Source organism: Oncorhynchus nerka, linkage group LG7 (genome assembly GCF_034236695.1).
Source record: "Oncorhynchus nerka isolate Pitt River linkage group LG7, Oner_Uvic_2.0, whole genome shotgun sequence".
Lineage (NCBI taxonomy): Eukaryota > Metazoa > Chordata > Actinopteri > Salmoniformes > Salmonidae > Oncorhynchus > Oncorhynchus nerka.
Genome location: NC_088402.1, coordinates 89,232,389 through 89,304,477, shown reverse-complemented (window position 1 = coordinate 89,304,477; position 72,089 = coordinate 89,232,389). Strand labels below are relative to the sequence as shown.

The following is a 72,089-nucleotide window of genomic DNA, read 5'->3' as shown; positions in this document are numbered from 1 at the left end:
GTTCATCATTTTATAGAAAATAATATTTGCAAAGCAGAAGGCTTGGTAACTCCAGTTTCAGTCAGCAGTTCCTGAGTTGATTTTCTTTCTGGTTTGTTTGAGTGCCTCGGTCTCCACTCAAGACATTTCAGCTGGTTGGTTGTAGTAGAGGACAGACAGATCAGATGGTTGGTTGCAGTAGAGGACAGACAGATCAGCTGGTTGGTTGTAGTAGAGGACAGACAGATCAGCTGGTTGGTTGTAGTAGAGGACAGACAGATCAGCTGGTTGGTTGCAGTAGAGGACAGAGATCAGCTGGTTGGTTGTAGTAGAGGACAGACAGATCAGCTGATTGGTTGTAGTAGAGGACAGACAGATCAGCTGATTGGTTGAGGTAGAGGACAGACAGATCAGCTGATTGGTTGAGGTAGAGGACAGACAGATCAGCTGATTGGTTGAGGTAGAGGACAGACAGATCAGCTGATTGGTTGTAGTAGAGGACAGACAGATCAGCTGGTTGGTTGCAGTAGAGGACAGACAGATCAGCTGGTTGGTTGCAGTAGAGGACAGACAGATCAGCTGGTTGGTTACAGTAGACAGACAGATCAGCTGGTTGGTTGTAGTAGAGGACAGACAGATCAGCTGGTTGGTTGTAGTAGAGGACAGACAGATCAGCTGGTTGGTTGTAGTAGAGGACAGACAGATCAGCTGGTTGGTTGAGGTAGAGGACAGACAGATCAGCTGGTTGGTTGTAGTAGAGGACAGAGATCAGCTGGTTGGTTGTAAAGAGGACAGACAGATCATCTGGTTGGTTGAGGTAGAGGACAGACAGATCAGCTGGTTGGTTGTAGTAGAGGACAGAGATCAGCTGGTTGGTTGTAGTAGAGGACAGACAGATCAGCTGATTGGTTGCAGTAGAGGACAGACAGATCAGCTGATTGGTTGCAGTAGAGGACATAAACTACATGTTTACAGGCAGCCTAAATAGAAAGCCAGGTCAGGAGTCAGTCCGGTCACACACACAAGTGTCTCAAAGGTTTCAGTCATAGACGGGTAATTTATGGACACTGAAAATAGAACCACCACAAAAACACAACAATCTCTGTCTGTTTCTGTACGCGTGCACACACACACACACACACAAGCTGGATGAAACACTTTACATCAGCAATAGATAACCATCACAGAGCAGAGGCCATCTTCTACCTGCTCACCGATTGGCTTCAGTGTGCAGCACAGGACTCCCATTCCGAGACACATCCACCAGGCAAAAACAAGGGGGAGGAGGAGGAAGGGACAGAGCCGTGGGGAGGAGGAGGAAGGGACAGAGCCGTGGGGAGGAGGAGGAAGGGACAGAGCCGGGGGGAGGAGGAGGAAGGGACAGAGCCGGGGGAGGAGGAGGAAGGGACAGAGCCGTGTGGAGGAGGAGGAAGGGACAGAGCCGGGGGAGGAGGAGGAAGGGACAGAGCCGGGGGGAGGAGGAGGAAGGGACAGAGCCGGGGGGAGGAGGAGGAAGGGACAGAGCCGGGGGAAGAGGAGGAAGGGACAGAGCCGGGGGAAGAGGAGGAAGGGACAGAGCCGGGGGAGGAGGAGGAAGAGGAAGGGACAGAGCAGTGGGGAGGAGGAGGAAGGGACAGAGCCGTGGGGAGGAAGAGGAAGGGACAGAGCCGTGTGGAGGAGGAGGAAGGGACAGAGCCGGGGGAGGAGGAGGAAGGGACAGAGCCGGGGGAGGAGGAGGAGGAGGAGGAAGGGACAGAGCCGTGGGGAGGAGGAGGAAGGGACAGAGCCGTGTGGAGGAGGAGGAAGGGACAGAGCCGGAGGGAGGAGGAGGAAGGGACAGAGCCGTGGGGAGGAGGAGGAAGGGACAGAGCAGTGGGGAGGAGGAGGAGGAAGGGACAGAGCAGTGGGGAGGAGGAGGAGGAAGGGACAGAGCAGTGGGGAGGAGGAGGAGGAAGGGACAGAGCAGTGGGGAGGAGGAGGAAGGGACAGAGCCGTGGGGAGGAGGAGGAAGGGACAGAGCCGTGGGGAGGAGGAGGAAGGGACAGAGCCGTGGGGAGGAGGAGGAAGGGACAGAGCCGTGGGGAGGAGGAGGAAGGGACAGAGCCGTGGGGAGGAGGAGGAAGGGACAGAGCCGTGGGGAGGAGGAGGAAGGGACAGAGCCGTGGGGAGGAGGAGGAAGGGACAGAGCCGTGGGGAGGAGGAGGAAGGGACAGAGCCGTGGGGAGGAGGAGGAAAAGGCACCAGTATCAGCAGGCTAGCGTAGCTACAGTATCAGCAGGCTAGCGTAGCTACAGTATCAGCAGGCTAGCGTAGCTACAGTATCAGCAGGCTAGCGTAGCTACAGTATCAGCAGGCTAGCGTAGCTACAGTATCAGCAGGCTAGCGTAGCTACAGTATCAGCAGGCTAGCGTAGCTACAGTATCAGCAGGCTAGCGTAGCTACAGTATCAGCAGGCTAGCGTAGCTACAGTATCAGCAGGCTAGCGTAGCTATAGTATCAGCAGGCTAGCGTAGCTACAGTATCAGCAGGCTAGCGTAGCTACAGTGTCTTCTTTAGAGTAGTGTGGTGTAGCCTGGTGAGGGGACAGCCAGCAACGTTGCTGTAGTCAGACGCCCTTCTCATTCATCTGTTAATTAGCGTTTCTGTTGCTTCATTTTGGAGCGAGGGGGAGAGAGACCGAGAGACGAGGGAGAGGAAAGAGAGAGTAGAGAGACAGGGTAAAGAGAGGAGAGGAGAGGGAGAGAGCAGAGGTAGAGAGAGGAAAGAGAGAGTAGAGAGACAGGGTAAAGAGAGGAGAGGGAGAGAGCAGAGGTAGAGAGAGGAAAGAGAGAGTAGAGAGACAGGGTAGAGAGAGGAGAGGGAGAGAGCAGAGGTAGAGAGAGGAAAGAGAGTAGAGAGACAGGTTAGAGAGAGGAGAGGGAGAGAGCAGAGGTAGAGAGAGGAAAGAGAGAGTAGAGAGACAGGGTAGAGAGAGGAGAGGGAGAGAGCAGAGGTAGAGATAGGAAAGAGAGAGAAACAGGAATTTAGGAATAAAGGGTTGACTGATGGAGGAGAGATGAGGATTCTTCTCTCCTCCATTCACTCCCTCCCTCTCTCTTCATCCCTCCCTCTCTCTTCATCCCTCCCTCTCTTCCTCTCTCTTCATCCCTCCCTCTCTCTTCCTCTCTCCCTCTCTCTTCCTCTCTCTTCATCCCACCCTCTCTCTTCCTCTCTCCCTCTCTCTTCCTCTCTCCCTCTCTCTTCCTCTCTCCCTCTCTCTTCCTCTCTCTTCATCCCACCCTCTCTCTCTCTCTCTGCTTTATTAAGGGCAGATCCTGCTGATTAACAGTCACGCAGCCAACAGAAATGTCAATCTTTACAAGAAAACTGTTAGCCAGAACACAAAGAAGCTCTTTTCTTTTCAACAACAAACCTCCTTTGTTTTGCAGCGAGGCACTGGCAGAGCTAGATGTGCCCAGTTTGATTGTGTAGTGTTTTAAAAGGATTGTTCCAACTCAAAAAAGCACAAGAGGATTGTGTCGAAATTGTTTCTGTAGTTAGAAATTGATACGATTAGAATTCCTTTAACATTTTGTTGAAATATATTTAGATCTCTTTTTTTAAACGTATTGATTACAATGAAATTGGCCATTTAAAATGTATTCGATTCATATAAATGTCAATAAATATAGTATCGAACATCCGATTTGGACCATAATTATTCCTAACAATGTAAGACATGAGGAATCCAATACAATTAGTAAAAGCCACCCCAGACCCCCCCACACCAACCCCAACAACCAGTATACAGTATCAGTCTAACTAGTAGTATGGAGCTGTGGCTTGGAGTATTGCTTCTCCATACTATGTCATGTAATTCCCTGTGAATCTGGTGATGTTTTTCTTCTCCTTGTTCAAAGAAATTAGCCATTGAAGTCAATTCCATTATTTACCATAAATTAGTGTGAAAGTACCAGGTTTTTCCCACTAGATGCTGCTTTTCCTACTACTAATACCACCACATCAATACTCCCGAGCCGCAGCTACATACTACTGGTCAGGTAGAGAACTGACACTGATTGTTGGGATGGGATTGGCATGGGGTGTGGAGGGTGGGCGGCTTTTGATCATTATATTTAATTCAATGAGTCTTATTCAATGGTAGGAATAAGTTTGGTTCAAATCAGATGTTGGGTAATATATTTATTGAATAATGTGAATCCTAAAATTAAATGTAAAAAAAAAAATGTAAATTTTTTTTTAGGTGGGCTTCATTTCCCAGAGATCAAATTACATTTCAACAAAATATTGTTGCAGGAAAGCTCATCTTTAACCTCTAACCACTAGGCTACCTGCCTCTAACCACTAGGCTACCTGCCAGAGACAGACAGACACACAGACACACAGACACACAGACACACAGACACACAGACACACAGACACACAGACACAGACAGACAGACAGATAGACAGACAGATAGAGAGACAGACAGAGAGACATTAAGCCTTTGTAAATGATTACACACAACTAAAGAAGCATTAGAGACACACAGAGAGGCATTTAAGCTCAGTCACACAGACAGACACACAGACAGACACACACACAGAGGCATTTAAGCTCAGTCACACATAGCACTTCAAACCATTTCCTAGAGATCTCTGCCCCCGAGGTAACAGCAAGCATCATGGATGTCGGCTTTTCTAATTAAAAATCTTGATCGAACGCATGTCTCTGTCCCTGTCCCAAATAGAACCCTATTTTGCTGTAAAGTGCACTACTTTTGACCTAAGCCCTGGTCAAAAGTAGTGCACTACATAGGGAATAGGGTTCAGTTTGGGACGCACACCCGGTCGCCCCAAAGAACAGATGGAATTAAATAGGGTTCTTTAATTTAAAGAACATATTAAAATATAGTTTCTCAGTGTAGGCTTCATTGGTAAGAATTATACTAGGATAAATACAAATATCCCTCTTCTGGTTCAAATAAAAAAATCAGAGAGTACGCTAATAGACAACGGCCACGATGATACACTACTGAAAAGACATATGATTAGTTACCGATTCATTCACACATCCACAGTGTAATAATGTTTGTGGTATAAACAGTGGTCTGAGAGGCACCAGCTCAAACTGCATCGGATTCAACCAACTGCTTAAAGAGACGCTTTCATTTTCCTCAAATCAATAACTGTGTTGACTTGGACCGTCTTCTCTTCTGGCAGCATTATGTTTTCCATGAGCAGAGCAGCTAGTGGTTAGTGTGTGTGTGTATGCGTGTGTGTGTGTGTATGTGTGTGTGTGTGTGTATGTGTATGTGTATGTGTATGTGTGTGTGTATGTATGTGTGTGTGTGTATGTGTGTGTGTGTGTGTGTGTGTGTGTGTGTGTGTGTGTGTGTGTGTGTGTGTGTGTGTGTGTGTGTGTGTGTGTGTGTATGTGTGTATGTGTGTGTGTGTGTGTGTGTGTGTGTATGTGTATGTGTGTGTGTGTATGTGTGTGGAAAGCTAGCCCGGTGCTGGTGGTGACATTAAAGCTATACAACTAACAGCACTTAACCAAATCCCTGGTGGGATCAGTGAGAATGGTTGGCGAAAAGCATAATTAGTATGGCCCATATGGTTGCTAGCAGAGTGGGGAGGGGGAGGTCTCTGGTGTTCCCTACAGTCTGTTGTGAAGCAAAACACTAAACTGTTGCCATAACACCTGCTCTTACCATGACAGACAGACCAGGTGAATCCAGGTGAAAGATATGATCCCTTATTGATGTCACCTGTTAAATCCACTTCAAATCAGTGTAGATGAAGGGGAGGAGACATATAGATGAAGGGGAGGAGACATGTAGATGAAGGGGAGGAGACAGTTTAAAGAAGGATTTTTAAGCTTTGAGACAATTGAGACATGGATTGTGTATGAGTGCCATTCAGAGGGTTAATGGGCAAGACAAAATATTTAAGTGTCTTTGAATGGTAGGAGGTGCCAGGTGCACCGGTTTGAGTGTCAACAACGTGCCATAATGTTTTGTAGACTCCGTGTAGAATTAGCCTACTGCATGCAGAAAACGACCTTGGTGGTTAGGAGCTACTGAATCATTCATAGAAATAGAATGACTAGATCAGGGAAAGCCCAATTAGCAGCCTGATTTCTATGGAGCTAGCTAGATTAGCCTGGTTAAACCAGACTGAATTCCTCTCTCACAAATTTACCAGGCTACAGCTACACAGTTTTAATGATAAAGCTATGCTTTCTAAAAACTAGTCAGAAATAGAATTAATAGATTGTGGAAAGCCCAATACTAGCCCAATTCTATTTCTTTGGAGCTAGCTACATAGCCTCGATAGAGCCCATCATACTGCATTCTCTTGGAAAAAAAATAACCGACTGGCGTATTAAAACCAATATCAGCTTGATAGTGATTTATATATGATAACCATGGGGCTTTTCTCCTCTCGTTCTAGTGCTAGTCAACCCTATGTATTAGTCTGATATATATATATATAACCATGGGGTGTTTCTCCTCTCGTTCTAGTGCTAGTCAACCCTATGTATTAGTCTGATATATATATGATAACCATGGGGTGTTTCTCCTCTCATTCTAGTGCTAGTCAACCCTATGTATTAGTCTGATATATATATGATAACCATGGGGTGTTTCTCCTCTCATTCTAGTGCTAGTCAACCCTATGTATTAGTCTGATATATATATGATAACCATGGGGTGTTTCTCCTCTCATTCTAGTGCTAGTCAACCCTATGTATTAGTCTGATATATATATGATAACCATGGGGTGTTTCTCCTCTCATTCTAGTGCTAGTCAACCCTGTTTTAGTCTGATATATATATGATAACCATGGGGTGTTTCTCCTCTCATTCTAGTGCTAGTCAACCCTATGTATTAGTCTGATATATATATGATAACCATGGGGTGTTTCTCCTCTCATTCTAGTGCTAGTCAACCCTATGTATTAGTCTGATATATATATGATAACCATGGGGCGTTTCTCCTCTCATTCTAGTGCTAGTCAACCCTATGTATTAGTCTGATATATATATGATAACCATGGGGTGTTTCTCCTCTCGTTCTAGTGCTAGTCAACCCTATGTATTAGTCTGATATATATATGATAACCATGGGGTGTTTCTCCTCTCGTTCTAGTGCTAGTCAACCCTATGTATTAGTCTGATATATATATGATAACCATGGGGTGTTTCTCCTCTCGTTCTAGTGCTAGTCAACCCTATGTATTAGTCTGATATATATATGATAACCACGGGGTGTTTCTCCTCTCCTTCTAGTGCTAGTCAACCCTATGTATTAGTCTGATATATATATGATAACCATGGGGTGTTTCTCCTCTCCTTCTAGTGCTAGTCAACCCTATGTATTAGTCTGATATATATATGATAACCACGGGGTGTTTCTCCTCTCCTTCTAGTGCTAGTCAACCCTATGTATTAGTCTGATATATATATGATAACCATGGGGTGTTTCTCCTCTCATTCTAGTGCTAGTCAACCCTATGTATTAGTCTGATATATATATGATAACCATGGGGTGTTTCTCCTCTCCTTCTAGTGCTAGTCAACCCTATGTATTAGTCTGATATATATATAACCATGGGGTGTTTCTCCTCTCGTTCTAGTGCTAGTCAACCCTATGTATTAGTCTGATATATATATGATAACCATGGGGTGTTTCTCCTCTCATTCTAGTGCTAGTCAACCCTATGTATTAGTCTGATATAGATATGATAACCATGGGGTGTTTCTCCTCTCATTCTAGTGCTAGTCAACCCTATGTATTAGTCTGATATATATATGATAACCATATATATATGATAAAAATACTTTATATCTAGAGAGAACATCACCGACTAAAATAAACAGACTCTTGCCCAAACAGACTCTTGCCCAAACAGACTCTTGCCCAAACAGACTCTTGCCCAAACAGACTCTTGCCCAAACAGACTCTTGCCCAAACAGACTCTTGCCCAAACAGACTCTTGCCCAAACAGACTCTTGCCCAAACAGACTCTTGCCCAAACAGACTCTTGCCCAAACAGACTCTTGCCCAAACAGACTCTTGCCCAAACAGACTCTTGCCCAAACAGACTCTTGCCCAAACAGACTCTTGCCCAAACAGACTCTTGCCCAAAGCCTAAACGTTGCAGTGCTTTAAAAAAAGCACACTCCATTTCATTCAGTGATAGGATGGTGATATGCCCAGCAATCTGTCGAGCCAACAGGTTTTCCCTAGTCAGAGTGGAAGCGGTATGATCCTCTTTACTGAGTCGAGTATTGCTGCCTGCACATCAACAGCTTGAGGAGACAGATTTATTACAAATGGATGCATTAGATAGCACTGCTGTGCTTCACCAACCACATTTACATCCAGAACCAGTCAAAAGTTTGGACTAACCGACTCATTCAAGGGTTTTTATTTTGACTATTTTCTACATTGTACAATAATATTTAAGACTATTAAAAACTATTAAATAACACATATGGAATCATGTAGCAACCAAAAAAGTGTAGCCATCCTTTGCCTTGATGACAGCTTTGCACACTCTTGGTTGCAAGTTCAAATCCCCGAGCTGACACGGTACGAATTTGTCGTTCTGCCCCTGAACAGGCAGTTAACCCACTGTTCCTAGGCCGTCATTGAAAATACAAATTTGTTCTTAACGGACTTGCCTAGTTAAATAAAGGTACAATTTAAAAAATTCTCAACCAGCTTCACCTGGAATGCTTTTCCAAAAATTTTAAAGGAGTTTCCACATATGCTGAGCACTTGTTGGCTGCTTTTCTTTCACTCTACGGTCCAACTCATCCCAAACCATATCAATTGGGTTGAGGTCAGGTGATTGTGGAGGCCAGGTCATCTGATGCAGTACTCCATCCCTCTGCTTCTTGGTGAAATAGCCTTTACCACAGCCTGGAGGTGTGTTTTGGGTCATTGTCCTGTTGAAAAACAAATGATAGTCCAAACCAGATGTCGTATCGCTGCAGAATGCTGTGGTAGCCATGCTGGTTAAGTGTGCCTTGAATTCTAAATAAATCACTGACAGTGTCACCAGCAAAGCACCCCCACACCTCCTCCATGCTTCACGGTGGGAACCACACATGCGGAGATCATCCATTCACCCACTCTGCGTCTCATAAAGACATGGTGGTTGGAACCACACACCTCCTGCTTCATGGTGAGAACCACACATGCGGAGATCATCCATTCACCCACTCTGCGTCTCATAAAGACATGGCGGTTGGAACCACACACCTCCTCCTCCATGCTTCATGGTGAGAACCACACATGCGGAGATCATCCGTTCACCTACTCTGTGTCTCATAAAGACATGGCGGTTGGAACCACACACCACCTCCTCCATGCTTCATGGTGAGAACCACACATGCGGAGATCATCCATTCACCTACTCTGCATCTCATAAAGTCATGGCGGTTGGAACCACACACCACCTCCTCCATGCTTCACGGTGGGAACCACACACCACCTCCTCCATGCTTCACGGTGGGAACCACACATGCGGAGATCATCCATTCACCTACTCTGCATCTCATAAAGACATGGCGGTTGGAACCAAAAATCGCAAATTTGGTCCCAAAGAACAGATTTCCACCGGTCTAATGTCCATTGCTCTTGTTTCTTGTCCCAAGCAAGTCTGTTCTTCTTATTGGTGTCCTTTAGTAGGGGTTTCAGCAATTGGACCATGAAGGCCTGATTCACACAGTCTCCTCTGAACAGTTGATGTTGAGATGTGTCTGTTACTTTAACTCTATGAAGCATTTATTTGGGCTGCTATCTGAGGTGCAGTTAACTATTGAATTTATCCTCTGCAGCAGAGGTAACTCTGGGTCTTCCTTTCCTGTGGTGGTCTTCATGAGAGCCAGTCATCATTGCGCTTGATCATTTTTTCGACTGCACTTGAAGTTTTTGAAATGTTCCACATTGACTGACCTTCATGTCTTAAAATAATGGACTGTCGTTTCTCTTTGCTTATTTGAGCTGTTCTTGCCATAATATGGACTTGGTCTTTTACCAAATAGGGCTATCTTCTGTATACCACCCCTACCTTGTCACAACACAACTGATTGGCTCAAACGCATTAAGGACATAAATTCCACAAATTAACTTTTAACAAGGCACACCTGTTAATTTAAATGCATTCCAGGTCACTACCTCATGAAGCAGGTTGAGAGAATTTCAAGAGTGTGCAAAGCTGTCATCAAGGCAAAGGGTGTCTATTTTGAAGAATCTCAAATATAACATATATGTTGATTTGTTTAACACTTCTTTGGTTACTACATGATACCATGAGTGTTATTTCATAGTTTTGATGTCTTCACTATTATTCTACAGCCGTAGGTAGTAGTCAAAATAAAGACAAAACCCTGGAATGAGAAGGTGTGTTCACACTCTTGACTGGTACTGTACATTGGAAGAGCCATTACCAGAGAGGAGGAAAAGCAATAGTGTGTGTCTGTGTGAGAGATCGGTGTGTGTGTGTGTGTGTGTGAGAGATCGGTGTGTGTGTGTGTGTGTGTGTGTGTGAGAGATCGGTGTGTGTGTGTGTGAGAGAGATCGGTGTGTGTGTGTGTGAGAGAGATCGGTGTGTGTGTGTGTGAGAGAGATCGGTGTGTGTGTGTGTGAGAGAGATCGGTGTGTGTGTGTGTGAGAGAGATCGGTGTGTGTGTGTGAGAGAGATCGGTGTGTGTGTGTGAGAGAGATCGGTGTGTGTGTGTGTGAGAGATCGGTGTGTGTGTGTGTGAGAGATCGGTGTGTGTGTGTGTGAGAGATCGGTGTGTGTGTGTGTGAGAGAGATCGGTGTGTGTGTGTGTGAGAGATCGGTGTGTGTGTGTGAGAGATCGGTGTGTGTGTGTGAGAGATCGGTGTGTGTGTGTGAGAGATCGGTGTGTGTGTGTGAGAGATCGGTGTGTGTGAGATATCTGTTTGTGTGAGATATCTGTTTGTGTGTGTACGTGTGAGAGAGCGGTGTGTGTGAGAGAGAGCGAGAGAGAGAGAGAGCGAGAGCGAGAGAGAGAGTGCAAGATCGGTGTGTGTGAGATATATGTTTGTGTGTGTACGTGTGAGAGATCGGTGTGTGTGAGATATATGTTTGTGTGTGGATGTATGAAAGATTGGTGTGTGTGTAAGAGAGATATCGGTGTGTGTGAGTGTGAGAGAAATCGGTGTGTGTGAGTGTGAGAGAGATCGGTGTGTGTGAGTGTGAGAGAGATCGGTGTGTGTATCTGTGTGTCTGTCTGTGAGAACTCGGCGTGTGTGTGTGTGTGAATAAGTCAATAATGACTTAACATGACCTCCATTAGCCACAGAGCTGCACACAGTATGTGGTCCTACTGGCACCCTATTCCCTATGTAGTGCACAAGGGCTCTGGTCGAAAGTAGTGCACGAGGGCTCTGGTCGAAAGTAGTGCACGAGGGCTCTGGTCGAAAGTAGTGCACTATATTGGGAAGAGTTCAAAGAAACTCACTTCTCCCCCCCTCTTACACGGGTAATGAAAGGGCTGGCTATGACACAGTCAAAGGCTTGGCAGAGCGGTGTTTAACACAACACAATGCCTTTTACTCAGAGAAGTACGCTGCTGGCAGGCAGTGGCACGAGTAGCAGCGAGGAGCGACAATGTTTTCTAGTAAAATAGTTATGTTTCTTCTCCTGATCATTCTAGTGTCCCAGACTACACTACAATAGAGGAGAAGCCCTCCTCATTATTCTAGTGTCCCAGACTACACTACAGTAGAGGAGAAGCCTTGATCATTCTAGTGTCCCAGACTACACTACAATAGAGGAGAAGCCCTGATCATTCTAGTGTCCCAGACTACACTACAATAGAGGAGAAGCCCTGATCATTCTAGTATCCCAGACTACACTACAGTAGAGGAGAAGCCTTGATCATTCTAGTGTCCCAGACTACACTACAATAGAGGAGAAGCCCTGATCATTCTAGTGTCCCAGACTACACTACAGTAGAGGAGAAGCCCTGATCATTCTAGTGTCCCAGACTACACTACAGTAGAGGAGAAGCCCTGATCATTCTAGTGTCCCAGACTACACTACAATAGAGGAGAAGCCCTGATCATTCTAGTGTCCCAGACTACACTACAATAGAGGAGAAGCCCTGATCATTCTAGTGTCCCAGACTACACTACAGTAGAGGAGAAGCCTTGATCATTCTAGTATCCCAGACTACACTACAGTAGAGGAGAAGCCTTGATCATTCTAGTGTCCCAGACTACACTACAATAGAGGAGAAGCCCTGATCATTCTAGTGTCCCAGACTACACTACAATAGAGGAGAAGCCCTGATCATTCTAGTATCCCAGACTACACTACAATAGAGGAGAAGCCCTCCTCATCATCCTAGTGTCCCAGACTACACTACAGTAGAGGAGAAGCCCTGATCATTCTAGTGTCCCAGACTACACTACAGTAGAGGAGAAGCCCTGATCATTCTAGTGTCCCAGACTACACTACAGTAGAGGAGAAGCCCTGATCATTCTAGTGTCCCAGACTACACTACAGTAGAGGAGAAGCCTTGATCATTCTAGTGTCCCAGACTACACTACAGTAGAGGAGAAGCCTTGATCATTGTAGTGTCCCAGACTACACTACAGTAGAGGAGAAGCCCTGATCATTCTAGTGTCCCAGACTACACTACAGTAGAGGAGAAGCCTTGATCATTCTAGTGTCCCAGACTACACTACAGTAGAGGAGAAGCCCTCCTCATTATTCTAGTGTCCCAGACTACACTACAGTAGAGGAGAAGCCTTGATCATTCTAGTGTCCCAGACTACACTACAGTAGAGGAGAAGCCCTGATCATTCTAGTGTCCCAGACTACACTACAGTAGAGGAGAAGCCCTGATCATTCTAGTGTCCCAGACTACACTACAGTAGAGGAGAAGCCCTGATCATTCTAGTGTCCCAGACTACACTACAGTAGAGGAGAAGCCCTGATCATTCTAGTGTCCCAGACTACACTACAGTAGAGGAGAAGCCCTGATCATTCTAGTGTCCCAGACTACACTACAGTAGAGGAGAAGCCCTGATCATTCTAGTGTCCCAGACTACACTACAGTAGAGGGGAAGCCCTCATTCTAGTGTCCCAGACTACACTACAGTAGAGGGGACTATCTACTCACCCCATTAAAAATAGTAGTCTCTCTTACATAGGTCTGCAAATGTGATGATGCACAGAATGCTTCATTTTAAAGGTGTGTTGTTACAGTGGAAATCAGGTTCTCCAAACGTATACCCTGCCTCTGATCCCATTCCTTTATCACAGTCAACAACACATATTGTACAGCAACAACAGGCATATAATGGAATGAAATCAATCAACAGTCCCCGGGGCCTATGATTTGTTATTCCGGCCCTGCAGGCGGTGAATTCTAAGACACCGGTGTTCATTGTGCTGAGTGTGTTTTTAACTGCACCACTAGTGCCTAGTGTCACGCTGTGTCATTGCATGGGGCAATCTCCATTTTTAAAATCAGCTCTGGTACAAAACAGCGGTTTCTCTCGCCTGGCTGTGCTCACCAATCCTCCGGGGTCAACCAAGATAGTCTTCTTTTGACTCAAGAGGCAAAACGGCACATTGAATGGAAAAAAAAACACCCGTTTACTGAGAGATTTGTTGATCAAACAAAAAAATTGCCCAAATTCCTGATAACTGTCAGCATAGCATACATTGGGATTTAGGCATGTAGCCTTTCAGATACCAACTAGTTATTACAGTAATGCACTAAGCCCACATTGGTACACTGATCCCTATCACTGCAGAAAACAAGCTAGGAAAAACCCTGGAAAAGATAAGACCATCCTTAGTGAGCTTTCTGGGAGAGAAAAATAGCCAAACAGATTCCATCATCTTGTACCACACGCCAAACACAACCTCTTTGTTGGTAAAGAGGTTCCTGAATTGTTAACATGGGTAGAATAGTGCTGATAGTATCTGATAGCCATAGTAGTGCAACACAACAGCAGTGCTTTGTCAAACAAAGACGAGATAGGATGATCCATCTAGAGCCAGCGTGCCTCGTCTGTGATCTCATGTTATGAGAGGTGAAGGGTAGCTGACAGGCTACAGATTATGTATTCACCATGTCAGTGCTGTCTGGCTGGAGTAGAAAAATGAGAGAGAGAGAATGTCTGTGTGTCTCACTTTCTTGGTCTCATCCCTGCCAGTGTGCCGCGGCCTGTGTGTGTCAGCCCAATATCTTAAAACACCACATGAGAAGCACTGCAACAGCCAATTACTCTGGTTGTTGGCACTCGAAACAGAAAAACATATTTTGAGGAGAACAATGAGACAGACAGACATGGGGACAGACATGGGGACAGACATGGGGACAGACATGGGGACAGACATGGGGACAGACAGACAGACAGACAGACAGACAGACAGACAGACAGACAGACAGACAGACAGACAGAAGCCTGCTTGAATTGTTGTGAGAGCATCACATGCTGCCTGCCTGTCAGTAAGGGCTGACAGATGGTTCTTTTTAATGAATGTTCAGCACATGAATGGCCCCATCAAGAGCACTTTGAGGGAACACTGAAAATTCTCTGGACAAAGGAACATTGTCCTACAAGGTAACAATGTTACCAGGCAGATAACAATGAAATAGATATATAAAACACTAGACACAGAGGGCGGGAAAAAAAAGGAAACAAAAATAGATTATTAAGACAGATCAGACCCGTCCTTAAAATATCAAGTGCAGTCTTGTGTGTAGAGGTAGTCCCTCTGAAGCACAGTTAGTGTATGACTGGTGATAGAAGCTGGCCATGGCACAATTCACTGCTAATAAATAAGCCATCTAAGAAACCTAGCACTGAAATTGTATGCAGGCGATCCTCTGATGCATTAACTAGGACTGGGAATTACCAGGAACCTCACGATACGATGTTATCACGATACTTAGGTGCCGATACGATATGCATTGCGATTCTCACGATTCTAAATCTATTGCGATTGGATACTGTGATTTTACTGCGATTCAATGTTCCCAACATATTGTTCACCATGTGTCTGTTGCAGAGAGAGGAGAGAGAGAGACATGAGAAAACACATTTTAATTAGTCATGGAAATAAAGAGACAACAAAACAAAATGGACTGCCTATTTAAAAAGAAGATGGAGAACGCGCTATAAAGGAAAAAATACTGGAGTACAGCAAACTAGCGCAGAAATAGTATCCTGTTAAGTAACTGTATCCCCCCCCCCACACACACACACACACACACACACACACACCCCAATCACTAACCTGTATCATCTTACTTCATACGTTACAACGACAACATTTCAATGGAGAAATAGCCCACTAATCAAATGTAACCTGAATGTAACATGAAGGCCTTTTTATAACCAGTTGTCACAAAGTACAGGGATTCCTCAAATCCCAAAGAAGAAAACTAACTAGAAATGTTTTGTTTTTTTAATTTAAAGGACTCCTTCAATTTCAAAACCACAGATATTGGATATTAGGCGTTTGGCGTTATACCGTATACTGGGGTAATTCATGATTTTCTTCGAGGGGGAGACATTTGGCTGTGGGGGTGTGTGTTACGCCACTGCTTATAAAACTATAAGTTCAGTATAAACTATAAGAAACCTGAGATGTGGCAAATAAATGATATTCAGCTCAGGGATCCAGCTATGTATTTGGTTTGCTACCTCATTGGCTGGACACCGGGGATCCAGCTATGTATTTGGTTTGCTACCTCATTGGCTGGACACCGGGGATCCAGCTATGTATTTGGTTTGCTACCTCATTGGCTGGACACCGGGGATCCAGCTATGTATTTGGTTTGCTACCTCATTGGCTGGACACCGGGATCCAGCTATGTATTTGGTTTGCTACCTCATTGGCTGGACACCGGGATCCAGCTATGTATTTGGTTTGTACCTCATTGGCTGGACACCGGGGATCCAGCTTTATTTGGTTTGCTACCTCATTGGCTGGACACCGGGATCCAGCTATGTATTTGGTTTGCTACCTCATTGGCTGGACACCGGGGATCCAGCTATGTATTTGGTTTGCTACCTCATTGGCTGGACACCGGGGATCCAGCTATGTATTTGGTTTGCTACCTCATTGGCTGGACACCGGGGATCCAGCTATGTATTTGGTTTGCTACCTCATTGGCTGGACACCGGGATCCAGCTATGGGATCCAGCTATGTATTTGGTTTGCTACCTCATTGGCTGGACACCGGGGATCCAGCTATGTATTTGGTTTGCTACCTCATTGGCTGGACACCGGGGATCCAGCTATGTATTTGGTTTGCTACCTCATTGGCTGGACACCGGGATCCAGCTATGTATTTGGTTTGCTACCTCATTGGCTGGACACCGGGGATCCAGCTATGTATTTGGTTTGCTACCTCATTGGCTGGACACCGGGGATCCAGCTATGTATTTGGTTTGCTACACTCCAGCTATGTATTTGGTTTGCTACCTCATTGGCTGGACACCGGGGATCCAGCTATGTATTTGGTTTGCTACCTCATTGGCTGGACACCGGGATCCAGCTATGTATTTGGTTTGCTACCTCATTGGCTGGACACCGGGGATCCAGCTATGTATTTGGTTTGCTACCTCATTGGCTGGACACCGGGGATCCAGCTATGTATTTGGTTTGCTACCTCATTGGCTGGACACCGGGGATCCAGCTATGTATTTGGTTTGCTACCTCATTGGCTGGACACCGGGGATCCAGCTATGTATTTGGTTTGCTACCTCATTGGCTGGACACCGGGATCCAGCTATGCATTTGGTTTGCTACCTCATTGGCTGGACACCGGGATCCAGCTATGCATTTGGTTTGCTACCTCATTGGCTGGACACCGGGGATCCAGCTATGCATTTGGTTTGCTACCTCATTGGCTGGACACCGGGGATCCAGCTATGCATTTGGTTTGCTACCTCATTGGCTGGACACCGGGGATCCAGCTATGTATTTGGTTTGCTACCTCATTGGCTGGACACCGGGGATCCAGCTATGTATTTGGTTTGCTACCTCATTGGCTGGACACCGGGGATCCAGCTATGTATTTGGTTTGCTACCTCATTGGCTGGACACCGGGGATCCAGCTATGTATTTGGTTTGCTACCTCATTGGCTGGACACCGGGGATCCAGCTATGTATTTGGTTTGCTACCTCATTGGCTGGATACCAGCATCAAGCTTCTTGATTACAGCCAAGACATTCAATCCCCTCCCGGATCAATATCCCCGTTGCAAAAATTGTTTTGTGTGTTTATTTTTATTTTATTTGTTGAATTTAGCGCCCCCTTGTGTGCACTTTCGGTAATACAGTATACCATGGCATGGTACAGAAACGGTATGAAAATCTGGATACATGCCCAACCCTAGAGGATATATGATGACCTCTTTCACTGCAACTCTCTAACTCACTGTCGACTTCCACCGAGACTAAACATAATGCTGTATTCCCAGATAATAGGTGCTGAGGAGATGTTTCTGAAGAGAGATCTAGGCAAAGAACACACACACACACACTGCCTGGCTGCATACGAATGCAACATATAAACACTGACTGAATTCCCCCCCATCCATCCATCCATCCTGCCTATTGACAAATAAACCAACAAAGATGTGCCACAGCAGCACAGTGGAGACTTAGGCAACCAGGCAACCAGACTCTCACAAGGGATCCTCACTTCACTCAGTCAGTCTGACACACACTTCATAGGAAAAGCCTTCCAGATGTACGCTGCACATCATTCCCTACTCTCCCAGCTGCCATTCCCTGCTTAAATCAATCCTTAAACATTTCCAAATGACTCTCTTGGGTGAATGTAAAGTGTTCTTCTCTCCAGACATTCGTCAGATAACTCCCTATTCTGTCAGCAGCCATCCAAGCTAACCCAAGAAAATGCCTTGTGCAACGGTAGACAGTACATCGTATGCCTATTTGATGTGTGTGTGTGTGTGTGTGTGTGTGTGTGTGTGTGTGTGTGTGTGTGTGTGTGTGTGTTCTACTGAACAGGATGGTCCCAGACAGTACCCCATTATCATTGAAATCTCCATCAGTCTTATATGCTATGGCAACTGAGTAGCAGTGGTTTCACAATCACTGTACTCTGAGAGCACTGGGAGACAGTGCTAAAATAAATTGACAGGCAAATCAATACAGTGTTCTCAGTATGACAGTATGAAGATCCAATACTCAGTTTGTAAAAACTCATAGTACAGTAGAGTAACAGACACTCAACAGCAAAAAAAGTTCATTTGATCCATATGTTGAGAACAGTAAGCTACACATATGCAGAACAGCTTTCAAATAAAACCCATAACAATGATACTTAACTTGCCAAATTATAGCAACATTCAGGACAAACATCACAAAGCATAGAAAAACAACAGGTTGAATTTTGAATTATTCTTTGACAACACTACTGCTGTTCAGGAAATAATAAGTTATAATTTATTAACGCATTGTTTGCGCAACAAATATGTATTAGCTAACTAGTAAGCTAGTTAGATACCAACTCTTATCCTGAAGCATCTATTGTATTTAAATGATGGCTCAGTATCTGAATTCACAGATTTCACGAACAGTTTGCAAGCGAAAGAGACTTGTCTAGAAGCTAAAACCAAGCCATCTCCTTGACAGTCCTTAACAATATCATTGTTAGCTAGCAAATTAGCCGAGTTATTCAAAGTGCAAACAACTAACGTTAATTATCCGAAGTTAGCGAGTTTACCTTACAAATTTGGTCAGCTAGTCAAACAAAACCTTTCAAATGTTGCTAGTAAGTTGCTTTGAATGACTAACTTGTTTGCTAACATTAACATCATGTTTCTGGGTAGCTAGTTAGCTAACTATGTTAGTTAGCATAACTAGCTTGCTTGTTAGCTAACTGGCAGGTGCAGCATATGGTTAGCTAGCTTGCTACCAGCAGTTGCTAACGTTAGCCTGTCTCTGGTGGAGTTGAATTTGCAACGTTAGCTAACTGTACTGACTAGGTTAGAGATAACATTTGTGATTGAGGTAACGTTAGCTAATCGTCAGTGTGACAATAGCATAGGATCATCCGATAATCTCAAGGCAATCATTGCCTTTGATTGATGGCTAGCTAACGTTATGTTCACTAGCAAACTGTTAGCAAACGGTCGACTTGATTAAACAGTTCGTTGTCATCGTCACCAACGACACCCCAATCCAGCTAATACGTGATAAAAGCAAAAAAAAAAAAAAAAAAAAAAATTGCTAACTAGCTAAGGTACCTTATTTTTGTGACATTACGCCCTTTTTTGTATTATTCATGGCCATCAAAAGCAGGAGTATAATTTAGATAGCCACAGCTATTGCAACACTTACCCTTGAAGAGCTTGTTCTACATCTGTGATTTGTTTGAGATGTGACTGCAACAACAACAAGTAACAATAATTCAGGCAGCTAGCTAGGTAGCCAAGTGCTGCTGCTGCTAATACAGGAGTAGCTAGCCTAGCTAGCGAGCCACTGTGGGATGTTTTTAATTAAAAACGAAACTGACCACGTTTGATATGAATTCTGTCATAAAATGATGTCGTAGGGAGTAATCGGTGTCGGGGTATTTTCTCTTCAGTTGGCTAAAGAGGCACAGTGTGTGAGAGTACAACTAGCAGAAGGAACCGGTATCTTTGAGAGGTGTACTAAGCGTGACACCTTCTCTTCTTCATTTTCGGATGTGGAGATACTTATTCCATCTACTGGTAAATTACTGCCACCTACTGTAGAAGAAATTAGAAACTCCAATAACGTGACCACCCGAGTTTTTCACGGGTCCACCCGATCCCAAATAACAGAGACCTGACCCGGGACCTGTCATCTGGTCTCCGGTCTATGTAATTACAGCTGATAGACCCAAATGGACCCGAACACGGCTCTGCATAAGATATTTATTCTATGCTAAGTAAGGTAGCAACATTTATTGACCAGCCAAGATATAAAACCTATTCATTAACCAAAAGAGCCACTTGGCTGATAAACATATTTATTTGTCACAGTCTATTTTATCTTTATTTAACTAGGAAAGTCAGTTAAGAAGATACACTTACGGTCAATGATGCCTAGGAACAGTGGGTTAACTGCCTTGTTCAGGGGCAGAACAACTGAACTTTTTCTTTTTTTCTACCCTGTTAGCTTGGGGATTTGATCTTGCAACCTTTCAGTAACAAGTCCAACACTCTAACCACTAGGCTACCTGCCTGTTAGGGTAGAGGCCTAGTTCTAGTACAGCTACATTACACACAAAAAAAACAGAATACCATCTTTGTAAGGGTGCTTTTTTAAGCCCATAAGTCAAGACAGTAAACCCATTTATATGCAAGGTAGCTAGCAACCTGTATGCTGTTTATCTTTTACATCTAGTACAATTAATGGGTATCACCCAACCAAAGATCTAGTGGAAAACGAAAGCCATAGTTTCGGTGGCGTTTTAATTGCCATTATAACTTTTGTAATCTCGGCCATAGGAATATAATCAGATTCTATGTCTATGTTCTCAGCAAACCAGAACCATTTATGTTAGGCCCAATGTCTGTCCATTGGTATGTCCACAAAATATGACACATTTTGTAGAACTGGACAATCTCTCACTTTGATTTGGACATACAAGGTATATGCATAAGTATGTGGACACCCCTTCAAATTAGTGGATTCAGCTATTTCAGCCACACCCGCTGCTGACAGGTGTATAAAATCGAGCACACAGCTATACAATCTCCATTGACAAACATTGACAGTAGAATGGCCTTACTGAAGAGCTCAGTGACTTTCAACGTGGCGCAGTCATAGGACACGCCACCTTTCCAACAACTCAGTTCGTCAAATGTCTGCCCTGCTAGAGCTGCCCTGGTCAACTGTGAGTGCTGTTATTGTGAAGTGGAAGCATCTTGGAGCAACAACGGCTCATACGCAAAGTGGTAAAACACACAAAATCACAGAAAGGGACTGCTGAGTGCTGAAACAGGTAGCTTGTAAATATTGTCTGTACTCGGTTGCAGCACTCACTACCGAGTTCCAAACTGCCTCTGGAAGCAACATCAGCACAATAACTGTACTCGGTTGCAGCACTCACTACCGAGTTCCAAACTGCCTCTGGAAGCAACGTCAGCACAATAACTGTACTCGGTTGCAGCACTCACTACCGAGTTCCAAACTGCCTCTGGAAGCAACGTCAGCACAATAACTGTACTCGGTTGCAGCACTCACTACCGAGTTCCAAACTGCCTCTGGAAGCAACGTCAGCACAATAACTGTTTGTTGGCAGCTTCATGACAGCCGCACACAAGCGGCTAAAACACAGATTGATTTGGTGTTCAGTAATAAACCAGAGAGAGTGACAAAATCATTCAATATGTTTACTGGGCTATCTGATTATAATCTGACACTTATAGTCAGAAAGCTTTCTAAGAACAGGTTTAACCTCTACTGTTAGAAAGCCTGATTAGCTCAGAATACCTAAGAGTGAATTAATTATCCAGACTACAATAAATGGTTTCCTAAAGAAAATCAAATCCACTCCACACTCTTCCTTGGCTAAATGGAGAAATCTGGAAATTGATGAAAGAACGAGATTATGCTCTAAAAACAGCCCTAAAATCTAAATTAGAGCATGACAGACGTAGGTTTACCATGTTGAGAAATAAGGTGATGAAAGAAATCAGACAGGCCAAGGCAAACTTTTTTATTAACATAATTAGTGAAGCAAAGGGAAATTCTAAATTGATCTGGGAGAATCTAAAAAAGTTAACAGGGAAAGACCATAGTAACACTACAAAAAGACTAGAAATCATGGTGAATAACAATCTAACACAGGATGCAGTCGAAATAGCAATAGCCTTCAATTCCTACTTCATTGACTCTGTCAGAGTACTGACACAGAACCCCTCTACTAGTTTCTTGGGCTCAGTGCTAGTAAATGACGCTCAACCTGTCTTCATCATGAGGAAGGTTTCTGAGTCAAAGGTGAACAAGGTGATTAGCTCACTAAAGAACTCTAAAGCCAAAGATGTGTTTGGGCTGGACTCTACCTTTCTTTAAAAAACTACAACGAGTCACTCATTGGCCCCATTACTAAGGTCACCAACACATCTATTGGTCTGGGGGTGTTTCCAAGGGTATGGAAGTCGGCCATAAAAACGGCCATCTTTAAATCGGGTGACCCAGCTGACGTGAGTAACTACAGGCCCATTAGTATACTACCTGTGGTGTCGAAGGTTGTTGAAAAGTGTGTAGCAGAACAACTGAAAGCCCACATGAACAACAGCCCCTTCACATTACACTCCATGCAGTTTGGCTTCAAAGCGAAACACTCCACAGAAATGGCCAACTGCTTTCTTCTGAAATGTGAAGTCCAAGATGGACAAAGGGGGTGTTGTTGGGGCTGTGTTTCTGGACCTAAGGAAGGCTTTTGATACTGTTAATTGTCCAAGTTCAACTTTTCCCCCAATGCCCTGAGATGGATGAAATCATACCTTGAAGGCAGAACTCAGTGTGTCAATGAGCTGTCGCCCACTCTTAGCTATGATGTGGGCGTGCCCCAAGGGTCACTACTGAGGCCTCTCCTGTTCAGCCTGTACATTAATGATCTGCCTTCTGTCTGTACTGGGTCTGAAGTTCAAATGTATGCAGATGATACAGTGATATATGTGCATGCAAAGAGCAAACAACAAGCTGCACAAGAACTCACTACTGCAATGGTCCAGGTTACAAAGTGGCTCAGTGACTCGTATTTGCATCTCAATGTGAAAAACACTGTCTGCATGTTCTTCACAAAGAGGTCAACGGATGCTACTGAGCCAGATGTCTATGTGTCAGGGGAGAAGCACCAGGTGGTATCTGATGCTACAGAGCCAGATGTCTATGTGTCAGGGGAGAAGCACCAGGTGGTATCTGATTTTAAGTACCTTGGCATCATACTTGATTACAACCTCTCTTTTAAAAAGCAGGTGAAAAAAGTCATTCAAATAACCAAAATTCAACCTAGCTCATTTCCGATTTATACGAAATTGTTTGACGACAGAGGTAGCAAAACTGTACTTCAAATCTATGATACTCCCCCACTTAACATACTGCTTTAATTGGGCCCAAGCTTGCTGTACAACATTAAAACCCATTCAGTCTGTCTACAAACAGGCTCTCAAAGTGCTTGATAGGAAGCCCAATAACCATCATCACCATTACATCCTCAGAAAGCATGAGCTCCTGAGTTGGGAAAATCGTATTCCCGACGCATGTCTTGTATTCAAGATCCTAAATGGCCTGGCTCCTCCCCCTCCACTCAGTACTTTTGTTAAACAGAAAACCCAAATCTATGGCAGCAGATCCACTAGGTCTGTCATGAGAGGTGACTGTATAGTTCCCTTAAGGAAAAGCACCTTTAGTAAATCCGCTTTCTCTGTGAGAGCTTCCCATGTCTGGAATACACTGCCAAACACTGTCGTATGGTGTCTGTTGTCTGTAGCTTGTGAGGTGTGGAAACACTTTGTTGCTTTTAATGGATTTTGTCTTGTTGCTTTTTGTTCTAGGTTGCTCTGTCTGTATGCTACGTCTTGCTTGTTCTATGTTGCTCTGTCTGTATGCTACGTCTTGCTTGTTCTATGTTGCTCTGTTTGTATGCTACGTCTTGCCTGTTCTATGTTGTTCTGTCTGTATGCTACGTCTTACTTGTCCTATGTTGCTCTGTCTGTATGCTATGTCTTGCTTGTTCTATGTTGCTCTGTCTGTATGCTGTCTTGCTTGTTCTATGTTGCTCTGTCTGTATGCTACGTCTTGCTTGTTCTATGTTGCTCTGTCTGTATTCTATGTCTTGCCTGTTCTATGTTGCTCTGTCTGTATGCTACGTCTTGCCTGTTCTATGTTGTTCTGTCTGTATGCTACGTCTTACTTGTCCTATGTTGCTCTGTCTGTATGCTATGTCTTGCTTGTTCTATGTTGCTCTGTCTGTATGCTACGTCTTGCTTGTTCTATGTTGCTCTGTCTGTATGCTACGTCTTGCTTGTTCTATGTTGCTCTGTCTGTATTCTACGTCTTGCTTGTCCTATGTTGCTCTGTCTGTATTCTACGTCTTGCTTGTCCTATGTTGCTCTGTCTGTATGCTACGTCTTGCTTGTTCTATGTTGCTCTGTCTGTATGCTACGTCTTGCTTGTTCTATGTTGCTCTGTCTGTATTCTACGTCTTGCTTGTTCTATGTTGCTCTGTCTGTATTCTACATCTTGCCTGTTCTATGTTGCTCTGTCTGTATGCTACGTCTTGCTTGTTCTATGTTGCTCTGTCTGTATGCTACGTCTTGCTTGTCCTATGTTGCTCTGTCTGTATGCTACGTCTTGCTTGTTCTATGTTGCTCTGTCTGTATGCTATGTCTTGCTTGTTCTATGTTGCTCTGTCTGTATTCTACGTCTTGCCTGTTCTATGTTGCTCTGTCTGTATGCTACGTCTTGCTTGTTCTATGTTGCTCTGTCTGTATGCTACGTCTTGCTTGTCCTATGTTGCTCTGTCTGTATGCTACGTCTTGCTTGTTCTATGTTGCTCTGTCTGTATGCTACGTCTTGCTTGTTCTATGTTGCTCTGTCTGTATGCTACGTCTTGCTTGTTCTATGTTGCTCTGTCTGTATGCTACGTCTTGCTTGTTCTATGTTGCTCTGTCTGTATGCTACGTCTTGCTTGTTCTATGTTGCTCTGTCTGTATGCTACGTCTTGCTTGTCCTATGTTGCTCTGTCTGTATGCTACGTCTTGCTTGTTCTATGTTGCTCTGTCTGTATGCTACGTCTTGCTTGTCCTATGTTGCTCTGTCTGTATGCTACGTCTTGCTTGTTCTATGTTGCTCTGTCTGTATGCTACGTCTTGCTTGTTCTATGTTGCTCTGTCTGTATGCTACGTCTTGCTTGTTCTATGTTGCTCTGTCTGTATGCTACGTCTTGCTTGTCCTATGTTGCTCTGTCTGTATGCTACGTCTTGCTTGTTCTATGTTGCTCTGTCTGTATGCTACGTCTTGCTTGTCCTATGTTGCTCTGTCTGTATGCTACGTCTTGCTTGTTCTATGTTGCTCTGTCTGTATTCTACGTCTTGCTTGTCCTATGTTGCTCTGTGTTGCTCACTGCTCAATGATTGTCTATATTGTAATTGTTTTTAATAACCTGCCCAGGGACTGCGGTTGAAAATTAGCCGGCTGGCTAAAACCGTCACTTTTACTGAAACGTTGAATAATGTGCACTGTCCCTGTAAAAATAAAATAAACTCAAACTCAAGCCTAAGATCAACATGCGCAATGCCAAGCGTCAGCTGGAGTGGTTTAAAGCTCTCCGCCATTGGATTCTGGAGCAGTGGAAACACATTCTCTGGATTGATGAATCCCGCTTCAAATAGCTCTAAAATCTAAATTAGAGCATGACAGACGTAGGTTTACCATGTTGAGAAATAAGGTGATAAAAGAAATCAGACAGGCCAAGGCAAACTTTTTTATTAACATAATTGGTGAAGCAAAGGGAAATTCTAAATTGATATGGGAGAATCTAAAAAAGTTAACAGGGAAAGACCATAGTAACACTGCAAAAAGACTAGAAATCATGGTGAATAACAATCTAACACAGGATGCAGTTGAAATAGCAACAGCCTTCAATTCCTACTTTATTGACTCTGTCAGGTTACTGACACAGAACCCCTTCACTGATTTCTTGGGCTCAGTGCTAGTGAATGACACTCAACCTGTCTTCATCATAAGGGAGGTTTCTGAGTCAAAGGTGAACAAGGTGATTAGCTCACTAAAGAACTCTAAAGCCAAAGATGTGTTTGGGATGGACTCTACCTTTCTTAAAAACTACAAAGAGTCACTCATTGGCCCCATTACTAAGGTCACCAACACATCTATTGGTCTCGGTGTGTTTCCAAGGGTATGGAAGTCGGCCATAATAACGGCCATCTTTAAATCAGGCGACCCTGCTGACGTGAGTAACTACAGGCCCATTAGTATACTACCTGTGGTGTCAAAGGTTGTTGAAAAGTGTGTAGCAGAGCAACTGATTGCCCACCTCAACAACAGCCCCTTCACATTACACTCCATGCAGTTTGGCTTCAGAGCGAAACACTCCACAGAAACGGCCAACTGCTTTCTTCTGGAAAATGTGAAGTCCAAGATGGACAAAGGGGGTGCTGTTGGGGCTGTGTTTCTGGACCTAAGGAAGGCTTTTGATACTGTTAACCATGAGATTCTCATCACAAAATTGTCCAAGTTCAACTTTTCCCCTGATGCATTGAGATGGACAGAACAGGGCTCCGGGCAGCCGAGCGGAAATGGAGGAAAACTCGCCTCCCTGCGGACTTGGCATCCTTTCACTCCCTCCTCTCTACATTTTCCTCCTCTGTCTCTGCTGCTAAAGCCACTTTCTACCACTCTAAATTCCAAGCATCTGCCTCTAACCCTAGGAAGCTCTTTGCCACCTTCTCCTCCCTCTTGAATCCTCCTCCCCCCCCCTCCTCCCTCTCTGCAGATGACTTCGTCAACCATTTTGAAAAGAAGGTCGACGACATCCGATCCTCGTTTGCTAAGTCAAACGACACCGCTGGTTCTGCTCACACTGCCCTACCCTGTGCTCTGACCTCTTTCTCCCTCTCTCCAGATGACATCTCGCGTCTTGTGACGGCCGGCCGCCCAACAACCTGCCCGCTTGACCCTATCCCCTCCTCTCTTCTCCAGACCATCTCCAGTGACCTTCTCCCTTACCTCACCTCGCTCATCAACTCATCCCTGACCGCTGGCTACGTCCCTCCCGTCTTCAAGAGAGCGAGAGTTGCACCCCTTCTGAAAAACCTACACTCGATCCCTCCGATGTCAACAACTACAGACCAGTATCCCTTCTTTCTTTTCTCTCCAAAACTCTTGAACGTGCCGTCCTTGGCCAGCTCTCCCGCTATCTCTCTCAGAATGACCTTCTTGATCCAAATCAGTCAGGTTTCAAGACTAGTCATTCAACTGAGACTGCTCTTCTCTGTATCACGGAGGCGCTCCGCACTGCTAAAGCTAACTCTCTCTCCTCTGCTCTCATCCTTCTAGACCTATTGGCTGCCTTCGATACTGTGAACCATCAGATCCTCCTCTCCACCCTCTCCGAGTTGGGCATCTCCGGCGCGGCCCACGCTTGATTGCGTCCTACCTGACAGGTCGCTCCTAACAGGTGGCGTGGCGAGAATCCGTCTCCTCACCACGTGCTCTCACCACTGGTGTCCCCAGGGCTCTGTTCTAGGCCCTCTCCTATTCTCGCTATACACCAAGTCACTTGGCTCTGTCATAACCTCACATGGTCTCTCCTATCATTGCTATGCAGACGACACACAATTAATCTTCTCCCTTTCCCCTTCTGACGACCAGGTGGCGAATCGCATCTCTGCATGTCTGGCAGACATATCAGTGTGGATGACGGATCATCACCTCAAGCTGAACCTCGGCAAGACGGAGCTGCTCTTCCTCCCGGGAAGGACTGCCCGTCCATGATCTCGCCATCACGGTTGACAACTCCATTGTGTCCTCGTCCCAGAGTGCTAAGAACCTTGGCGTGATCCTGGACAACACCCTGTCGTTCTCAAATAACATCAAGGCGGTGGCCCGTTCCTGTAGGTTCATGCTCTACAACATCCGCAGAGTACGACCCTGCCTCACACAGGAAGCGGCGCAGGTCCTAATCCAGGCACTTGTCATCTCCCGTCTGGATTACTGCAACTCGCTGTTGGCTGGGCTCCCTGCCTGTGCCATTAAACCCCTACAACTCATCCAGAACGCCGCAGCCCGTCTGGTGTTCAACCTTCCCAAGTTCTCTCACGTCACCCCGCTCCTCCGCTCTCTCCACTGGCTTCCAGTTGAAGCTCGCAACCGCTACAAGACCATGGTGCTTGCCTACGGAGCTGTGAGGGGAACGGCACCTCAGTACCTCCAGGCTCTGATCAGGCCCTACACCCAAACAAGGGCACTGCGTTCATCCACCTCTGGCCTGCTCGCCTCCCTACCACTGAGGAAGTACAGTTCCCGCTCAGCCCAGTCAAAACTGTTCGCTGCTCTGGCCCCCCAATGGTGGAACAAACTCCCTCACGACGCCAGGACAGCGGAGTCAATCACCACCTTCCGGAGACACCTGAAACCCCACCTCTTTAAGGAATACCTAGGATAGGATAAAGTAATCCTTCTCACCCCCCTTAAAAGACCTAGATGCACTATTGTAAAGTGGCTGTTCCACTGGATGTCATAAGGTGAAAGCACCAATTTGTAAGTCGCTCTGGATAAGAGCGTCTGCTAAATGACTTAAATGTAAAATGTAAATGGATGAAATCATACCTTGAAGGCAGAACTCAGTGTGTCAGAGTGAGCAATGAGCTGTCGCCCACTCGTAGCTATGATGTGGGCGTGCCCCAAGGGTCAATACTGGGGCCCCTCCTGTTCAGCCTGTACATTAATGATCTGCCTTCTGTCTGTACTGGGTCTGAAGTTCAAATGTATGCAGATGATACAGTGATATATGTGCATACAAAGAGCAAACAACAAGCTGCACAAGAACTCACTACTATAATGGTCCAGGTTACAAAGTGGCTCAGTGACTCGTGTTTGCATCTCAATGTGAAAAAAACTGTTTGCATGTTCTTCACAAAGAGGGCAACAGATGCTACTGAGCCAGATGTCTATGTGTCAGGGGAGAAGCTCCAGGTGGTATCCGATTTTAAGTACCTTGGCATCATACTTGATTCCAACCTCTCTTTTAAAAAGCATGTGAAAAAGGTAATTCAAATAACTAAATTCAATCTAGCTAATTTCCGATTTATACGAAATTGTTTGACTACAGAGGTAGCAAAACTGTACTTCAAATCTATGATACTCCCCCACTTAACATACTGCTTGACTAGTTGGGCCCAAGCTTGCTGTACAACATTAAAACCTATTCAGTCTGTCTACAAACAGGCTCTCAAAGTGCTTGATAGGAAGCCCAATAGCCATCATCATTGTCACATCCTTAGAAAGCATGAGCTCTTGAGTTGGGAAAATCTTGTGCAATACACCGACGCATGTCTTGTATTCAAGATCCTTAATGGCCTGGCTCCCCTCCACTCAATATTTTTGTTAAACAGAAAACCCAGACATATGGCAGCAGATCCACAAGGTCTGCCATGAGAGGTGACTGTATAGTTCCCCTAAGGAAAAGCACCTTTAGTAAATCTGCATTCTCTGTGAGAGCTTCCCATGTCTGGAATACACTGCCATCAGACACACATAACTGCACCACATATCACACTTTCACAAAATGCTTGAAGACCTGGCTAAAGGTCAATCAGATTTGTGAACATGGTCCCTAGCTGTGTGTTGCCGCTTTCCATGTTGTCTGTTGTCTGTAGCTTGTGAGGTGTGGAAACACTTTGTTGCTTTTATGAATTTTGTCTTGCTGCTTTTTGTTCTATGTTGCTCTGTCTGTATGCTATGTCTTGCTTGTCCTATGTTGCTATGTCTTGCTTGTTCTATGGTGCTATTGTCTATATTGTAATTGTTTTTAATAACCTGCCCAGGGACTGCGGTTGAAAATTAGCCGGCTGACTAAAACCGGCACTTTTACTGAATCGTTGATTAATGTGCACTGTCCCTGTAAAAATAAAATAAACTAAACTAAACTAATCTAGCAGTCCGACAGCCGAATCTGGGTTTGGCGGATGCCAGGAGAATTCTACCTGCCTCAATGCATAGTGCCTCAATGCAAACTGTAAAGTTTGGTGGAGGAGGAAAAAGGAATGGCAAATAAGTCTGGCTGCGCAACCGATTGGCAAACGTATTGCAAATTGAAATATCATGTGACTGAACTGAGTAAAAAGACGAAGAAACTATACTATGAAACAAAGATAAATTACATAAAGAATGATGGTAAAAAGCTTTGAAAAGAAAACATTAAATAACATTTTTGGGAAAAAAGGGCAAACTCACCTCCATCATTCATTGAATCGGATGGCTCATTCATCGTAAAACCAACTGATATTGCCAACTACTTTAACGATTTTGTTAATTGGCAAGATTAGCACATTTAGGCATGACATGCCAGCAACGAACGCTGACACTACACATCCGATTATATCTGACCAAATTATGAAAGACAAGCATTGGCATTTTGAATTCAGTAAAGTGAGTGTGGAAGAGGTGAAAAAATTATTGTTGTCTATCAACATTGACAAGCCACCGGGGTCTGACAACTTGGATGGAAAATTACTGAGGATAAAAGCAGACGATATTGCCACTCCTATTTGCCCAATTTTTAAGCCTACTAGGAAGCATGTGCCCCCAGGCTTGGAGGGAAGCAAAAGTCATTCCACTACCTAAGAATAGTAAAGCCCCATAGTCGACCAATCAGCCTGTTACCAACTTTTAGCATGCTTATAGGGAAGGACATTCAACATGCCCAGAACAAATGATTGATGATTGGCTGAGAGAAATTGATGATGAAAAGATTGTGGGGGCTGTTTTGTTAGACTTCAGTGCAGCTTTTGACATTATTGATCATAGTCTGACGCTGGAAAAACGTATGTGTTATGGCTTTACATCCCCTGCTATATTGTGGATAAAGAGTTATAGGTCTAACAGAACACAGAGGGTTCTTTAATGAAAGCCTCTCCAACATAATCCTGGTAGAATCTGGAATTCCCCAGGGCAGCTGTCTAGGCCCCTTCCTTTTTTTCAATCTTTACTAATGACAGTATGTCTATGTATGCAGATGACTCAACACTATACATGTAAGCTACCACAGCGACTGAAATGACTTAGTTCTGAGCATGGGCTCAGAACAGGACAGCACGACTGGCCCGTGAATGTGCACAGAGAGCTAATATTAATACTATGAATGTCAATCTCGTCTGGCTCAAAGTGGAGGAGAGATGGCCTTCATCACTACTTGTATTTCTGAGAGGTATTGACATGTTGAATGCACCAAGCTGTCTGTTTGAACTACTGGCGCACAGCTCTGACACCCAGGCATACCCCACAGGACATGCCACCATAGGTCTCTTCACAGTTCCAGAACAGACTATGGGAGGCTCACAGTACTACATAAAGCCATGACTACCACATCAAGTAACTGATGCAAGCAGTAAAATTAGATTTTAAAAAACAGGTAAAAATACACCTTATGGAACAGTGGGGACTGTGAAGCAACACAAACATAGTCACAGACACATGCAATACACACACACGATAACATACGCACTATACATACATGTACACATGGACTTTGTACTGTAGATATGTGGTAGTGGTGGAGTAGGGGCCTGAGGGCACACATTGTGTTCTGCCTTGGCAGCAGCTAATGGGGATCCATGATAAATACAAATACAAATGGTCTGGGGCTGTTTTTCATGGTTCGGGCTAGTACCCTTAGTTCTAGTGAAGAGACATCTTAACGCTACAGCATACAATGACATTCTAGATGATTCTGTGCTTCTAATTTCGTGGAAAAAAGTTTGGGGAAGTCCTTTTCCTGTTTCAACATGACAATGCCCCCGTGCACAAAGCGAGGTCCATACAGAAAAGGTTTGTCGAGATCGATGTGGAAGAATATGACTGGCCTAGAAAAGATCCCTGACCTCAACTCCATCAAACATTTTGTGATGAATTGGAACGCCGACTGCGAGCCGGGCCAAATCGCCCAACATCGGTGTCCGACCTCACTAATGCTAAAGTCCCCATCGGCAATGTACCAACATCTAGTGGAAAGCCTTCCCAGAAGAGTGGAGGCTGTTATAGCAGCAGTGTTCCAACATCTAGTGGAAAGCCTTCCCAGAAGAGTGGAGGCTGTTATAGCAGCAGTGTTCCAACATCTAGTGGAAAGCCTTCCCAGAAGAGTGGAGGCTGTTATAGTAGCAATGTTCCAACATCTAGTGGAAAGCCTTCCCAGAAGAGTGGAGGCTGTTATAGCAGCAATGTTCCAACATCTAGTGGAAAGCCTTCCCAGAAGAGTGGAGGCTGTTATAGCAGCAGTGTTCCAACATCTAGTGGAAAGACTTCCCAGAAGAGTGGAGGCTGTTACAGCAGCAATGTTCCAACAACTAGTGGAAAGCCTTCCCAGAAGAGTGGAGGCTGTTATAGCAGCAATGTTCCAACAACTAGTGGAAAGCCTTCCCAGAAGAGTGGAGGCTGTTATAGCAGCAGTGTTCCAACATCTAGTGGAAAGCCTTCCCAGAAGAGTGGAGGCTGTTACAGCAGCAATGTTCCAACAACTAGTGGAAAGCCTTCCCAGAAGAGTGGAGGCTGTTACAGCAGCAATGTTCCAACAACTAGTGGAAAGCCTTCCCAGAAGAGTGGAGGCTGTTATAGCAGCAATGTCCCAACATCTAGTGGAAAGCCTTCCCAGAAGAGTGGAGGCTGTTATAGCAGCAATGTTCCAACATCTTGTGGAAAGCCTTCCCAGAAGAGTGGAGGATGTTATAGCAGCAATGTTCCAACAACTAGTAGAAAGCCTTCCCAGAAGAGTGGAGGCTGTTACAGCAGCAATGTTCCAACAACTAGTGGAAAGCCTTCCCAGAAGAGTGGAGGCTGTTATATGAAGCAAAGGGGGACATACTTTTGGTCATGTAGTGTATCTACTAAAGTCATGTTCGGTAGGCAAGCTATTTCTCTGCCAGTAATTGGCTCTGCCTTGACAGTTAGTAAAATATACATTTTCATAAACTGCCATTAATAGTATTGATAGTATGCATCACCATATCACTCCTTTATATGGGTGAGAAGACCAGAAAGACATCCACAATAGTGATGTATATGACTGCTACTCCTTTAGGTATATCTCAACTCCTCCACCGGTACTAGACCTATAGTAGGCCTATTGTCCAATCAAATCCATACACATATTTAGCAGATTTGATTTTGGAATGTTTCCCCTCTCTTCACCTCCCATCTACTCTGTCATCTCTGTCATCTGGAGATGTTCGTTGAATAGATTGATTCTATTTGAGAGAGTCCTCTGGGATTTGTGTGTGTGAGCACATACTTTAATTTTTTTTTAACTAGGCAAGTCAGTTAAGAACACATTCTTATTGATAATGACGACCTAGGAACAGTACCTGTCAGCAACAGGTGTGGCTGAAATAGCGGACACCCCATTTGAAAGGGGTGTCCACATACTGTTGGTGATGTAGTGTACTTTATAACGGTCAAGTTGGAAACCACAACGCATCTAAATGAGGAAAAAGAGAGGCCTCAAAGCATTACATCTGATGTGAATCAGTAGGAACATAGTAGGGGTTCACAGCAGTAACCACCAGGTGGAGTATGATCCAAAGAAAAGAGGTGGAAGCGCAGCACTCTAACAAGGAAGGAGTTGGCCAGGGCTTGGCCAGGGCTTGGCCAGGGCTTGGCCAGGGCTTGGTCAGGGCTTGGTCAGGGCTTGGCCAGGGCTTGGTCAGGGCTTGGTCAGGGCTTGGCCAGGGCTTGGTCAGGTCTTGGTCAGGGCTTGGTCAGGGTTATGACCAAGGTCATTCTGATTTCCCCCAAATTCTACCCTTTTCATATCAGTTTGGCAAAAGACATCAGTAAGACTCATTTCCTTACAGAAATGCAGTTGATTGTAATAATTCACTATGAGTCATGTATACTGGAAGAATGAGACATATATACTGGAAGTATTTAAAAAATATATATATAATATTTAACCTTTATTTAACCAGGCAAGTCAGTTAAGAACAAATTCTTATTTACAATGACGGCCTACCCAGGCCAAAACCGTAACCCGGACGACACTGGACCAATTGTGCGCCGCCCTATTGGACTCCCACTCACTGCTGGTTGTGGCGTAGCGGTCTAAGGCACTGCACCTCAGGCCGGTGTAGGCCGTGATTGGCCGGTGTAGGCCGTGATTGGCCGGTGTAGGCCGTGATTGGCCGGTGTAGGCCGTGATAGGCCGTGATTGGCCGGTGTAGGCCGTGATTGGCCGGTGTAGACCGTGATTGGCCAGTGTAGGCCGTGATTGGCCAGGTGGCCGTGATTGGCCAGTGATTGGCCAGTCTAGGCCGTGACAGTGTAGGCCGTGATTGGCCAGTCTAGGCCGTGATTGGCCGGTCTAGGCCGTGATTGGCCGGTGTAGGCCGTGATTGGCCAGTGTAGGCCGTGTTTGGCCAGTGTAGGCCGTGATTGTAAATAAGAAATTGTTCTTAACTGACTTGCCTAGTTAAATGAATGTTAAATTAAAAAAATATAAAGTACAGTGCATTTGGAAAGTATTCAGACCCCTTGACTTTTTCCACATTTTGTTACGTTACAGCCTTATTCTAAAATTCATAAAATAGTTTTTCCCCCTCATCAATCTACACAGAATACCCCATCATGACAAAGCAAAAACAAGTTTTTAGACTTTTTTGAAAATGTTAGCAAACTGAAATATCACTTTTACATTTTTTTTCAGTATTCAGACCCTTTACTCAGTACTTTGTTGAAGCACCAACCTTTGCACACCTGTATTTGGGGAGTTTCTCCCATTCTTCTCTGCAGATCCTCTCCAGCTGTCAGGTTGCTGCGCAGCTATTTCCTGGTCTCTCCAGAGATTCAAGTCCGGGCTCTGGATTGGCCACTCAAAGACATTCAGAGACTTGTCCCGAAGCCACTCCTGTGTTGTCTTGGCTGTGTGCTTAGGGTCGTTGTCCTGTTGGAAGGTGAACCTTCGCTCCAGTCTGAGGTCCTGAGCGCTCTGGAGCAGGTTTTCATCAAGGATCTCTGTACTTTGCACCGTTCATCTTTCCCTCGATCCTGACTAGTCTCCCAGTTCCTGTCGCTGAAAAACATCCCCACATCATGATGCTGCCACCACCATGCTTCACATTAGGCATGGTGCCAGGTTTCCTCCTCCTGCTGAGGAGTTGCTTCTGTCTGGCCACTCTACCATAAAGGCCTGATTGGTGGAGTGCTGCAGAGATGGTTGTCCTTCTGGAAGGTTCTTCCATCTCCACAGAGGAACTCTGGAGCTCTGTCAGAGTGACCATCAGGATCTTGGTCACCTCCCTGACCAAGGCCCTTCTCCCCTGATTGCTCAGTTTGGCTGGGTGGCCAGCTCTAGGAAGAGTCTTGGTGGTTCCAAACTTCTTCCATTTAAGAATGATGGAGGTCACTGTGTTCTTGGGGACCTTCAATGATGCAGACATTTTTTGGTAACCTTCCCCAGATCTGTGCCTTGACACAATCCTGTCTTGGAGCTGTACGGACAATTCCTTTGACCTCATGGCTTGGTTTTTGCTCTGACGTGCACCGTCAACTGTGGGACCTTATAGACAGGTGTATCCCTTTCCAAATCATGTCCAATCAATAGAATTTACCACAGGTGGACTTCAATCAAGTTGTCGAAACATCTCAAGATTGATCAATGGAAACAGGATGCACCTGAGCTAAATTTCTCTCAGAGCAAACGGTCTGAATACTTATGTAAATAAGGTATGTTTTTTAATACATTTGCACAATTGTTGTTTTTTTAACTGTTTTTGCTTTGTCGTCATGGGGTATTGTGTGTAGATTGATGAGGGAGGAAAAATAACTTAATCCATTTTAGAATAAGGCTGTAACGTAACAAAATGTGGAGAAAGGTCTGTATACTTCCCGAAGGCACTGTATATATTGGAAGTATATGAACAGTATATTGATGTATTTTCACAGTATTGCATTACAATATTGCTTAATAATACAGATAAATAGCATCTATGAATGTCTGCAGTTTCTAAAATACAGAATTAATGTGTTGACTGTGTGTTATACCCATAACCTAGAAGGATAATCAACTGTAGACAATGGTGACAGGAAGTTCCTTAAAGTTCCTTAAAGGAATGAACCGACCAACCTCAATGAAGGATTCAGCTGGGCCAGCAGCCATGTACTGTAAAAACTGCTGATTGAACATCTATCTTGGCAAGTAGCCTAGTGGTTAGAGCATTGGACTAGTAACCGAAAGGTTGCAAGTTCGAATCCCCGAGCTGACAAGGTACAAATCTGTCGTTCTGCCCCTGAACAGGCAGTTAACCCACTGTTCCTAGGCCGTCATTGAAAATAAGAATTTGTTCTTAACTGACTTGCCTAGTAAAATAAAGGTCAAATTAAAAAATGTAAAATTAAAGTAGGTGCAACGTTGACGTAGGGAGTCAGGAAGGCAGGCAGTTTAATAATAATGAACGAATCAAAAACAAGAGAAACGTCTGACAAGGAAACAGAACCAATACTGCCTGAAGAGTGACGCTAGATAAAGGGGAAGTAATCAGGGTGGTGATGGAGTCCAGGTGTGTGTAATGAGGGTTGCCAGGTGTGTGTAATGAGGGTTGCCAGGACCAGTGATGAGTAGACCAGCGATATCGAGTGCCGGAGAGGGGGAGTAGACATGACAGTACACCCCCCCCACGATGAGTGGCTACAGGCGCAGGACGATGCTGGTCAGGAGGACAGCTCTGAGTACGAGGAGCGGGCTGGACGGTGAAGGTGGAATTCTTGGGTGAGGTTGGGATCTAGAATATCGTTCACCAGAACCCAGCACCGCTCCTCTGGACTGTACTCCTCCCAGTCCTCCAGTTACTGGAGCCGACCCCCACGACATCGAGAGATCTGACAGCATAGGCAGGGCTCCCCTCGATGTCCAAGGGAGGAGGAGGGGGTTGTGGGGGACGGCATCAGCCAGGGGACAAGGAACCACCGGCCTGAGGAGGGAAACATGAAAAGAGGGTGAGATCCGGTAGTTGGTGGGGAGCTGTACTCTGCAAGTTTCCTCGTTTACCCTTCCGGAGGACCTAGAGTCCTGGCCCACAAACCCAGGACTCCGCTTCTTCAGGTCAGGCAGAGCGGCAGTTTCCTGGTGGAGAGCCAAACGCGGTCACCAGGATGGAACACGGGAGCTCCACTGCGGTGGCGATCCGCCTGCTCTTTCTGACAGCGGACCATACCTCTTCTGCGCGCCTGAACCACTCGTCCACCGCAGGAGCTTTGGTCTGGCTTGGGGTCATGGAGCTTTGGTCTGGCTTGGGGTCATGGAGCCAGGGTCAGCTGATAACCCAGAATACATTGGAAAGGAGTCAGCCCGGTGGAAGAGTGACGCAATGAATTCTAGGCTTATTCAGCCCAAGGAAGGAATCGGGCCCACTCCCCCGGTCGGTCCTGGCAGTGACTCCTCAGGAACCTCTCAGCTCCTGGTTCATCCTCTCCACCTGCCCGTTTGATTGAGGCCAATACCCGGAAGTGAGGCTGACCGTGGCCCCCAGCTTTTCAATGAAAGCCTTCCGTCGTACACGTGATGGGAATTGGAGGCCACGATATCCTCCGGAAGACCTGCTGGAACAGTGCCTCAGTGACCTGGAGAACAGTAGGGAGACCAGAGACAGGGATGAAACTGCATGATTGAGAATCTGTCGACAACCACCAAAATGGTGGTGAATCCATCGGAGGGGAGATCAGTGACGAAATCAATGGACAGATGAGACCAGGGACGAGGGGCACAGGGAAGGAGTTTTAAATGAGTAAATACTGAACAACCAGGGACGCAGAGGCACAGGGAAGGAGTTTTACCTGAGTACATACTGAACGACCAGGGACGCAGAGGCACAGGGAAGGAGTTTTACCTGAGTAAATACTGAACGACCAGGGACGCAGAGGCACAGGGAAGGAGTTTTACCTGAGTACATACTGAACGACCAGGGACGCAGAGGCACAGGGAAGGAGTTTTACCTGAGTAAATACTGAACGACCAGGGACGCAGAGGCACAGGAAAGGAGTTTTACCTGAGTAAATACTGAACGACCAGGGACGCAGAGGCACAGGGAAGGAGTTTTACCTGAGTAAATACTGAACGACTAGGGACGCAGAGGCACAGGGAAGGAGTTTTACCTGAGTAAATACTGAACGACCAGGGACGCAGAGGCACAGGGAAGGAGTTTTACCTGAGTAAATACTGAACGACCAGGGACGCAGAGGCACAGGGAAGGAGTTTTACCTGAGTAAATACTGAACATGAGTCGACAGTGTGCAACGTGAAATAGAGGGAGCACTGGAGTAGGAAGCCACGGCATTTGGATTGGGACCTGTCCTATTTGTCCGGGAGGGATAAGCGGGCATCGCTGACCTGGGCGGACTGTTGGATGGGCTGAGGTGCTGGCTCGACTTGTGGTAGAGAATCCTCCGCATGTTTGGAGTTGACGCCCCTCTAGGGAATGTCGAGAGGTTGAAGAACACGGAGGACCTCATCCGTAGCCGTCCCCAGTTCTGCCAGTTAGTCGTGGTGTTGGCGAAGTAGGTGTCCCTGGTCGCTGACCATCTAGGAGATGTCCTGATTAACTGCTGCTTCCATTTGTTGAGGCTGTATTCGGTAACGTTGACGCAGGGAGTCAGGTAGTTTAATAATAATGAATGTAGACCTATAAAACAACAAGCGAACCGTTAGAGAAGGAAACATAACCAACGCTGCCTGAAGAGTGATGCTAGATAAAGGGGGAGTAATCAGGGTTGTGATGGAGTCCAGGTGTGTGTAATGAGGATTGCCAGGTGTGCGTAATGAGGGTTACCAGTTGTCCGTAAGGAGGGTTGCTAGGTGTGTGAAATGATGGTTGCCAGGTGTGTTTAATGAGGGATGCCAGGTGTGCGTAATGAGGGTTGCCACATGTGCGTAATGAGGGTTGCCAGGTAGTGTAATGAGGGTTGCCAGGTGTGTGTCGTGAGGGTTGCCAGGTGGTGTAATGAGGGTTGCCAGGTGTGTATAATGAGGGATGCCAGGTGTATGTCGTGAGGGTTGCCAGGTAGTGTAATGAGGGTTGCCAGGTGTGCGTAATGAGGGTTGCCAGGTGTGTGTAATGAGGGTTGCCAGGTGTGTATAATGAGGGTTGCCAGGTGGTGTAATGAGGGTTTCCAGGTGGTGTAATGAGGGTTGCCAGGTGGGCGTAATGAGGGTTGCCAGGTGTGTGTAATGAGGGTTGCCAGGTGAGTATAATGAGGGTTGCCAGGTGTGTATAATGAGGGTTGCCAGGTGTGTATAATGAGGGTTGCCAGGTGTGTGTAATGAGGGTTGCCAGGTGTGTGTCGTGAGGGTTGCCAGGTGGTGTAATGAGGGTTGCCAGATGTGCGTAATGAGTGTTGCCAGGTGTGCGTAATGAGAGTTGCCAGGTGAATGTAATAAGGGTTTCCAGGTGTGTGTAATGATGGGTTGCCAGGTCCGGTGGTTAATAGACTAGCGACGTCGAGCGCTGGAGAGGGGGACCGGGAGTAGATGTGACAGTAGGGCTACAGCATAAAATGTCAGAGCTGGGTTCAAATAGTATTTTAAATCTTTCAAATACATTGAGCGTTTGCTTTAGCCTGTCTGGAGGGCCAGATAGGCGGGGTTGGCAATTTTTTGGCCCTATTCCATTGATTCCATTGTACCAGGCAAGGTCAATCAAGCACATATATAATATTAGATCTTTCAAATAATAGTTGAACCTAGGTCTGGAACTCACAGGCCCTTCAAGAGAGGCATCTCTGCCCTGCTGGATCATTTTACGTCCAGAAATGGCAACCCTGTCCCTCTCGGCGCCGGCTCATGTTACTGACTCTCACTGGCAGTTCCAATTACATCACAACATTGAAACCGCTAGGGCCGTTTATGAGCAGGAGTTCATATACAGTTGAAGTCGGAAGTTTACATACACCATAGCCAAATTCATTTAAACTCAGTTTTTCACAATTCCTGACATTTAATCCAAGTAAAGATTCCCTGTCTTCGGTCATTTAGGACCACCACACTATTTTAAGAATGTGAAATGTCAGAATAATAGTAGAGAGAATGATTTATTTCAGCTTTTATTTATTTCATCACATTCCCAGTGTGTTAAAAGTTTACATACACTCATTTAGTATTTGGTAGCATTGCCTTTAAATTGTTTAACTTGAGTCAAACGTTTCGGGTAGCCTTCCACAACCTTCCCACAATAAGTTGGGTGAATTTTGGCCCATTCCTCCTGACAGAGCTGGTGTAAGTCAGGTTTGTAGGTCTCCTTGCTCCACACGCTTTTTCAGTTCAGCCCACAAATGTTCTAAAAGATTGAGGTCAGGGCTTTGTGATGGCCCTCCAATACCTTGACTTTGTTGTCTTGAAGCCATTTTGCCACAACTTTCGAAGTATTTTTTATTTATTTTACCTTTATTTAACTAGGCAAGTCAGTTAATTCTTATTTTCAATGACGGCCTAGGAACAGTGGGTTAACTGCCTGTTCAGGGGCAGAACGACATCTTGTACCTTGTCAGCTCGGGGGTTTGAACTTGCAACCTTCCAGTTACTAGTCCAACGCTCTAACCACTAGGCTACCCTGGGGTCATTGTCCATTTGGAAGACCCATTTGTGACCAAGCTTTAAATTCCTGACTGATGTCTTGAGATGTTGCTTCAATATATCCACATCATTTTCCTACCTCATGCTGCCATCTATTTTGGGAAGTGCACCAGTCCCTCTTACATCAAAGCACCCCCACAACATGATGCTGCCACCCCCGTGCTTCACGGTTGGGATGGTGTTCTTTGGCTTGCAAGCCTCCCCCTTTTTCCTCCAAACATAACAATGGTCATTATGGCCAAATAGTTCTATTTTTGTTTCATCAGACCAGAGGACATTTCTCCAAAAAGTACAATCTTAGTCCTCATTTTTTATGGCAGTTTTGGAGCAGTGGCTTCTTCCTTGCTGAGCGGCCTTTCAGGTTATGTCGATATAGGACTCGTTTTACTGTGGATATAAATACTTTTGTACCTGTTTCCTCCAGCATCTTCACAAGGTCCTTTGCTGTTCTGGGATTGATTTGCACTTTTCGCACCAAAGTACGTTCATCTCTAGGAGACAGAACGCGTCTCCTTTCTGAGCGGTGTTAATGGTCCAATGGTGTTAATACTTGCATACTTTTGTTTGTACAGATGAACGTGGTACCTTCAGGCGTTTGGAAATTGCTCCCAGGGATGAACCAGACTTGTGAAGGTCTAAAAAAGTTTTTCTGAGGTCTTGGCTGATTTTCTTTGATTTTCCCATGATGTCAAGCAAAGAGGCACTGAGTTTGAAGGTAGGCCTTGAAATACATCTACAGGTACACCTCCAATTGATTCAAATGATGTCAATTAGCCTACCAGAAGCTTCTAAAGCCATGACATCAGTTTCTGGAATTTTCCAAGCTGTTTAAAGGCATAGTCAACTTTGTGTATGTTAACTTCTGATCCACTGGAATTGTGAGTTATAAGTGAAATAATCTGTCTGTAAACAACTGTTGGAAAATTGACTTGTGTCATGCACCAAGTAGATGTCCTAACTGACAAAAACTATAGTTTGTTAACAAGAAATTTGTGGAGTGGTTGAAAAAGGAGTTTTAATGACTTCAACCTAAGTGGATGTAAACTTCTGACTTCAACTGTTTATGTCTCAAGACTTCATCCATGACACGTCATTAAAGTCTGTATCATTACAAAAGGATGTTAAACATGAACCTTGTACAATCATCCAGAAGTCATGTGATCCTGTTTCTCTACAGCGGTAATCAGCCTGGTAATTACGAGGATAATAAAATGTGGGTTGATGGCAGTAAATGAAATGTCAGGATTGCCAATATAAAATAGTTAAGATACATTTTCTCGTGACAAGAAAGCACACAGGGACACCGAATGACATCTCTGGCCCGTTTCATAGGAGTTTATTTCTTGTAATTCTGCCAACGTTTACAGTAGCAACACCAGGAACCTCTCTTCAGAGGCGACACATTGCACATACAATACTCTTGTCTCAATAACAGCACAGTGCTAAACTTAAAAGTAGCTCTTCACTAGAATAATAGTACTCAGTAGGAGGCTACCAAGAATCACTACAACTCACAAGAAGCCAGACAAAAAAACCTCTCGTCTTCACACGACAACGTTACACAAATAAAGGACCGACACTACTGAGGAGCCAAATAATAGAAGATGGGTTGGTGTACTGCAGTGAGAGTTAGATTAGGGTTTCCTGGAGACACTTGGACCTTAGGTTTCATTGCAATGCCGTTCCAGCCCCCCCCCCAACAGGGCAGGGCGAGCGACCTAGCGTGGCTTTTATGTGTGTGTGTGTGTGTGTGGTGGGGGGGTACTGTATGTATGCAGGATGAAATCAAGAAGGCCCAAGGATAGAAAACCTCCTTAGATTGGGTGCCTGAAGTTTTTGCCAGCGAAAACAGCCTTGTCTCCAAGCTCCTCCTCAATCCTATGGAAGGGCAGGAAGTCAAACAGTCAGTTTGAGGTTTCAACACTTGAACCATTTTAACGGCTAAAAGAGGAAGTCATAAAACAACCGAGTCCTTTCCTTGATAATTGTACATTGAGATGAGTGATATCTGGGCCAAGTCTAGCTCGTTTAAGTCATGGAGATATATCTAATGAAGAATATATGACATGGTAGTTTTCCTAGCGACAGCATTTTATACAGCTGAGATAGAGTTTAAAGACGGGGGGGGGCTCACCTGAGCAGCTGGTTGTACTTAGCCAGACGCTCAGACCTGCATGGAGCACCGGTCTTGATCTGGAGAAGGGAACACAGCATATCAGTAACTTACGTTCACTGGAACACAGCATACCAAGTTAATCGGTACACTCGCTGTAGCTAAGGGCAAAACTGAGAAAAACCGAAGCTGAACAACTTTGGTGAGGGAGCTTGCAGTTGCATTGAATGTAATAACATGCAATAGAATATCACTAAAGGACAGAACAAATGTCTGTCTGCAGAGGTTTGAGCCAACAACGACTGTGGTTTCCAGGGCAACACCAGTAGTAATGTCTATGTATTGATCTTAAAAAGAGGTGTAGCCTACCTGTCCAGTGCAGAGACCGACAACCAGGTCAGCAATGAAGGTGTCCTCTGTCTCTCCAGAGCGATGGCTGACCATCACCCCCCAGCCGTTTGTCTGGGCCATCTTGCAGCTACACAGGAAACAGGTACAGGATCAATGTCTGTCTTGTATAAAGATGCTTGAGATGATGAATCAAATTCCAATCTTGGTATAAACAAACAACTACTGCTGCTAGAGCTCACCACTACCACCACTACCACTACTACTACTACTACTACTACCACCACCACCACTACTACCACCACCACCACCACCACCACCACTACTACTACTGCTACTACCACCACCACTACTACATGCATTATATCTGGTAGTACACTACATTCTATAACATTCATTATATCTGGTAGTACACTACATTCTATTCTGTAACATTCATTATATCTGGTAGTACACTACATTCTATAACATTCATTATATCTGGTAGTACACTATATTCTATTCTGTAACATTCATTATATCTGGTAGTACACTGCATTCTATTCTGTAACATTCATTATATCTGGTAGTACACTGCATTCTATTCTGTAACATTCATTATATCTGGTAGTACACTGCATTCTATTCTGTAACATTCATTATATCTGGTAGTACACTGCATTCTATTCTGTATCATTCATTATATCTGGTAGTACACTGCATTCTATTCTGTAACATTCATTATATCTGGTAGTACACTACATTCTATTCTGTAACATTCATTATATCTGGTAGTACACTGCATTCTATTCTGTAACATTCATTATATCTGGTAGTACACTGCATTCTATTCTGTAACATGCATTATATCTGGTAGTACACTGCATTCTATTCTGTAACATTCATTATATCTGGTAGTACACTACATTCTATAACATTCATTATATCTGGTAGTACACTACATTCTATAACATTCATTATATCTGGTAGTACACTATATTCTATTCTGTAACATTCATTATATCTGGTAGTACACTGCATTCTATTCTGTAACATTCATTATATCTGGTAGTACACTACATTCTATTCTGTAACATTCATTATATCTGGTAGTACACTGCATTCTATTCTGTAACATTCATTATATCTGGTAGTACACTGCATTCTATTCTGTAACATGCATTATATCTGGTAGTACACTGCATTCTATTCTATAACATTCATTATATCTGGTAGTACACTGCATTCTATTCTATAACATTCATTATATCTGGTAGTACACTACATTCTATTCTGTAACATTCATTATATCTGGTAGTACACTGCATTCTATAACATTCATTATATCTGGTAGTACACTACATTCTATAACATTCATTATATCTGGTAGTACACTACATTCTATAACATTCATTTTATCTGGTAGTACACTACATTCTATAACATTCATTATATCTGGTAGTACACTACATTCTATAACATTCATTATATCTGGTAGTACACTATATTCTATTCTGTAACATTCATTATATCTGGTAGTACACTACATTCTATAACATTCATTATATCTGGTAGTACACTACATTCTATAACATTCATTATATCTGGTAGTACACTACATTCTATTCTGTCTGAAAAAAAACCCACTTGGGACTCTGTTTCCCTGAGCAAGTCAAAATGGGTGCCAGTGGTACAGAGCGAGTGGTGTTGCTAACTATATATATGAATTGTCTGTCTGCGCGTGGACCAGTACTTACGCCTGCAGGGACTCTGTGACGGAGCCGATCTGGTTGACCTTGAGCAGCAGGCAGTTGCAGGCCTTGTCGGCCACACCCTTGGCGATGCGCTTGGGGTTGGTGACGGTCAGATCATCACCCACCACCTGGATGCTGGTCTCCGCCGTGAACTTGGACCATGCCGCCCAGTCATCCTGGTCGAAGGGATCCTCAATGGACACCACTGTAGAAGACAGAGGAGGATGGTTGTAACGGGTTAGTTGCTAGAGCACGTCGTTGAGGTCACTACTGGGGAGAGGAAGGGATAAGTCACTTTAAAGCCTAATTAACTAAATTAATTAATTAAATTAATTAGATATTTATTGTTCAACGGATTTACCTTCGGCTCCCAAACATCAGGGCTTTAAACTCTAGCTAGAGGAGTATTACAGTACCTTAAAGATCCAGAGGCCCTGGCCTCTTACAGAGGGTGAAAGTCAGTCACTCAGCCTAACAGAAATGGCACCCTATTCCCTACATAGTGCACTACTATTAACCAGAGCCCTATGGGTAGTAGTGTGCCCTATAGGGAATAGTGTGCCATTTGGGACTGTGACCGGAGTCTTAACAGTATAATGAGGATCAGTGGTTCTCAGTAGCAGACCTGGGTAACTCAGCCGGAGTCTTAAAATGAGGATTAGTGTTTCTCTTAGTATCAGACCTGGGTAATCCTTCATCTAGTGGTAGTGGCACTGCCGACCCCAGGCAACCTATCCCCCTTGGTGATGGGGGTCAAAAGTAGTGCACTATATAGGGAATAGGGTGGCATTTGGGATGCATGGACACCAACCTGGGTAATCCTTGACGAAGCTCTTGTAGAGGTCTCCCAGCTGGTCTGGGGTGATGTAACGGCTGGAGTCGTCAGGTGACTTGAAGTCCAGGTCGTATTTCCCGTCCTTGTAGAACTCGGAGGCGGCCACGTCCATGCCGATCACGATCTTGTCAGTGTAGCCGGCTTTGCCAATGGCTTCCTTCAGCAGCTCCAGAGCTGAGAGGAACATAGATCAATTAGAGTTAAGATTCCCTCACGATGAATAAGGAGATTTGGTTGGCTTTATATATATTTATTAATTCATTCTTAGGCTCCCTGTCTGGCTTCTGACATATATAGGGTGTTTATATGCTGTTTAATTAATATGACATGTAACCTATTTGAAATTATGTTCGCTTCTTACATTCACCTTTTCATATTTATTCAAATACTTTTCATTCAAATTCATATGGTTTGGTTTCAATACTTAAAAACCAATTGGTAGGTCCAGGTAGTCACAAAAAATAGATGGGTGCTGGTTAAATTGTGATTTTGACTGAATGGAGCGAATTTGGAGCGAAAGTGAAGATTTTTCTGTGAGTGTGGAAAACGTTTTTTATTTTTTAGCAGAGCGTTAGGAAAGACATGGAGGAAACCGCACCATGAGGCGAGGAGCGGGATTTCCAACCGCTCAACTCCGCTCACCTGTGCTGAGGGCTAGAGGGCTCTAGGACATTCCCTCTCAGCTAAGACACAGAAGTGTCAGGAAGCAGCATCACAGCCCCGCACCAGGAGGCGAGGAGCGGGATTTCCAACCGCTCAACTCCGCTCACCTGTGCTGATTGAAATATACTGAGCTACACAGAGTCAAACAGAGCTACACTGGTCTGTACATTATTCAGTATTGGATTGAGGCCTTCATTTAGAAATCATCTGTCGCCTCCGGAGTAGCATTCCTGGGCAAATGAATAGAAAGAGCCACACCAACATAGGGTCACGGTGATGTAAACTCTACGGGAGGGGAAGATGGAGGGGCGAGGGATTCTTAGGTGAAGTACTAGAGGGTTCTAGGACATTCCCTCTCAGCTAAGACACAGAAGTGTCAGGAAGCAGCATCACAGCTCATTATTCCACTGAAGTGACGCTGCAGTGGTGCCATACTGCTGGTCATGTGACAACTGTTGCTGGAGAAAAGGGCTATACACCTGATTGATTGATTGATTAACTGACTGACGCTCATCGGCTCTCACCTTCCTTGTTCTCCAGGATGTTGGGGGCGAAGCCTCCCTCGTCTCCCACGTTAGTGGCGTCCTGGCCGTACTTCTTCTTGATGACGTTCTTCAGGTTGTGGTAGACCTCGGCTCCGATCCTCATGGCCTCCTTGAAGGTGCTGGCTCCTACAGGGAGGATCATGAACTCCTGCATGGCCAGCTTGTTGCCTGCGTGGGAACCTCCGTTGATCACGTTGAAGGCCTTGGACAGAGACAGAGGTTTGAACTGAAGTTTCATATCAAACAACATGAAAAAAAGTGTTCAAAGATGACTGAAGAAAGAGCAAAGCAATGTGTACATTGTAACGGAGGAGAGCTATGCCTGAGAGACGAGACGGGTTTAACCTTTAGACCAACATATCAGGGGTAAGACGTAGCAGCTCAGTGAACCACAGCAACACTAGACTGTATTATCCAGCTGAGCTAAAGCCTAAGCATTAGCTCGGGGAGCTAACGTACAGTTGAAGTCGGAAGTTTACATACACCATAGCCAAATACATTTAAACTCAGTTTTTCACAATTCCTGACATTTAACCCAAGTAAAAATTCCCTCTCTTAGATCAGTTAGGATCACCACTTTCTTTTAAGAATGTGGAATGTCAGAATAATAGTTGAGAGAATGATTTATTTCAGCTTTTATTTCTTTCATCACATTCACAGTGGGTCAGAAGTTTACATACACTCATTTAGTATTTGGTAGCATTGCCTTTAAATTGTTTAACTTCGGTCAAACGTTGCGAGTAGCCTTCCCCAAGCTTCCCACAATAAGTTGGGTGAATTTTGGGGCATTCCTCCTGGCAGAGCTGGTGTAACCGGGTCAGGTTTGTAGGCCTCCTCGCTCATACACGCTTTTTCAGTTCTGCCCACACATTTTCTATAAGATTGAGGTCAGGGCTTTGTGATGGCCACTCCAATACCTTGACTTTGTTGTCCTTAATCCATTTCACCACAACGTTGGAAGTATGCTTGGGGCCATTGTCCATTTGGAAGACCCATTTGCGACCAAGCTTTAACTTCCTGACTGATGTCTTGAGATGTTGCTTCAATATATCCACATCATTTTCCTACCTCATGCTGCCATCTATTTTGTGAAGTGCACCAGTCCCTCCTGCAGCAAAGCACCCCCACAACACGATGCTGCCACCCCCGTGCGTCACGGTTGGGATGGTGTTCTTCGGCTTGCAAGCCTCCCCCTTTTTCCTCCAAACATAACGATGGTCATTATAGCCAAACAGTTATATTTTTGGTTCATCAGAACAGAGGACATTTCTCCAAAAAGTATGACCTTTGTCCCCATGTGCAGTTGCAAACCGTAGTTTCCTTGCTGAGCGGCCTTTCAGGTTATGTCGATACAGGACTCGTTTTACTGTGGATATAGATACTTTTGTACCTGTTTCCTTCAGCATCTTCACAAGGTCCTTTGCTGTTGTTCTGGGATTGATTTGCACTTTCCGCACCAAAGTACGTTCATCTCTAGGAGACAGAACGAGTCTCCTTCCTGAGCGGTATGACGGCTGCGTGGTCCCATGGTGTTTATACTTGCGTACTATTGTTTGTACAGATGAATGGGGTGCCTTCAGGCGTTTGGAAATTGCTCCCAAAGATGAACCAGACTGGTGGAGGTCTACAATTTCTTTTCTGAGGTTTTGGCTGATTTCTTTTGATTTTCCCATAATGTCAAGCAAAGAGGCACTGAGTTTGAAGGTAGGCCTTGAAATACATAAACAGGTACACCTCCAATTGATTCAAATGATGTCAATTAGCCTATCAGGAGCTTCTAAAGCCATGACATAATTTTCTGGAATTTTCCATGCTACTTAAAGGCACAGTCAACTTAGTGTATGTAAACTTCTGACCCACTGGAATTGTGATACAGTGAATTATAAGTGAAAAAATCTGTCTGTAAACAATTGTTGGAAAAATGACTTGTGTCATGCACAAAGTAGATGTCCTAACCGACTTGCCAAAACTATAGTTTGTTAACAAGACATTTGTGGAGTGGTTGAAAAACGAGTTTCAATGAACCTAAGTGTATGTAAACTTCCGACTTCAACTGTAAGTCAGCTTTAGCTCAGCAGGACAACACAGTCTTGATGCAAGGTCACATAAAGATGACTCACACATTAGTAAACACAGACTTAAATGGGACTGGAAGGATGACGATAAACTTACTGGGGACTGGAAGGATGACGATAAACTTACTGGGGACTGGAAGGATGACGATAAACTTACTGGGGACTGGAAGGATGACGATAAACTTACTGGGGACTGGTAGGATGACGATAAACTTACTGGGGACTGGAAGGATGACGATAAACTTACTGGGGACTGGAAGGATGACGATAAACTTACTGGGGACTGGTAGGATGACGATAAACTTACTGGGGACTGGAAGGATGACAATAAACTTACTGGGGACTGGTAGGATGACGATAAACTTAATGGGGACTGGAAGGATGACGATAAACTTAATGGGGACTGGTAGGATGACGATGAACTTTAATGGGGACTGGTAGGATGACGATGAACTTAATGGGGACTGGTAGGATGATGATAAACTTAATGGGGACTGGTAGGATGACGATAAACTTACAGGGACGGGGAGGATGACATTGGGGTTGCCAGCGAGGTCAGCGATGTGACGGTAAAGGGGGACACCTTTCTCAGCAGCACCGGCCTTGCACACAGCCAGGGACACGCCCAGGATGGCGTTGGCACCAAACTTAGCTGAGGGGGAAAACAGAAAGCGAAGAGCCCATATAGCAAACAATTTCTGCCTTTTTTTCTCATTTTCCTAAATTGTTGATTTGGGCTGTATTCAAGTAGACTGCTGTTTCCTATTGCTTGCATAGGGACCAAGGAAGGTAACATGACATTTATGTATTTGCATTGAAGCCTCGTACACTGGAATGCACTCAACTCTATGCTACAATTCCATATACCAACCAAAAGGAAGTCACCTACACTTGTTCTCTGTGCCATCCATGTCCAGCATCAGCTTGTCAACCTTTTCCTGCTCCAGGACGTTGACGTTCTGAACAACAGGACAGACAGACAGACACAGAACAACACACCAGTCATTAGAGATGGACGGAACTGACAACAAACAAACAAAAAAAGGTTAGTTCAAAGTTCAAACGGGTTAGCTTAAAACACCTGTCTTCAAGGATGTTTAGGTTCACTAGTACACACTACACACAGCATCTTAAGGTGCTACCTAGCCAGGTTACCTGAGACCTCTGTAGCTCTGGTCACAACATCTTACAGAGAAATTCAACAGACCAAGAGGATATATTGTATCTAGAAAACTCCATGGGGTAAAAAAACAACTCATAAATGGAACTTGAAGTGACGTGTCTTCTCTTACCCTCTGACTTCATTGTACTCAGTCAGGATTGTTCTTAGCTGCTCTATGCCTGTACACTCTATGCAACACTGACTCGACACCAGCACAACGTTGTCAATGTTAGTCAAACAGTGAATGTTCCTACCTGCCGTACAAGCGCAGGTGCAATAGTTTTATTGATATGATCAACGGCTTTTGAGACACCTGCAGAGGGGACAAGCAAAGCGTCACGACCCAGGGAGAAGTAGACCATGCAAGAGCAGCAGGCATTACTAGGCGATCACAGAGCAAGCCTTAGATCTCGCTAATATTATCTGCTGTGGTGGCAGCAACTAGGCTGGTTAAACAAACGTCAAGTGGAATGATCTACTATTGGGATCATGGGGTAATCACAGAAATAGAATGACAATATGGCCGCCGGTCGGTCCACCTGTCACGGAACTTTGACTTGGAGGAATGTCCCTTCTAGTCATTATATTTTTATGGCCGTAAATAACGATTTAGAAAATCTGTGATCGTCTGTGAATGCCTGCCACAGAGGTTAGTGACTTGTCAAATCATGGCAAACCCACTTGAAAGTCATGCTTTCAAATCAACCAGTTCATATTCAGTGTTATCTCTGTCTTAGTCCTGTGTATTTACCTGGTTACACAGAGCTGGGGCCAAGAACTCATTAATATGTTTAACAGCCCTTTTCACCCCTGACAGGAGGAGAGAAGGATGAAGTGTCAGAGAAAAGAATGATGAAGAACGAAGGAAAGATAGAAAACATGTAATGGAAAAAATGTATAGAGTGAGCTGTGTACTAGCCCGGTCCCAGATGTGTCTGTGCTGTCTTGCCAACTCCTGTGGTTATTACCATGGCAACCACACGAGCTGGCCATGCAGCACAGTGAGATCTAGAACCAGGCTAGAGTACATGGACGTTGGAAATGGAAGCAAACATTGGAAACTAGCTATGTCAACAATACATTCTAAGACTAGTGTGTTTCTAAAGTCCACTTATAAATACAGTGCCTATAGCCTAGTGAAAGTCTACACATTTTACTGCCTTAAAATGCTATCTAAAAAGGGAACACATTTAAAAGTGAAAGAAAGTTATAGAAACATTTCCGAATGAATACAAAAATAACATGTCTTGATTGCGTATGTCATTTGGCAACTATTACAGCTGTAAACCATTTTGAATAAGATTCGACCAACTTTGTACAACTCTTATACCCCATAATGACAAAGCGAAAACAGTTTTTTAGATTTTTTTTCAACTTTATAAAAAAAAAAAAGCAGAAATACCTAATTTACATAAATATTCAGACCTTTGCTATGAGACTCGAAATTAAGCTGATAATTATTCTTAAAATTTTTCTACAACTTGATTGGAGTCCACCTGTGGTAAATTCAATTGATTAGACATGATTTGGAAAGGCACACACCTGTCTATATAAGGTCCCACAGTTGTCTGAGAAAAAAACTAAGCCATGAGGTCAAATTAATTGTCTGTAGGATTGTGTGGAGGCACAGATCTGGGGAAGGGTACCAAAAAATGTTTGCAGCATTGAAGGTCCCCAAGAACACAGTGGCCTCCATCATGCTGAAATGGAAGAAGTTTGGAACCACCAAGACTCTTCCTAGAGCTGACCGCCTGGCTAAACTGAGCAATTTGGGTAGAAGGGCCTTGGTCAGAGGGGTGACCAAGAACCCAATGGTCACTCTGACAGAACTCCAGAGTTCCTCTGTGGAGATGGGAGAACTTCTGCAGCACTCCACCAATCAGGCCTTTATAGTAGAGTGGCCAGACGGAAGCCACTCCTCAGTATAAGGCACATGCCAGCGCACTTGGAGTTTGCCAAAAGGCACCTAAAGACTCTGACCATGAGAAACTACATTATCTGGTCTGATGAAACCAAGATTGAACTCTGTGGCCTGAATGCCATTTGTCACGTCTGGAGGAAACCTGGCACCATCTCTGCGGTGAAGCATGGTGGTAGCAGCATCATGCTCTGGGGATGTTTTTCAGGGACTGGAAGACTAGTCAGGATAAGGGGAAAGATGAATGGAGCAAAGTACAGAGATCCTTGATGAAAACCTGCTTCAGAGCGCTCAGGACCTCAGACTGGGGACGAAGGTTCACCTTCCAACAGGACAACGACAGCCAAGACAACACAGGAGTGGCTTCAGCAAAAGTCTCTGAATGTCCTTGAGTGACTCAGCCAGAGCCAAGACTTGAACCCGATCCTACATCTCTGGAGAGACCTGAAAATAGCTGTGTAGTGATGCTCCCCATCCAACCTGACAGAGCTTGAGAGGATCTGCAAAGAAACTCCCCAAATACAGGTGTGCCAAGCTTGTAGCGTCATACCCAAGAAGACTCTAGGCTGTAATCACTTCCAAAGGTGCATCAACAATGTACTGAGTAAAGACTCCAAATACTTATGTACATTTGATATATCTGTTTATTATTTTTATTAATTTGCAAAAATGTCTAAAAACGTGTTTTTGCTTTGGCATTTGGGTAGATTGACGAGAGAGAAAAACCTATTTATAAGGGTTTAACGTAACAAAATGTGGAAAAAGTCAAGGGGTCTGAATACTCTCCAAATGCACTGTAGATCAATTGTTGTAATTTTAAGGAAGTAAAATGTGAAGACTGTGCAAGGGGTGTGACCTTCGCTATGCCCTGTAAATGACAAGTAATTAGCTAGTCCAATCAGAACAGGGAGTGTTACTAGCTAGTCCAATCAGAACAGGGAGTGTTACTGATTGGACTAGCTAGTAACACTCCCTGTTCTGATTGGACTAGCTAGTCCAATCAGAAGAGGGAGTTGTGCGTACCTTTGCCCAGGTAGCGCGTCTTATCGTTGTCACGGAGCTCCAGAGCTTCATAGATACCAGTAGAGGCACCGCTGGGGACAGCGGCCCTGAACAGACCTGGAGAACACAGAAGATAGGATGTTTAATGAGTCTATTTAATCTCTATTTATATTACATACTGTAGGATGAAACCTGGAGAACACAGAAGTGAAACATGGCAGAAAAGCACAAACTATGTAGTTCTGTCCTCGACCTGTTCTTGTCTACTGATTGTTTTGTATTTCTGTATTATGTTTCATGTTCTCTGTGGACCCCAGGAAGAGTAGCTGCACCAATACCAAATCAGGTCCGGTATTCACAAACTGATTTGAAACCAGGTCTGTTATTCACAAACTGATTTGAAATCAGGTCTGATATTCACAAACTGATTTGAAACCAGGTCCGGTATTCACAAAGTGAATAACACATTGACTGATCCAGACTACATTACTGATCCAGACTACATTACTGATTCAGACTACATTACTGATTCGGTTCCTAACACATTGACTGATCTAGATTACGTTACTGATCCGGTTCCTAACACATTGACTGATCCAGACTATATTACTGATCCAGTTCCTAACACATTGACTGATTCAGACTACATTACTGATCCAGACTATATTACTGATCCAGTTCCTAACACATTGACTGATTCAGACTACATTACTGATCCAGTTCCTAACACATTGACTGATCCAGACTACATTACTGATCCAGACTATATTACTGATCCAGTTCCTAACACATTACTGATCCAGACTACATTACTGATCCAGACTATATTACTGATCCAGTTCCTAACACATTGACTGATCCAGACTACATTACTGATCCAGACTATATTACTGATCCAGTTCCTAACACATTACTGATCCAGACTACATTACTGATCCAGTTCCTAACACATTGACTGATCCAGACTACATTACTGATCCAGTTCCTAACACATTGACTGATCCAGACTACATTACCGATCCAGTTCCTAACACATTGACTGATCCAGACTACATTACTGATCCAGACTACATTACTGATCCAGACTATATTACTGATCCAGTTCCTAACACATTACTGATCCAGACTACATTACTGATCCAGACTACATTACTGATCCAGACTATATTACTGATCCAGTTCCTAACACATTGACTGATCCAGACTACATTACTGATCCAGACTATATTACTGATCCAGTTCCTAACACATTGACTGATTCAGACTACATTACTGATCCAGTTCCTAACACATTTACTGATTCAGACTATATTACTGATCCAGACTATATTACTGATCCAGACTACATTACTGATCCAGTTCCTAACACATTGACTGATCCAGACTACATTACCGATCCAGTTCCTAACACATTGACTGATCCAGACTACATTACTGATCCAGACTACATTACTGATCCAGACTACATTACCGATCCAGACTACATTACCGATCCAGTTCCTAACACATTGACTGATCCAGACTACATTACTGATCCAGACTACATTACCGATCCAGTTCCTAACACATTGACTGATCCAGACTACATTACAGATTCAGTTCCTAACACATTACTGATCCAGACTACATTACTGATCCAGTTCCTAACACATTGACTGATCCAGACTACATTACTGATCCAGACTATATTACTGATCCAGTTCCTAACACATTGACTGATTCAGACTACATTACTGATCCAGTTCCTAACACATTTACTGATTCAGACTATATTACTGATCCAGACTATATTACTGATCCAGACTACATTACTGATCCAGACTATATTACTGATCCAGACTACATTACTGATCCAGACTACATTACTGATCCAGACTACATTACCGATCCAGACTACATTACCGATCCAGTTCCTAACACATTGACTGATCCAGACTACATTACAGATTCAGTTCCTAACACATTACTGATCCAGACTACATTACTGATCCCGACTACATTACTGATCCAGTTCCTAACACATTTACTGATTCAGACTATATTACTGATCCAGACTATATTACTGATCCAGACTACATTACTGATCCAGACTACATTACTGATCCAGTTCCTAACACATTGACTGATCCAGACTACATTACCGATCCAGTTCCTAACACATTGACTGATCCAGACTACATTACTGATCCAGACTATATTACTGATCCAGACTACATTACTGATCCAGACTACATTACTGATCCAGACTACATTACTGATCTAGTTCCTAACACATTGACTGATCCAGACTATATTACTGATCCAGACTATATTACTGATCCAGACTACATTACTGATCCAGACTATATTACTGATCTAGTTCCTAACACATTGACTGATCCAGACTATATTACTGATCCAGACTACATTACTGATCCAGACTATATTACTGATCCAGACTACATTACTGATCTAGTTCCTAACACATTGACTGATCCAGACTATATTACTGATCCAGACTATATTACTGATCCAGACTACATTACCGATCCAGACTACATTACAGATTCAGTTCCTAACACATTACTGATCCAGACTACATTACTGATCCCGACTACATTACTGATCCAGTTCCTAACACATTGACTGATCCAGACTACATTACTGATCCCGACTACATTACTGATCCAGTTCCTAACACATTTACTGATTCAGACTATATTACTGATCCAGACTATATTACTGATCCAGACTACATTACTGATCCAGACTACATTACTGATCCAGACTATATTACTGATCCAGACTACATTACCGATCCAGACTACATTACTGATCTAGTTCCTAACACATTGACTGATCCAGACTATATTACTGATCCAGACTACATTACCGATCCAGACTACATTACTGATCTAGTTCCTAACACATTGACTGATCCAGACTATATTACTGATCCAGACTATATTACTGATCCAGACTATATTACTGATCCAGACTTCTTTACTGATCTAGTTCCTAACACATTGACTGATCCAGACTACATTACTGATCCAGACTATATTACTGATCCAGACTATATTACTGATCCAGACTACATTACTGATCCAGTAATAACAATAATATCAATATAAATTAAAATAATAATATTTAGTTATAATATGATGTCTTTCTATTTGGTATTTATGTAGTGAAATCAACTGGAAAGAATTCCATCACTCATATGTTAATCCCATTTTGTTTCCTGAAAAGAGAGAGGGAGGGTCGCTGCCTGGTCGACATGCTAAGCAGATCAATGTGATGTAACAGGCTTGAACAACGAAGCAAAGCTCTCTACTGAGTAACACACACACACCACACAAACACCACACACACACATACACACACACACAGGATGCGACTGCTGTCTCGACCTCAGCTACACACCAAGGTCAGACATTTTGGATTCAACCACGTGAAGAATAGTGGATATGCACATTTGATTCTAACTGCTCATAGGAGACACACAAGTCATCTGGAAATCAGATATGGGATGCTTGATATAGCCTAGCACTAAATCCCAATAAACCTATTCAGATTGATTGAGTCTTAGTGACTTGTTTTCAAGTCAGCTTCAATCAAAACAGCAATACAAAGCATGCAACATATTGCATTTTGGTCACATGCAACCTCCATAGACAAACATTGGCAGTAGAATGGCCTTACTGAAGAGCTCAGTGACTTTCAAGGATGCCACGTATCCAGTAAGTCAGTTTGTAACATAGAGCTGCCCTGCTCAACAGTAAGTGCTTGTTTTTTTTTGTAAAAAAAAAATGTACCCCTTCTTCTCCCCAATTTCGTGGTATCCAATTGTTAGTAATTACTATCTTGTCTCATCGCTACAACTCCCGTACGGGCTCGGGAGAGACGAAGGTCGAAAGCCATGCGTCCTCCGAAACACAACCCAACCAAGCCGCACTGCTTCTTAACACAGTGCGCATCCAACCCAGAAGCCAGCCGCACCAATGTGTCGGAGGAGACACCGTACACCTGGCGACCTTGGTCAGCGCGCAAGGTGAATCATGCTACACCATCTGGCAGTCGGACAGGATGAATCTGGGTTTGGCGGATGCCAGGAGAACACTACCTGCCCCACTACCTGCATCTGGGGCTGTTTTTCATGGTTTGGGCCCTTTAGTTCCAGTGAAGGGAAATCTTAACGCTGCAGCATACAATGACATTCTAGATCATTCTGTGCTTTCAACTTAATGGTAACAGTTTGGGGAAGGCCCTTTCCTGTTTCAGCATAACAATACCCCCGTGCACAAAGCATACAGAAACGGTTTGTTGAGATCGGTGTGGAAGAACTTGAATGGCCTACACAGAGCCCTGACCTCAACCCCATCGAACATCCATTGGGATGAATTGGAACGCCGACTGCGAGCCAGGCCTGAATTCACCCTTCAACCCGAGAATAATATTGCAGTAAGTTAAACTTTTGAACTCATAGGTATATTTTTTGTTTTTGTGGTTAGAAAACCCATCAGGATGTGAAAGTCACTTTCACCCCAGAGGATTCCTACTGGATCTGAGAATAGAAACGGAGACAAAAGACAAAACAGAGAATGTAATTCAAGACCTTTATGTTATATTTATTTTACCTTTATTTAACCAGGCAAGTCAGTTAAGAACAAATCCTTATTTTCAATGACGGCCTAGGAACAGTGGGTTAACTGCCTGTTCAGGGGCAGAACGACAGATTTGTACCTTGTCAGCTCGGGGGTTTGAACTTGCAACCTTCCGGTTACTAGTCCAACGCTCTAACCACTAGGCTACCCTGCCGAACACGTTACATCTGGCGGCCCTTTCTGATCCAACAATACCATTATTATACAGCAGCAGACTTGTGCATCCCAAATGGTACCTTATTCCTTATTCCCTGTTCCCTATATCAGTGTTTCCCAACTCTGATCTAGGCACTCGAGTACCACCAATAGTACCTCTTCTTTTTTCCCCGTGGCCATGGACAAGTACACCTGATTCTACTTGTCAACCAATCATCAAGCAAGTTGAATCAGGTGTTTTTGTCTGGGGGCTGCAGTTGGGGATCCTGGAGGACTGGAGTTGGACTGTTAGGGGTACTGGAGGACTGGAGTTGGACTGTTAGGGGTACTGGAGGACTGGAGTTGGACTGTTGGGGGTACTGGAGGACTGGAGTTGGACTGTTAGGGGTACTGGAGGACAGGATTTAGACTGTTAGGGGTACTGGAGGACTGGAGTTGGACTGTTAGGGGTACTGGAGGACTGGAGTTGGACTGTTAGGGGTACTGGAGGACTGGAGTTGGACTGTTAGGGGTACTGGAGGACTGGAGTTGGACTGGAGTTGGAGGACTGGAGTTGGACTGTTAGGGGTACTGGAGGACTGTTGGGGGTAGTTGGAGTTGGACTGTTAGGGGTACTGGAGGACAGGACTGTTAGGGGTACTGTTACTGTTAGGGGTACTGGAGGACAGGATTTAGACTGTTAGGGTACTGGAGGACTGGAGTTGGACTGTTAGGACTGGAGTTGGACTGTTAGGGGTACTGGAGGACTGGATTTGGACTGTTAGGGGTACTGGAGGACTGGAGTTGGACTGTTAGGGGTACTGGAGGACTGGAGTTGGACTGTTAGGGGTACTGGAGGACTGGAGTTGGACTGTTAGGGGTACTGGAGGACTGGAGTTGGACTGTTAGGGGTACTGGAGGACTGGAGTTGGACTGTTAGGGGTACTGGAGGACTGGAGTTGGACTGTTAGGGGTACTGGAGGACTGGATTTAGACTGTTAGGGGTACTGGAGGACTGGAGTTGGACTGTTAGGGGTACTGGAGGACTGGATTTAGGGGTACTGGAGGACTGGACTTTAGTACTGGGGGTACTGGAGGACTGGAGTTGACTGTTAGGGGTACTGGAGGACTGGAGTTGGATTTAGACTGGAGGACAGGATTTAGACTGTTAGGGGTACTGGAGGACTGGAGTTGGACTGTTAGGGGTACTGGAGGACTGGATTTAGACTGTTAGGGGTACTGGAGGACTGGAGTTGGACTGTTAGGGGTACTGGAGGACTGGAGTTGGTGTTAGGGGTACTGGAGTTGGACTGTTAGGGGTACTGGAGGACTGGAGTTGGACTCAGGGTGATGATGTCTGTTGAATTTATTATGGATAAATGAATAAACAATATCCCCATTTTAAATAGAATTGTATCTAGGTAAACTTATACTCTGTATGTTTAATAGACAATATGAGTTCAAAAGAAGAAATTGTGTGACAGGAGAAAGGAGTAATAAAACCATTCCAACTGGGCAGGAACAAATGGGTTGTGGACTGTGTAAACACATAAGGTCGTTAGCCTATGGTTGACCCAACCTGAAACTTAGCTCTGGGGTTTTTAGATTAGGCAGTGAGTGCATTCCTAGGGTTTCTGTTAAATAAAACTGTCAGTTCAGTGGTGATCGATAATGTTGAGGGGTCAAAAGTTATCTGGGAGTGTGTTAGTAAGGTAGAAGAACTTTTCACCTTACTTTGTCCCGGTCGAGAGGAGGGGGTTCGGTTAAGGCAGTGAAATGACGTCATCATCTGTATTTAAACTGATGCATGTGTTCGAGTGGGAGCGCGCTCAGAGAATAAATTCTATTACCTATTATTTAAAGACTGGTCTGCGTCTATTTTATGCAAACAAGAAATCTTACAAATTCTCATAAAATAGATGAAGGGCTTTCAATTGATGAAAGCACATCGGCATAATTAAATTGTACTAACAATGTCTCATAGTGAATTTCTAGAAGGTCTATGTCCCTAGTTGTAAAATGTGTGATAGCACCGCAGCAATGGCAGCTTCCTCTGTGTTATTACTCTTTCATTCATCCCTCCATCCCATTCACTATTCCCTCATGGATTTGACCCTATCACAAAAATACGTCAGTATACAGGTGTTGACCTTTCCATCACTTATAATGTGGAATGTTCCAGAATGAATGTTACTTATTGCTCAAGTATACCATTTAAATCATACAGTATATAATTGGAAAGCTTGGGTTCACAGCTATCAATTAAGCACATTTTCAGGAATGTTCAGATAAAACAGAACTTTGACCTTCGACCTCTAGGATACATGTCATAATTACCTGTATAAATTGCTTTAAAAAAAGGAAATCCTGATAGAACCACTTGTAAAAACAACGTTTAAAATCTGAAAGGTCATGACATCACCTTTCAAATAATATATAATATAATCAACTTTGAAAGCACCAGCTATAACTATTGTTTAAAGATAGCCCAACTGACATTAAACTGTTGGAAGTTTAGCCATAGAATTCAACTATACAGTACTGTGTGTGTCAAATGGTTCCCTTTTCACTACATAGTACACTACTTTTGACCAGGGATCACAGGGGTACACTGAAAGTAGTAGTAGTGCTAAAGTAGTGGCATCTGGGAAACAGCCTGGTTTGGGTTTTCTGTTTTCCAGCGGTGACAGATTGGAAATGGAGGGATTAGAACCTGATGATAATCTCCTAAATGACTTCCTCACAATGAAGAATGTCATAAAATACTTGACGTTACAGGATTTAATTCAGCTTCTTGCCTTCACCTGATTTTATATCTTTGGGTGTGATAAGAAGTATTTTGCCGTGTGTGTGTGTGTACTCCCTAGTTTAATGATTAACTCTTAACAGATTGTAAATTAAACTATTAATTTAAATATTTATCTTAGTAAACGTGCACTATGTCTATTCCATTGTCGACGTGCAAATAGAAACATAGTAACATTGATTTCTCAACATCTCCGAAAGAGAACCACAAAATAACCACAGTTGGCTACATTGTTTCAGTAACAGATTGCTACATTATGTAGCTACACCCTCCCACATCTAGTACTAACTTGGCCACACTGCATACCAGTGATTGGCAAAAAAAACAATTGTGAACTGTCTTCAGCTAATCAAAATGGTACAGAAAGGTGTGGCAGAGTACTTCAGTAGTGAGAAAACACTTATCTAGCTGCACCTTGACTTCCTTTCCTCTCCCCCAGACTCACTCACTGCCATTTCTAAATTTCACTCTGTGTGCTACATATACATGTTGAAACTTGTCACTATGATCTTAAAGGGCTAGTGCGAGATTTTGACAATCAAGCAATTTTTCTACTTAACCCCCCCCCCCAAGTCAAAATGAACCATTTGTATATCTCTGTGTACAGTTTGAAGAAGTGGAAGGTCGTTTTGCGAGCCATTGCTAACTAGCATTAGCACAATGACTGGAAGTATATGGGAACAGCTAGCAGTCATTGCACTAATGCTAGTTAACAACTTCCTTCAAACTGCACACAGAGACATTAAAATGGTATCCATGAATTGATCTGACTCTGGGTAAGTAGACAAATCTGTCGTTCTGCCCCTGAACAGGCAGTTAATCCACTGTTCCTAGGCCGTCATTGAAAATAAGAATTTGTTCTTAACTGACTTGCCTAGTTAAATAAAGGTAAAATAAAATAAATGAAATGTTCTGTTGCTAAATGACTACAGGGGAAACACTAATTATACTGTATGTGTCTCAGTATGACCAACATTTACCAGTAGGAACCATTACAGTAACACAGTAGAGCTGTCCAAGCAGTGTACCATTACAGACAGTAGCTATTTTCACTCCACCAATGCGATCTGATCTTCTAGCTCTCTCTAGTAGGTTGTAGGATGTACAGTAGGCTACCCTTACCATGGAGCTAACACACTCTGCCACTTGGAAAGGGACTAGGATATAGGCTACCCTTACCATGGAGCTAACACACTCTGCCACTTGGAAAGGGACTAGGATATAGGCTACCCTTACCATGGAGCTAACACACTCTGCCACTTGGAAAAGGACTAGGATATAGGCTAACCTTACCATGGAGCTAACTCACTCTGCCACTTGGAAAGGGACTAGGATATAGGCTACCCTTACCATGGAGCTAACCCACACTGCCACTTGGAAAGGGACTAGGATAGAGGCTAACCTTACCATGGAGCTAACCCACTCTGCCACTTGGAAAGGGACTAGGATATAGGCTACCCTTACCATGGAGCTAACTCATTCTGCCACTTGGAAAGGGACTAGGATATAGGCTACCCTTACCATGGAGCTAACTCACTCTGCGACTTGGAAAGGGACTAGGATAGAGGCTAACCTTACCATGGAGCTAACTCACTCTTCCACTTGGAAAGGGACTAGGATAGAGGCTAACCTTACCATGGAGCTAACACACTGCCACTTGGAAAGGGACTAGGATATAGGCTAACCTTACCATGGAGCTAACACACTGCCACTTGGAAAGGGACTAGGATATAGGCTAACCTTACCATGGAGCTAACTCATTCTGCCACTTGGAAAGGGACTATGATATAGGCTAACCTTACCATGGAGCTAACACACTCTGCCACTTGGAAAGGGACTAGGATATAGGCTAACCTTACCATGGAGCTAACTCATTCTGCCACTTGGAAAGGGACTATGATATAGGCTAACCTTACCATGGAGCTAACTCATTCTGCCACTTGGAAAGGGACTAGGATATAGGCTAACCTTACCATGGAGCTAACTCATTCTGCCACTTGGAAAGGGACTAGGATATAGGCTAACCTTACCATGGAGCTAACACACTGCCACTTGGAAAGGGACTAGGATATAGGCTAACCTTACCATGGAGCTAACTCATTCTGCCACTTGGAAAGGGACTATGATATAGGCTAACCTTACCATGGAGCTAACTCATTCTGCCACTTGGAAAGGGACTAGGATATAGGCTAACCTTACCATGGAGCTAACTCATTCTGCCACTTGGAAAGGGACTATGATATAGGCTAACCTTACCATGGAGCTAACACACTGCCACTTGGAAAGGGACTAGGATATAGGCTAACCTTACCATGGAGCTAACACACTGCCACTTGGAAAGGGACTATGATATAGGCTACCCTTACCATGGAGCTAACACACTGCCACTTGGAAAGGGACTATGATATAGGCTAACCTTACCATGGAGCTAACACACTGCCACTTGGAAAGGGACTATGATATAGGCTAACCTTACCATGGAGCTAACTCATTCTGCCACTTGGAAAGGGACTAGGATATAGGCTAACCTTACCATGGAGCTAACTCATTCTGCCACTTGGAAAGGGACTAGGATATAGGCTAACCTTACCATGGAGCTAACTCATTCTGCCACTTGGAAAGGGACTAGGATATAGGCTAACCTTACCATGGAGCTAACTCATTCTGCCACTTGGAAAGGGACTAGGATATAGGCTAACCTTACCATGGAGCTAACACACTGCCACTTGGAAAGGGACTATGATATAGGCTAACCTTACCATGGAGCTAACACACTGCCACTTGAAAGGGACTAACAACACCATGGAGCTAACACACTGCCACTTGGAAAGGGACTATGATATAGGCTAACCTTACCATGGAGCTAACACACTGCCACTTGGAAAGGGACTATGATATAGGCTAACCTTACCATGGAGCTAACACACTGCCACTTGGAAAGGGACTATGATATAGGCTAACCTTACCATGGAGCTAACACACTGCCACTTGGAAAGGGACTAGGATATAGGCTAACCCTTACCATGGAGCTAACCCACTGCCACTTGGAAAGGGACTAGGATAGAGGCTAACCCTTACCATGGAGCTAACACACTGCCACTTGGAAAGGGACTAGCCTGGAGTTAAAACTATTGGTGTTATGTCATGTCTTGTTAACTGTTGTATTTTTGAATTCAATTGATTTGAATGAACATGTTAGAACACAGAGAAACAGACAGGCCAAGTGCTGGAATACCTAAAATACCTATTGATTAAAACTATTGATTAACACTATTGATTAACATAGCAGAGCTATTATGAACATAATTGTTTCCACATTGCAATGATATTTGTGATGGGAACCTATGCATTTCAGTCCACTTTATTCCAATAAGGCAGTACATGTCTTGTCAACAACAAGCTATTGTTAACCAAAGCAGGCGTTGACCTTTCCATCACGTATAATGTGGAATGTTCCGGAATGAATGTTACTTCTTCCAATTCCAAGATCTAATAAGTATTTTTATACTTTAAATTCATGAAGATACAGTACATTTACAGTATTACAACGTTACTACGTTAACAGCCTCATTCTAAAATGTATTAAACATTTAAAAATTGTCCTCATCAATCTACACACAATACCCCATAATGACAAAGCTAAAATATCATATTTACATAAGTATTCAGACCCTTTACTCAGTACTTTGTTGAAGCACCTTTGGCAGCAATCAGTGGGAGAAGGGCCTTGGAGTTCCTCTGTGGAGATGGGAGAACCTTCCTGAAGGACAACCATCTCGGCAGCACTCCACCAATCACTCAACCAATCAGGCCTTTATAGTAGAGTGGAAGCTACTCCTCAGTAAAAGGCACATGACAGTCCACTACGATTTTGTCAAAAGGCACCTAAAGGACTGCTCCATGAGAAACAAGATTCTCTGGTCTGATGAAACCAAGATTGAACTCTGTGGCCTGAATGCCAAGCGTAACGTCTGGAGGAAACCTGGCACCATCCCTGCGGTGAAGCATGGTGGTGGCAACATCATGCTGTGGGGATGTTTTTCAGCGGCAGAGACTGGGAGACTAATCAGGATCGAGGGAAAGATGAACGGAGCAAAGTACAGAGAGATCCTAGATGACAACCTGCTCCAGAGCGCTCAGGACCTCAGACTGGGGCGAAGGTTCACCTTCCAACAGGATAACGGCCCTAAGCACACAGTCAAGACAATGCAGGAGTGGCTTCGGGACAAGTCTCTGAATGTCCTTGAGTGGCCCAGCCAGAGCCCGGACTTGAACCCGATCAAACATCTATGGAGAAACCTGAAAATAGCTGTGCAGCAACGCTCCCCATCCAACCTGACCGAGCTTGAGAGGATCTGCAGAGAGGAATGGGAGAAACACCCAAAATACAGGTGTGCCAAGCTTGTAGCCTCATACCCAAGAAGACTCAAGGCTGTAATCGCTTTTTGAAAACATCTAAAAAAATCTGTCTTTGCTTTGTCATTATGGGGTATTGTATGTAGATTGTTGAGGGGGAAAAAACAATTTAATCAATTTTAGAATAAGTCTGTAATGTAACAAAATGTGGAAAAAGTCAAGGGGTCTTAATACTTTCTGAATGCACTGTATAAACAACATAAAGGAGTGGGCCAAGGAAACAATGACATCCTCCTCCTCCTCCACTTCCGCCCTCCCCTGCACGACACAATGAGCAATATCACAGTGAGTTGGCACTTTATCAGAGCACTTCATCAGAGCGCTTTATCAGAGCGCTTTATCAGAGCGCTTTATCAGAGCGCTTTATCAGAGCACTTTATCAGAGCACTTTATCAGAGTACTTTATCAGAGCACTTCATCAGAGTTCTTCATCAGAGCACTAAATCAGAGTACTTTATCAGAGCACTAAATCAGAGTACTTTATCAGAGCCAGACCAATGCTGCCTGCTAGGGACATTACATGTTTGATTCATTAGCTCTGCTAGGTGTTATTCACCGTAAGCTGACAGACTGTTCCACCACTTTAAAATGTATTCATCACTCTAAAGTGATCAATTCAGGAAACCATTAAACAAAACAAAAATAATCTGCAAATCTGACACAGTACAGACAGTAGTGTGTTGCTAAATATATCCTAGATAATGTGCATTCATGCAACGTTGCTCAAGCTGTTCAAACTGCCCCATTAGAGAGAACAGTGGTGTGTGCAACACTCACGTCACATTACTTAATAATGTAGAGTAGAAGTTCCAAAATTATTTGGGCAAAGGCAGCGTCTGCAAGGCATGCACCCAAAGTCGAACACAAACCCTTGAGAGAACAAAGTTTACAGATAGCCCTGCTCCAGTATTATCTCTTACCTTTCTTGGTGTACAGGTCGACCTCCACGGTGGGGTTTCCACGGGAGTCGAAAATCTCACGAGCATGAATCTTCAGGATCGACATGGTTCTGGAACTACACAAGAGAGAAGAGAGGAGAGAAAGAGGGTGGGGAGAGAGGAGAGGAAGAGGGTAGAGAGAGAGGAGAGGAAGAGGGTTGAGAGAGAGGAGAGAGGGTGGAGAGAGAGGAAGAGGGTGGAGAGGGAAGAGGGTGGAGAGAGGAAGAGGGTGGAGAGAGAGGAGGGGAAGAGGGTGGAGAGAGAGGAGAGGAAGAGGGTAGAGAGAGGAGAGGAAGAGGGGGAGATTGGAGAGGAAATGAGAAAGAGGATGTTAGCTCTAAGATGGCAGCCACCTCACTCTCTCCCATTTAACCAGTGGATACAGTTACTATTAGAAGCATAGTATTTATATCAGTCCTCTGATTACAATGAAGGGCAAAACGTGGCTCTCTGTTCTGGGTCAGCTGCAGCTTAATTAGGTCCTTATGTGTAGTACCTGACCATATGACTGGACAATAACCAAGATAAGATAAAAAATCAAGCCTGCAGGACTTGCTTTGTGGAGTGTGGTGTCAAAAAATCAGACAGTCTTGTCACCGTCTTTACAACCATTGAATCTATATGTTTTGACCATGACAGTTTATAATCTAAAGTAACACCACGTAATTTAGTGTCCTCAACTTGTTCAACAGACACACCATTCATTACCAGATTCAGCTGAGGTCTAGAACTTAGGGAATGATGTGTACCAAATACAATGCTCTTAGTTTTAGAGACGTTCGGGACCAGTTTATTACTAGCCACCCATTCCAAAATTGCAACTCTTTGTTAAGGGTTTCAGTGACTTCATTAGCTGTGGTTGTTGATGCGTATATGGGTGAATCATCAGTATACATGGACACACATGCTTTGTTTAATGCCAGTGGCAGGTCATTGGTAAAAATAGAAAAGAGTAGAGGGCCTAGAGATCTGCCCTGCGGTACACCACACTTTACATGTTTTACATTAGAGACGCTTCCATTAAAGAAAACCCTATGTGCTCTATTAGATAGATAGCTCGATATGGCAGAGGTTGAAAAGCCATAACATACTTTTTCTCAACAACAGGTTATGCTCAATAATATCAAAGGATGTCCTGAAAACTAACTGTACAGCTTCCACAATCTTCTTGTTATCAATTTCTTTCAACCAATCATCAGTAATTTGTGTCAGTGCAGTACAGTACATTTTGAGTACCCTTCTCTATAAGCATGCTGAAAGTCTGTTGTTAATTTGTTTACAGAGAAATAACATTGTTTGTTTTCCCAACAGTTTGCTAAGAGCTGGCAGCAAGCTGATAGGTTGGCTGTTAGAACCAGTAAAGGTCACTTTACCACTATCGGGTAGTGGATTTACTTTGTCTTCCCTCCAGGCCAGGCCAGAGGTCAAAATTCAATCCTGCAGTGCTTTTGTTTAATTATTTGTTTTTTTTTATGCATGAATACGATGGCTCACTGTTTGTTGTTAACATTTACTGCCTAAGTATGCCCACTTTGCCAATGAAGTAATCATTAAAATAATTGGCAATATCAAATGGTTTTGTGATGAATAAGCCATCTGATTGGATGATGGAGTTGAATTAGTCTTTCTGCCCATAAGTTTTTTTCTGTCGTTCTTTATATCGTTGATCTTGGCTTCATAATACAGTTTCTTCTTCTTCTTGTTGAGTGTAGTCACATCATTTCTCAATTTGCAGTCAGTCAGCCAGTCAGATGTGCAGCCAGACTTATTAGCCACTCCTTTTGCCCCATCTCTTTCAACCATACAGTTTTTCAATTCCTCATCAATCCATGGAGCCTTAACAGTTCTAACAGTCAGTTTATTAACAGGTGTTTGTTTATCAATAATTGATAGAAGCAATTTCATAAATTCATCAAGTGCAGCTTCTGGATGCTCCTCATTAGTCACATTAGAATAACAAATATTTTTGAACATCATCCACATAAGAGTCACAGCAAAATCTTTTGTATGATCTCTTATACACTATTTTAGACCCAGCTGTTGGAACTTTGGCTTTCCTGTATATAGCCACTATATTGTGATCACTGCATCCAATGGGTACGGATACAGCTTTAGAACAAAGTTCTACAGTATTAGTAAACATCTGACCAATAAATGTGGATGATCTTGTTCCTGTAGTGTTTGTAAACACCCAGGTAGGTTGATTAATAACCTGTATTAGTAAAAATGTGATCAATACATGTGGATGATGTTGTTCCTGTAGTGTTTGTAAACACCCTGGTAGGTTGATAAATAACCTGAACCAGGTTACAGGCACTGATTAGTGAAGCTTCCTGTTGAGCGGACAGCTTGATGAAAACCAGTCAATATTCAGGCCCGTGCAGATAATGCTGAAGAAGTGCTGCTGACAATGTCATGTGATGCACGTGTGTAGAATACCTGTACAAAGTTTCTGCTGTCACGCCCTGATCTGTTTCACCTGTCTTTGTGCTCGTCTCCACCCCCCTTCCAGGTGTCGCCCATCTTCCCCATTATCCCCTGTGTATTTATACCTGTGTTCTCCGTTTGTCTGTTGTCAGTTCGTTTTTTGTTCGTAGAACCTACCAGCATTTTGTTTCCCTGCTCCTGTTTCTCTAGTTTCCCGGTTCTGACTATTCTGCCTGCCCCGACCCTGAACCTGCCTGTCGTCCTATACCTTTGCAGAGAAGAATGGGAGAAACTCCCCAAATACAGGTGTGCCAAGCTTGTAGAGTCACACCCAAGAAGACTCAAGGCTGTAATTGCTGCCAAAGGTGCTTCAACAAAGTACTGAGTAAAGAGTCTGAATACTTATGTAAATGTAATATTTCAGTTTGATTTATTTTTTTATTTTAGAAGTTGCAAAAACGTATTAATACCTGTTTTTGCTTTGTCATTATGTAGATTGATGGGGGGGGGTGAAAAAACAAATAAATGTGCCCCCTTTTTTCACCCCAATTTCATGGTATCCAATTGTTTTTAGTACATTTAAAAGTGAAAGAAAGTTCTAGAAACATTTCCAAATTAATACAAAAATAACATGCCTTGATTGCGTATGTCATTTGGCAACCATTACAGCTGTAAACCATTTAAAAAAAAAAAGTTGACCCCTTTTTCTCCCCAATTTCGTGGTATCCAATTGTTTTAGTAGCTACTATCTTGTCTCATCGCTACAACTCCCGTACGGGCACGGGAGAGACAAAGGTCGAGAGTCATGCGTCCTCCGTCCACAGAGCCTGGGCTCGAACCCAGAGTCTCTGGTGACACAGCTAGCACTGCGATGCTGCCCCACCTGGGAGGTCCTGGGAAATAACAATTTAATCTATTTTAGAATAAGGCTGTAACTTTATTTATGTATTAAAGTCAAGGGGTCTAAACACTTTCCCGAATGCACTGTACATGTACCTCAGTGGGTTTGTCTTCTTAACCCTGGCTTATGAGCTTACCTACCTTACCTTATACATTTACTGTGATGTAGCCTAGTCCTGAGCATTTCTCTGATCTATTAGCAGCCCAGCTATCTCTTCACATTCCAAGTCTCAAGTGTGTGGAAAGAGAGATTTTAGACCAGACAGAGGCTCTATATTCAGCTAGCTTCCCAAATGCCAACTCTATAAAAAAACTAGTGCCCTATATAGAGAATGGGTCACCATTTGGAACACAGCCAAGGCCCTGGTTGCCCCTAGAGCAGGGTTCCCCAACCTAGTGGCCAGAGGGACGAATTTGGCCTGCGGATGTGGTTTTATTTGGCCGCTTCAAATTTTTAAGAATTTTCATTCTTGGACATAAAAGACTATAAAAAAAACAGGAAATCAGCTCCCAAGTGATTTTAATTTTTGGACATTTGTTCCCAAGTATTTCCATGCATAATAGAGAGACACGTGATTGTATACAAGGTTTGAAATGATCAAATATTATATCTGTTTGGGCTTCTTGCGGTCAATTTTACGGTCTACAAATGATTTGTCATTATGTTCCGGCCCCCTGACCATCCGCTCAAGAAAAAATCGTCCCGCGGCTGAATCGAGTTGATGAACCCTGCACTCGAGTGACTGGACTATGTAATACAGAACATAGCGTATAGATCTGTTTTTTTTTTTATCTCTATTTGCCTTGACTTTCAGTTCATCTACCCCTCCACTGTTATAAATGCATGAATGAACCCCATGTTCCAGTCTCAGGCACTAAAGCCTGACAGACAGACACTCCACCAACCAACCCCTTCTGGACCAATGGAAAATACTCTGTCCTTAAATGTAGATAGTGTGGAAACTCGCCACTGGCTAAAAATGACAGAAAGGGAGGGCAGAGGGGCAACTGTCAGTCCGCATTAACAGACGCATACACACAGAGACACGACTCTTGATCTCTATAGCACTCACAGTAATGTTTAGCCTACAGTCGGAGCACACATCACCTAAAGTCCCCTGACATTTAAGGAAACAAAACATAATCCCCGTGGTAGTAATAACAGCGATAACACATTAAGTTATAACACGTTGTGTTTTTTCTCCGTCTGGCTTCCTAAATGGCTTCCTCACAATGGAAAGAAATTACGAAAGAAATTTGACATTCCAGGATTAAATTCAGCTTCTTGCCTCGACCTGTTTTTCATTATCTCTGAGTGGGTATGACAAGGAAGTTAAAATATCTCACACAGATGGGGCTCCCGAGGGGCTCACCAGGCGGCACAGCGGTCTAAAGGCACCACATCTCAGTGCTAGAGGCGTCACTACAGACTCTGGCCGGGGTAGGACGCCATTGTAAAACATAATTTGACTTGCCCAGTTAAATAAAAGTTCAATAAAATCAATGAAGATTGTAAATTAAACTATTTATTTAAATATTTATCTTAGTAAACGTGCACTATGTCTATTCCATTGTCGACGTGCAAATAGAAACATAGTAACATTGATTTCTCAACATTCCGAAAGAGAACCACAAAATAACCACAGTTGGCTACATTGTTTCAGTAACAGATTGCTACATTATGTAGCTACACCCTCCCACATCTAGTACTAACTTGGCCACACTGCATACCAGTGAATGGCAAGCAAACAATAGTGAACTGTCTTCATCTAATCAAAATGGTACGGAAAGGTGTGGCAGAGTACTTCAGTAGTTAGAAAACACTGTTATCTAGCTATGTGATTGCAACTTGACTCCCTTTCCTCTCCCCCAGACTCACACACTGCTGTATCTAAATGAGTAACATCTCGCCAGCTGACGGTTTAAAATAGACTAGCTACCAAGCTTCAAGACATGGCCAAGCAACATCATGTCATGAATAGCATTCCAAAAACTGAAAGCTCTAAAATGAAAATACAAAAGACCAAAGATATAGAACACTGAGAGAACTCGGCATTTTCGGTGATGATGATGATGATGATGAAGGGGATATGTCATCAGATGTCATCTACAATGTCATCAGGCAAATTGTCTAAAACTAGCGGATATTTTATAACATTTGAGACAAGAAGCAATTATAGTCATTACTAAGTAAACTAATTCCGCAAAATAATAAATACAATACATGTATTCATCTTACCTTTATCAGGCCTAACCGTGTGCAAGGGTAGTGTTCTCTCTCGTTCGGTCGACAGAGGAGGCGCTCGTGACAGTCCACCGTGCTGATAAGTGGACAGAATCCAGGAAGTGATTTCCTCCTCGCTATCTGATTGGCTAGGATGGACTCACGCGGCATATGAGAGTGCGAGACATACTGCACGTTCTCCAGTGGAATCACGACTTCGCCTAGAAAAAAATATATGATCTGGGGTCTTTTAAACCTTAGCGTCACCCCCCCCAAAAAACGTAAGGGATATCATGCCTAAAAAAAACTAAATGCAGCAGAAATGTAATAGGCTACAAATTGTTGAATTGATCCAACATGAGAGGTCACAGAGAAGGATGACGTAAACGATGCAGGAAACTGACGCAGAATTGAGTACGTGCAGAATATCAGCTGCTGGTCTCCTCTGCGACATCAGCTTGCATCTCATGTTTCAGTGTCTTTATGTCTCAAACTCTGTAGGTGATGCACATTTGTTTCGCCGGGTTGAAGGGCAGGCCTGATTTATATGTCATTTCTAATTTATCCCGGATGTAATGGGATTTTATTATGTATGTATTATGTAACAGATTATTCAATCTAGTACCACGTTCCTTATTACACCCCAGGCTCTACCTTGTAAAGCCATTCATTCCAAAGGAGTGGACCCCAGTCCCATAAACGTGTCACACTGTTGAAAATGTTCCAGAATAGCCTGCATTTCTTAATTATACTTTGACTTTAAGAAAAAAAAGTCCCATGCAAAGTATTTTCTGGTCTTGTCCATGCATGATGTACCAATTCAATTATCATCCAGCAAGAGGCCTATAGTAACAATTTAGAGATTG

At 43.9% G+C, this 72,089-nt stretch overlaps 1 protein-coding gene across 3 annotated transcripts; it reads right to left on the bottom strand.

Annotated features, from left to right (window-relative positions):
• Window positions 1-41,645: 41,645 nt before the first annotated feature.
• eno1a (enolase 1a, (alpha)) lies at window positions 41,646-71,409 on the bottom strand. Of its 3 annotated transcripts, none has more exons than XM_065020954.1 (12): window positions 71,255-71,409; window positions 65,655-65,749; window positions 52,753-52,848; window positions 50,563-50,621; window positions 49,539-49,608; window positions 49,168-49,301; window positions 46,554-46,776; window positions 45,343-45,540; window positions 44,535-44,736; window positions 42,820-42,928; window positions 42,472-42,530; window positions 41,646-42,215 (listed from the first exon to the last, which is right to left on the bottom strand). In XM_065020954.1, the coding sequence occupies exons 1-12, from the start codon at window positions 71,392-71,394 to the stop codon at window positions 42,152-42,154; spliced, it is 1,449 nt and encodes a 482-aa protein (XP_064877026.1). In that variant the 5' UTR covers window positions 71,395-71,409; the 3' UTR covers window positions 41,646-42,151. The 3 variants fall into 3 exon arrangements, with proteins under 3 accessions (XP_064877026.1, XP_064877025.1, XP_029521170.1); XM_065020953.1 differs by lacking the exon at window positions 50,563-50,621 and adding an exon at window positions 50,066-50,124; XM_029665310.2 differs by lacking the exon at window positions 50,563-50,621 and adding an exon at window positions 50,066-50,124 and having other exon boundaries at window positions 71,239-71,345.
• Window positions 71,410-72,089: the final 680 nt, after the last annotated feature.

What these genes read in the sequence shown, in the direction of transcription:
- eno1a (XM_065020954.1), bottom strand. Translation starts at nt 71,394, where the DNA reads ATGCCGCGTGAGTCCATCCTAGCCAATCAGATAGCGAGGAGGAAATCA. An exon ending in GAACACTACCCTTGCACACG is followed by an intron (nt 65,750 to 71,254) that starts GTTAGGCCTGAT and finishes TCTCTTGTGTAG; the next exon opens with TTCCAGAACCATGTCGATCC. An exon ending in GTCACAGAGTCCCTGCAGGC is followed by an intron (nt 42,929 to 44,534) that starts GTAAGTACTGGT and finishes TTTCCTGTGTAG; the next exon opens with CTGCAAGATGGCCCAGACAA.